Source organism: Hyperolius riggenbachi, chromosome 1 (genome assembly GCF_040937935.1).
Source record: "Hyperolius riggenbachi isolate aHypRig1 chromosome 1, aHypRig1.pri, whole genome shotgun sequence".
Classification (NCBI taxonomy): domain Eukaryota; kingdom Metazoa; phylum Chordata; class Amphibia; order Anura; family Hyperoliidae; genus Hyperolius; species Hyperolius riggenbachi.
In genome coordinates this window covers 237,940,377-237,995,120 of record NC_090646.1, presented here as the reverse complement: position 1 = coordinate 237,995,120, position 54,744 = coordinate 237,940,377, and the positions used below count along the sequence as shown (strand labels likewise).

General features: G+C 44.6%; 3 protein-coding genes across 3 annotated transcripts; 1 reads left to right on the top strand and 2 right to left on the bottom strand.

Moving 5' to 3' along the window:
* Positions 1–428: 428 nt before the first annotated feature.
* LOC137570317 (histone H2A.Z-like) lies at positions 429–34,571 on the bottom strand. Its single transcript, XM_068278989.1, has 7 exons — positions 34,494–34,571; positions 32,602–32,679; positions 29,811–29,888; positions 21,506–21,601; positions 13,646–13,759; positions 12,388–12,517; positions 429–700 (listed from the first exon to the last, which is right to left on the bottom strand). The coding sequence occupies exons 1-7, from the start codon at positions 34,569–34,571 to the stop codon at positions 639–641; spliced, it is 636 nt and encodes a 211-aa protein (XP_068135090.1). The 3' UTR covers positions 429–638.
* A 10,672-nt stretch (positions 34,572–45,243) lies between these two features.
* LOC137503942 (uncharacterized) lies at positions 45,244–48,707 on the bottom strand. Its single transcript, XM_068231698.1, has 3 exons — positions 48,503–48,707; positions 47,098–47,260; positions 45,244–46,590 (listed from the first exon to the last, which is right to left on the bottom strand). Exons 1-3 carry the CDS (start codon positions 48,687–48,689, stop codon positions 45,771–45,773), a joined length of 1,170 nt encoding a protein of 389 aa, XP_068087799.1. The 5' UTR covers positions 48,690–48,707; the 3' UTR covers positions 45,244–45,770.
* Positions 45,285–48,247, top strand: LOC137503947 (uncharacterized). The gene is made up of 2 exons (XM_068231712.1): positions 45,285–45,705; positions 47,306–48,247. The coding sequence occupies exons 1-2, from the start codon at positions 45,548–45,550 to the stop codon at positions 48,159–48,161; spliced, it is 1,014 nt and encodes a 337-aa protein (XP_068087813.1). The 5' UTR covers positions 45,285–45,547; the 3' UTR covers positions 48,162–48,247.
* Positions 48,708–54,744: the final 6,037 nt, after the last annotated feature.

Here is a 54,744-nt window from a genome sequence, read left to right as displayed (position 1 = left end):
CCAATGCCCCAGGCAGCAATTGGCCTGGTGGATCGCTTCAACCAAAAACACTGCCACAAAGCTTGTTTCTACAACCCCCCCCCCCTCCCATATCTGTGCAGTGGGGAACTAAGGGTGTGGCAGCAGGAGTGAGCAGCTCCAGGTGTCACTGGATTCCTCCTGTGTCACATACACATACACTCGGCCCCCTTGAAGTTTTCCACATTGATTCAAATTGATTCAGGTTTGTGGCAGTAATATGACAAAATGTGGAAAACTTCAAGGGGGCCAAATACTTTTGCAAACACACACACGGTCTCAGGTACATTTTGTGATTATGTGAATGAGTGCAAAGCAGTATTCCACTAGCAAGTGACCATCATTTTAAAAAGTTTAATCATGTTGCATTCACGAAAGTTTATTTAATCAATTTCAAGCAATGTGATCCTTTCCATTATACTTCTACTGGCACAGTAAACATCTTCATATTTTAAAAAAGGTTAAAAGCAGCAATCATTCAAGACTGGCTTTTCTGAAGCCAAAACATAAGCATGGTTTACAATTCAATTTAGTAGTCCTGGCTGCTGTAAGAAGAACAAAATGTCAGGGGGAAAAAAAAAAAAAAAAAAGTAAAAGTGATTATCCAGTTTGGACGAAGACTATATACTGTTCTGTTGTCCTTTCTTTCCAATTAGCGACTTGTGAATGTGAGGAATGACACCTGGAAATAAATGAAAAACTGTAAGACTATAACAAAAAGGTTATAAATCTTCTATATCAAGGCTGCACAGAGACATTCAGAAATCTGGTGTGATCAGGGATTTTTTTTTTTTATACCAGGTTAAGGGGATTCAAAGGATTACTCCACTTTAGTACAAAACTATTATACAAGTCGTTCTGTAACGGAATGCCTTCCAACTTACAGTGCGCTTGTGGTCACTCTGTGGCTCCCTCTGTCCCTTTCGCAACCCCAAAGACAAGACAAACAACATTTATATCGCGCTTCTCTCCTGGCGGACTCAAAGCGCCAGAGCTGCAGCCACTAGGGGGTGCTCTATAGGCAGCAGCAGTGTTAGGGAGACTTGCCTAAGGCCTCCTACTGAATAGGTGCTGGCTTATTGAATAGACAGAGCTGAGATTTGAACCCTGGTCTCCTGTGTCAGAGGCAGAGCCCTTAACCATTACACCATCCAGCCTTGGGCAGTAGGTATATGTGATGTCACATGCAGCATGTAAGGAAACAGCCATTCCATTGAAGGACTCAAGTCCCATGCCCTCTGCATCAGTGGTAGGGCAGGGGGCAGGAGAGTATGTTGCATCAGACATGTAGATGGGCCCAAATGTGAAAGAGTAGGAGAGGTAAAGGGAGCAAGGTTCCTGGATGCACAGCCACTTCCATGGCTGCATCAGCAAAATGGCTCCCACCCCCAATTTCTCTTGACTGCACCGTATACACTTTCTACCAAAGCTACTGACCAAACAACCCCCCCCCCCTCCAAATAAAGTCATCAACAGGATATGGAAAAATATAAATGAATACTTTCAGCTGCACGGAATAAAAGTGCAATGAGAAATGTTACATAGTTATTTTGGTTTAAAAAAAAAAGACATACGTCCATCGAGTTCAACCAGTATAAAGTACAACACCAGCCTGCTCCCTGAAATATCCCTGTTGATCCAGAGGAAGGCGAAAAAAAAACACTTACAAGGCATGGTCCAATTAGCTCCAAAAGGGAAAAAAAATTCCTTCCAGACTCCAGATGGCAATTAGATAAAATCCCTGGATCATCATCATTAGGCATTACCTAGTAATTGTAGCCATGGATGCCTTTCAACGCAAGGAAAGCATCTAAGCCCCCTTTAAATGCAGGTAAAGAGTTTGCCATAACGACTTCCTGAGGCAATGCATTCCACATTTTAATCACTCTTACTGTAAAGAACCCTTTCCTAAATAAATGGCTAAAACGGTTTTCCTCCATGCACAGATCATGTCCTCTAGTCCTTTGAGAAGGCCTAGGGACAAAAAGCTCATCCGCCAAGCTATTATATTGCCCTCTGATGTATTTATACATGTTAATTAGATCCCCTCTAAGACGTCTTTTCTCTAGACTAAATAAACCCAGTTTATCTAACCTTTCTTGGTAAGCGAGACCTTCCATCCCACGTATCAATTTTGTTGCTCGTCTCTGCACCTGCTCTAAAACTGCAATATCTTTTTTGTAATTTGGTGCTTATAACTGAATTCCATATTCCAGATGTGGCCTTACTAAAGAGTTAACCAGGGGCAATATTATGCTAGCATCTCAAGTTTTTATTTCCCTTTTAGTGCATCCCAAAATGTTGTTAGCTTTAGCTGCGGCTTGGCATTGAGTACGATTATTTAACTTGTTGTCGATGAGTACTCCTAAGGCCTTCTCCAAGTTTGATGTCCCCAACTGTATCCCATTTATTTTGTATGGTGCTAGACCATTGGTACGACCAAAATGCATGACTTTACATTTTTTTCTACATTGAATTTCATCTGCCATGTATGTGCCCATATAGCCATCCTATCCAGATCCTGTTGCAATATGACACTATCTTCCTGAGAGTTGATGATTCTGCACAATTTTGTATCATCTGCAAAAATAGCAACATTGCTCACTACTGCATCTACTAGGTCATTAATAAATTGAAGAGCACTGGACCCAGAACAGACCCCTGTGGTACCCCACTGCTAACAGTCTCCCATTTTGAGTACGATCCATTGACCTCAACTCTTTGTTTTCTGTCCATTAGCCAGTTCCCTATCCATGCACACAGACTCTTTCCCAGTCCTTGCACCCTCAACTCTTGCACCAGACTTTTGTGGGGAACAGTGTCGAAGGCCTTTGCAAAGTCCAAGTATATCACATCTACAGCATTCCCAATATCCATATTAGCATTCACTACCTCATAAAAGCTGAGCAGGTTAGTCAAATAGGACCTGTCTTTAGTAAATCATGTTGATGCTGAGAAATAAGATTTTCTACTATGAAGTCATGTAAGGCCCCGTTCACACTTGCGGTTGTCTCCCAAACGGACCGGATGACCTGACCGGATCCGGACCGGAACCGTACGGTTCTGATCCGGATCCGATCCGTATCCGGCCAGGTTGCATCAGGTGTTCATCAGGATGCGATCCGGATCCGTTTGGCAAAAGTTACGTAAAAAACAAAAAAAAATGTTGGGGTCTGGGAGGTCAGCAGAAGGGGGACCTGTGGAATCAGGCCCTCCGCTGTTTAGCACTCACCTCCACCTCCAACATGCTGCCAACATCTCCAGCTCGTGCTGCTCCACTCCAAAATGCTTGCCCATGTGTCCCCGATCCAATATCGCCGCAACAATCCTCATAGGAAGTGGGGTAGAACATCCGGATTTTTAGCCAGTGTGTTGTGCGCTATCCGGTTCTCATTGATTTGTATTGGCCGGATGGTGCAGTCCGGCTCCGCCCCGGATACGGCTGCCGGAGGAGCCGGACCAAAAAAATAGCGCATGTTGGAACGGACGCCGGAGTCCGGATCCGGTCCGGACGAAACGGACGCATGTGAACGGTGGCATAGACTTAAATTGCTATGCCGTGCGTCCGTTTCGTCCGTTCCGCATGCGGTGCGGCTCCGGCACGGCGATTCCGGATAGCCACCGCTAATGTGAACCGGGCCTAATAGTATCTCTTAGTAACCCCTCAAATAGTTTGCATACAACTAATGTTAAGCTTACAGGTCTATAATTTCCTGGATCTGATTTTTTGCCCTTCTTAAATAATGGGAAAAACGTGGGCTGTACGCCAATCCACTGGGACTCTGCCAGTTGCAAGAGAGTCACAAAAGATAAACCCCTTTATCTTATCTATAACTGAACTTAAATCCCTTAGACCCAAGGATGCATGCTATCCGGGCCAGGTGCCTTGTCTATTTTTTAATTTATTTAGTCTTGCCTTCACTTCTTCCTGCGTTAAGTATTTAATATTACAGTTAGAAGATTGAGACTCTTCTGCCTCTGTAATTTGTAACAGTGCTGTTTGATTTGTGAAGACAGAAGCAAAGAAAGCATTTAATAACTCTGCCTTACCTTGGTCATCCACCATTGGGTTCCCACCCTCATCCTTTAGGAGTTCTATACAGTCAACTTTTTTTTTTTTTTTTTTTTTAAAGAGTTGATATACTTGTAAAAATGTTTTGGGTTAGATTTGATATCCCTAGCGATTTGATTTTCAGCTTCGATCTTTGCCAGCCTAATTTTTTTTTTTACAATTTTTATTGCACTCCTTATAATTGCTTAGTGCAGCCTCGGTCCCCTCCTGTTTTAGGACCTTATAGGCATTCTTTTTCCTCTTCATTTTATCTTTAACCTTTCTATTCATCCATAGAGGCCTTTTTTTTATTCCTCGATATTTTGTTTCCATATGGGATATACATACTACAATATTGATTGAGTATAAGTTTTAAGCCGCATCTACACGCGTAGATGCGGCCGCGATGCTCCTTATCAATCGAACCGACAGGACGGATCTTGCTTCTGCCGATTCCCTGCTCGCTCCCCGCGAGGGGACAATGGCAGGGAATCGAGCGGAAGATAAGCGGCGCCGGCGGGGAATCGAATGCGGGGGACGCAGCGGGCGCGCGGGGACGCGGAAAAGGCAATCCGGCGGCTAATAGAGCCGCCGGATCGCCTCAACATCTCCCCGTGTAGACGGGGCTTAAAACCTTGCCATTTCCCTTCCGTGTCCTCCCCTTGTATTAACATTATCCCAGTTCACCAAACTTAGTGCCTGCCTAATTTGATTTAACTTTGCTTTTCTAAAATTCATAGTTTTAGTGGTCCCGCTGCCCCGTGGCCTATCAGTCACCAGATCAAACGTTATGTTGTGATCACTATTTCCCAAATGTTCTTGAACCTGCACATTTGACACATTATCTGGTCTATTAGAAATTATCAGATCCAGTAACGCATTCCCCCTAGTTGGTTCAGTTACCATTTGAGTCAAGTAATTGTCCTGTAGTGCTGCCAGAAATCTGCTGCTTTTATCAGAATGGGTAGCCTCAATACTCTACATAGTGCGGGGCGATTAGAGGTACACATGGCTTTTATAAATCACAGGCAAACGCAGGGCCGGTGCAGGGTCTGGGGACAGGCTCAAGTTAAGACACCAAAAGAGTTTAGTTAGGCTCTTATAGGCTTGTTCCTAGCTAATTGTTATTACTTAACTCCCCCTCCTCCCGGAGGGTCTCATCTTCCAGGGAATTGTAGGCTTTTAAGAGCCAGCTTACATACCTTGGCCGGGAGTTGAACCCAGGTCTTGGCCAGGAATTGAACCCAGGTCTGAGTGCTTGGTAGTCAGCTCTCTTAACCGCTGGTCCACCACCAGCACTACATGCTGAAGCCAGCCTAGCATGTACCATTGTGATATACCCAAGAGAAAAATGAGCTCTCCCTCTCGAGACCTGGGTTCAATTCCTGGCCAAGGTATGTAAGCTGGCTTTTAAAGAGACACTGAAGCGAGAAGAAATCTCACTTCAGTGCTTATATTCAGCAGGGGCATGTGTGCTCCTGCTAAAACGCAGCTATCCCGCGGCTAAATGGGGGTCCCTTACCCCCCAACCCCCCCCCCCCCCCCCGCAAAATCTACGGCTGCAGCCCTGCCTCTCAGCGCCGACTATCAGCGGCGCATCGCCGCCTCTCCCCACCCCTCTCAGCGAAGGAAGGCTGAGAGGGCGGGGGAGAGAGGTGGAGATACGCGCTGACAGACGCGCGTGAGGCAGGGCTGCGGCCATTAGCCATGCCTCAATGCGGAAGTGATCCCCCGCTGCACGGAGGTTAAGGTAGTGAGCGACAGTCTGCACCCCCCCAGGTTAGGGTAGTGAGCGACAGGCGGCACCCGGCCAGGTTAGTGAGCGACAGGCGGCACCCGGCCAGGTTAGTGAGCGACAGGCGGCACCCCCCCAGGTTAGTGAGCGACAGGCGGCACCCCCCCAGGTTAGTGAGCGACAGGCGGCACCCCCCCAGGTTAGTGAGCGACAGGCGGCACCCCCCCAGGTTAGTGAGCGACAGGCGGCACCTCCCCAGGTTAAGGGTAGTGAGTGACAGGCGGCACCCCCCAGGTTAAGGTAGTGAGCGACAGGCGGCACCCCCCAGGTTAAGGTAGTGAGCGACAGGCGGCACCCCCCAGGTTAAGGTAGTTAACGACAGGCGGCACCCCCCAGGTTAAGGTAGTGAGCGACAGGCGGCACCCCCCAGGTTAAGGTAGTGAGCGACAGGCGGCACCCCCCAGGTTAAAGGTAGTGAGCGACAGGCGGCACCCCCCCAGGTTAAGGGGGTGAGCGACAGGCGGCACCCCCCAGGTTAAGGTAGTGAGCGACAGGCGGCACCCCCCAGGTTAAGGTAGTGAGCGACAGGCGGCACCCCCCAGGTTAAGGTAGTGAGCGACAGGCGGCACCCCCCAGGTTAAGGTAGTGAGCGACAGGCGGCACCCCCCAGGTTAGGCTGCCCCTCCCCCCGGGCCCGCTCAGGGCTGTTTTTGGGGGCTGGAGGGGGTCGCAGCATGAGGGGAGAGCTTGGTGGCACATTGGTCAGGAGGGGTGACAGGCCCTCCCTCCCTCACCTCGGGCTCTCCCCTCCAGCATTAAATAGTGTGGTTATGCAGGCGGCGGCAGATACATACCTTCCGTGCGCTCCACGGATGCTCCTCTCGCTTCTGATGCAACTTCCTGTATAAACAGGAAGTAGCATCAGACACTAGAGGGAGAAACGTGAAGCGCACAGAAAGTATGCATAACCACACTAATGCTGGAGGGGAGCGCAGAGGGGAGAGCCCAAGGTGCTACCAAGCTCTCCCCTCATGCTGCAACCCCTCCAGGTCCTAGCGGGGCATCCTGCTGCGGGCCCAGTGACATAGGGCTCTAGCCCCATAGCAACCGCTATGGTTGCTATGGCGATTGCTATGCCCCTGGTCCTACCATATTATACTGTATTGTGTGTGGCGGAGGGAGACCTTTCAGGAATCCTAGGTTTGCCCCTGATAACCCTAATGCATACGGGAGATGGAAACTATAGCTGCAGGGCTGGGCACAAATGAACCATTTTTCAGCAGAAGTCAGAGGTGGGTGAAGCAAGGTAATCTGCTCTAGGCTGGAGAACGAACAGGAGCAAACCACCATGTACTTTACACATTAGGGTTTTCACAAAGTGCAGACAAAAGGAAATGCCTGGGAAGAGCTATGCAAAGACAATGGAAGCACCGAAGAGCATCACGGGTGTCAGCGGGCGGAGGGGGGGGGGGGGTTGGCGATGTTTGATCTCCTTCCCAAGTTTTCAACCACACTGCGCGTCTGGCCGAATTAATAAGTGCCGTAGTCCGCGCCAAAACCAGAATATGTTATAACTTATGTAACAGCATCAGCCAAAAAGGCAACTGCTTTAACCAGTTCGGCCTATCTGGACGAGCTTCCTCGTCCAGATAGGCACTGCTGCTGCCGCCGGCTGGTGCGCGCTCCCACCGCTAGCCCCCCGATCAGTGAATGGGAATAGAATTCCCATTCACCGATCTAACTTCCCCGCAGAAATACCGACGCTTTCTCTCCAGAGAGTGCGGTATTTCTGCCCCCAGGAAACTTCTCCCCAGCATTTTAGTTCCTGAATGTGAGATAGTTCGCATCCAGGACTTTCACTGTGGCCAAATAGTAAACTGCACCCACATAATTTTTTTTTTATTTTTTTTTTAATTAAAAATGTATTATTTTACATTTAAAATTAGCAGTTTCCCTCCCACACCAAAAAAATATCCACATACATTTTTTTTTTAAATTAAAAAAAAAAAGTTACCCAAGGGTCTGAACTTTTTAAATATGCATGTCAAGAGAATAGGTTATTATTTAAAATTATAAGCTTATAAATAGTGATGGACGCAAATTAAAAAAAAAATGCACCTTTATTTCTAAATAAAATATCGGCACCATAAATTGTGATAGGGACATCGTTTAAACGGTGTAATAACCGGGATAGATGGGCAAATAAAATACATAAGTTTTAATTACGGTGGCTTATATTAATTTCAAACTATAATGGCCAAAAACTGAGAAATAATGATTTTTTTCTCCTTTATCTTCCTGTTAAAATTTATTTATAAAAAAATAATTCTTCTTAGCAAAATGTAGCACCCAAAGAAAGCCTAATTAGTGGCGGAAAAAACGATATAGATCAATTCATTGTGATAAGTAGCAATAAAGTTATAGGCGAATGAATGGGAGGTGAACGTTGCTCAGATGCATGAGATTTTCGACGCTGAACCGGTTAAGAGCCACCGGAAGGGAGGCTGCATAATCCTTGAGCGGAACTCCCTTAGAAATTTGGTCAACAAGGTTGTCCATCCATATTTTAAGGTTATGAGAAATGCAGTTGGCTGAAATAGCTGGGATAAAATCAAAAGCAGCTGATTCCCATGCCTTTTTAAGGAGGGAATCAACTTTATCCATCACATCCTTGAGGACACCAGCATCCTCAAAGGATAAGTCAAGAGTCTTTAGAATACTTAGACAAGGATGCATCAAGTTTTGGACATTTAGTAGATTTATCAATTTCTGTTTGAGCAAAAGGATACTTTCTTTTTGCCAATTTAGGTATAAATAAGGGTCTTTCATGATTTTGCCATTGGGAGGTAATTTCCTGTAGGGTTTTATGAATGGGAAACACCTGATCCTGAGGGGTAATCTCTGTAACAGCCTCTTTAATTTGTTCCGTAGAATATACTGCTTTAAGTAACTCAGAAGATTCATCAGGAGTAAATAAGAATCTGGTAGCCTTTAGAGGGAAGGTTCAGGGAGGTGTAAAAAAACAAACAAACAAACAAACACCACTAATCCACTTACCTGGGGCCTTCTTCCAGCCCATGGGAGGCAGGATGTGCCCTCGACGCCGCTCGAGGCTCCCGGTCTTCTCCGGTGGCTCGCCAGGCCGGCTTCCAGGTCGGGCTCTTGTGTGCTCCAACATGCGTCTCACTGACATCAGCGGACGTCCTCCAGGCTCTACTGCGCCTGCGCAGTACAGTCCATTGGACGTCCGATGACGTCAGCACGGCCGCGTGAGATGCACGTTGAAGCGCAAGGAAAAGCCCGACCAGGAAGCCGGCCTGGCCAGGTGAGCCACCGGAGAAGACCGGGAGCCTCCGGAGCGGCGTCGAGGGCACGTCCTGCCTGCCACGGGCTGGAGGAAGCCCCAGGTAAGTGGATTGTTTTTTTTTTTTTTTAGCTTCAGGATTGCTTAAAAAAAAAAAAAAAAAAAAAAAAAAAAAAAAAAAAAAAAAAAAAACTTATATAGAGCTCAAAATGGTTGCCATACACTGATCAATTATCTGGCTAAATTATAAAAAAAAAAAAAAAATCTGGGGAATATCAGTAGCGTAACCAAGTCTCCTTTGCTTGGAATTTGGAGGGAATATGGGTTGAACGCCTCCACCACTAGAGATGTCGCGAACGGTTCACCTGTGAACAGTTCCAGGCGAACTTTGGTGGTTCGCGTTCGCCTGCACCAGGCGAACTTTTGCGGAAGTTCGATTCGCCCCATAAAGCTCTATTGAGCAAAACTTTGACCCTCTACATCACAGTCAGCGGGCACATTATTGCCAAACACACTGCTCTCACTGCTGGAGGCCCGCCCCCCCCCTCCCTCCTCCAAGCAAGGTCCTTATACCATTTGACTCACTTGTCTGCCTACACTAATTAGTTAAGGGACAGCTGCTACCCACCTCCCTCCTACCCTTCTACCTATTCCCTCCTACCGGAGAGAGGAGGGTCTCATCTGCCAGGGAATTCCAGTATTTCAAATACCAGCTTATATACCGTGGCTGGGGATTGAACCCAGGTATCAGTGTATGGTAGGTAACTAACATATCCATTATACCACCAACACTTCTAGCTAAAGCTAGCTGAAGCTAGCCTAGCATGTACAATTTATGCTCAGCCCAAAAGAACAACAACATTTATATCACACTTTTCTCCTGGCGGACTCAAAGCACCAGAGCTGCAGCCACTAGGGCACGCTCTATAGGCAGTAGCAGTGTTAGGAAGACTTGCCTAAGGTCTCCTACTGAATAGGTGCTGGCTTACTGAGCAGACAGAGCTGCGATTCGAACCCTGGTCTCCTGTGTCAGAGGCAGAGCCCTTAACCGTTATACCCAGCCACTGCTTAAGGATATGTAGCACCATCCAGCCACTGCTTAAGGATATGTAGCATGACCTTGCCTTTCGTGTTCAACAGTTGTCCAAAGAGAACCCCAGGTAGATTCATCTCTCTCTTTCTCTAGTAGGGATGGTCACCGCTTTCCGCGGAATTGTATTTTTGCACATAAATGGATTGAGCATAAATGGTACATGCTAGGCTGGCTTCAGCATGTAGTGTTGGCAAGGCCATGCCTGGCTACATATCTTTAAGCAGTAGCTGGATGGTGTAATGGTTAAGGGCTCTGCCTCGACCAGGGTTCAAATCTTGGCTCTGTCTGTTGAGTAAGCCAGCACCTATTCAGTAGGAGAACTTAGGCAAGTCTTCCTAACACTGCTACTACCTATAGAGCGTGCCCTAGTGGCTGCAGCTCTGGCGCTTTGAGTCCGCCAGGAGAAAAGTGTGATATAAATGGTATTTTTCTTTTGAACTGAGCATAAAAATTGTACATGCTAGGCTAGCTTCAGCTAGAAGTGTTGGTGGTATAATGGATATGTTAGTTACCTACCATACACTGATACCTGGGGTTCAATCCCCAGCCACGGTATATAAGCTGGCTTTTGAAATACTGGAATTCCCTGGCAGATGAGACCCTCCTCCCTCCGGTAGGAGGGAATAGGTAGAAGGGTGGAGGGAGGAGGGAGGTATTAGAACCCTGGAAACATGTATTCTAACATTATTCCAGCCAGTAGAAATTTTTGAAAATTTTGAAGTTCGCATCCCCATTGAAGTCTATTGCGGTTCGCGAACCGAACTTTTCGCGGAGGTTCGCGAACCGAAAATCGGAGGTTCGCGACATCTCTATCCACCACTAGCTTAGTGCAGTTCATTACAGCACACAGCTACTGTATGTGGACAACTACTGCATGTCACTTACACATCAGGCAATGCAGCTTACTTAGAACAGAGAGGAACACAGAGTGAATACAGGAAATCACAATACCACAGAGATCATTGCATCATTTTAAACCCCTGTGAAAAAAAAAAAATATATATTTTTTTGTCGTGACCTTTATATTAACCACTTCACCACTGAGGGGTTTTACCCCCTGAGCACCAGAGCAATTTTCACCTTTCAGCGCTCCTTCCATTCATTCGTCTATAACTTTATTATTACTTATCGCAATGAAATGAACTATATCTTGTTTTTTTCGCCACCAATTAGGCTTTCTTTAGGTGGGACATTATGCCAAGAATTATTTTTTGCTAAATGTGTTTTAATGGGAAAATAGGAAAAATGTGGGGAAAAAAATATTTTTCAGTTTTCGGCCATTATAGTTTTTAAATAATGCATGCTACTGTAATTAAAACCCATGAAACGTATTTGCCCTTTTGTCCCGGTTATAAAACCATTTAAATTATGTCCCTATCACAATGTTTGGCGCCAATATTTTATTTGGAAATAAAGGTGCATTTTTTTCAGTTTTGCGTCCATCCCTAATTACAAGCCCATACTTTATAAAGTAACAGTGTTATACCCTCTTGACATAAATATTTAAAAAGTTCAGTCCCTAAGGTAACTATTTATGTATTTTTTTTAATTGTAAATTTTTTAATTTTTTTTTAATTACAAAAAAAAAAAAAAAATGGGGAGTGTGGGAGGTAATGAGTTAATTTTATGTGTAAAAGTCATTTATTTGTATGTTAAAAATGTGTAGGGTGTAGTTTACTATTTGGCCACAAGATGGCCACAGTAACTTTTTGTTTTAATGCGACCTCCAAGCTTCCTTCCGGAAGCTTGGAGGAAGAATAAGGAGGCTGGACACGTGAGTTTTTTCTCACAATGATCGAGCTGCCCATAGGAGAGCAGCTGATCATTGCGGGGCTTAGATCAACGAACGGGAATGGATTTTCCCGTTCATTGATCTCTGGGCGAGCGGGCGGCGGCGTGTTTACTAGCGGCGGGCGGCGTGTTTACGAGCGGGAGCGCGGGCAGCGTCGGGAACGCGGAAAGTACGTGTTTCTCCGTCCCTGGTTTTTAAAGGATGGAAAAAGGGGCGGAGAAATATGTACGCGCGGGGGTAAAGTGGTTAAGGGTCCGAGCCACTGCCACAATATCAACATTAAGTATTGCGTGTATCACTATGTTGATTTTAGCAACAAATCTGTGTCAAATGTGCAAATGTACTTAGCCGTTACTAGACATTTTAAATTCTGATTGGAGGCCATTATACTCACCACCACCAGCAATTGTAGCTTTAATAAGGGCATCCAGTTCCTCATCACCCCTGATGGCAAGCTGCAAATGGCGTGGACTAATACGCTTGACCTTCAGATCTTTAGAAGCATTGCCCGCCAACTCCAGTACCTTGGGGAAAAAAAAAAAAAAAAAAAAAAAAACTAAATACAGTTTAAGCACAGAAGCTCTAAAGGACCTGAATACAGTTGCTCTCATTGCCTGAAGATAGATAGACACATAAATACATATACCTATATCTATCCATCTATCTTCAGGCAATGAGAGCAGCTGTATTTAGGTCTTTTAGAGCTTCTGTGCTTAAACTGTTTTTATTTTATAATATATTTCCAATATTTCCAGCTACTACAGAGAGCAACTTCTTAAAGGGACCCTGAGCTGTGAATAAAAATGAAATTTGGACTTACCTGGAGCTTCCTTCAGCCCCTCTGTAGCCTGCGAGGTCCCCCAGTGTGCTCTTGGTCCCTTCCCAACTAATCCCGCCACGCGTCACCCCACTGGCCAGCCTAACAGTCTTGCACATGCGTGGTTTTCTAAGACTGAACCGCACATGCGCAGGGCTTGCACTAGCTACTGTGATGATGCACGGGGGCGTGCACGGGAGACTCCAGCCAAAGCCGCAGGATTACTGGAGCTAGGACCACGACAGGGACCAGGAGGACCTTACAGGCTACGAGGAAGCCCCAGGCAAGTCCAAATTTAATTTTTATTCACAGCTCAGGGTTCCTTTAACCCAAGTGGGGGTCGGGTTTGTGCTCCCCACCTGCCTATACATTGGTTGCCTTTGTGGTAACCCAGACTTGTGAGTATTCTTTTGCTTAACCCATCTTCATAACTTACTATAGGCTTCATAACTATAGGCTCTTGAGGTCACATGACATGCGTTGGGAGCCTATAGAGGAATACTTCTGTCTGGAATTAGGCTTCAGTGACAAAAGAGGAGATGACCCGATGCTAGACTACATAATTGTGCTCTGCTACAGCAGCTCTGCCATTGGCACTTTTGGGAGGGCAGTTATACAGAACAGACTTTGGTTGTCCTTCTTACCTTACCTGGCAGGTGGCCTTTCTCTGCAAGCCGATACATGGCTCTGTTTAATCTTACTAGTGGACTATGTGCCACGGCTTTATACCTTTTCAGCAGTGGTATATCTGACATTATGTACACCAGAGGTGTGCTCCAAGTCCAAAAAGTAGCATCCAGAATTATCACCCGTTTATGTTAAATTGAAACTGTACCTCAGCAGTAAGATACTCCAGAATGGCAGCTGTGTACACTGCAGCAGTTCCACCAACTCGCCCGTGATTAATTGTTCGATTTTTCAATAGTCTATGGACACGACCAACTGGAAACTGCATAGAAAACAAGGGGAAAAAAAAAATATTATAATAGATTTGCACATCTCTATTAAAAGCACAATCGAGGTGACATGTGACAAAAGACGTGTATGTATCGTGCCAAGCACACAAATAACTAGGCTGTGTTACTTTTTTCCTTTATATGCCTGAAAGAGTTAATCAGGTGAGTGACAGTTTCGGTCCGGGTCGGGACTGGGTCAGACTATAGCATTACCCCCACTGATAATTACAGCCATACAAACACTTTCCTGTCAGTAAATGGCTTCAGAGAGCAGGAAAGAGATAAAGGGTCAATAGATCATAGATTTGAGCTCTGGCATAGTTCAAGGAAGGGGTCATTGAGCAGAGACAATGAAAAACAGGAGGAAAAAAAAAACAAAAACCAACACACACAGCCCTTAAAAACAGATTTAAATATAAAAAAAAAAAAAAAAAAAAAAAAAAAAAAAAAAAAAAAGTGGGATATCTAAAAGTCATTTTTAGGCGAAGGAGGACAAATAATTTTTCTCATCAGTTTATTTTCACCTCGGATGTTCTTTAAAGAACAAGCGACACCCATGCTAAAGCTAGAAATAAAAAAAAACAAAAACAAAAAAACAAAAAAAAAAAACATATATAAGTAGACTAGCTGATTGCCCGGCGTTGCTCGGGTATGTATTTGGCTGGTGTTGGCTCCAAACACAATTACTCAATGACCAAGTTTGTGAGCTTTGCGGTCTTTGGTATCAATTTGCATTGAAATGAGAAAATCTGATTGGCTGTTTGTAGCTCCACACCCTTTTCTGAATTTGAACCCCAGTCACCCAATAACCAACTGTACCAGGTTTGAGGCCTGTGCCATTAACAGTGCAAGAATGGTAGCAATATTCCCCTTGAAAAGCAATAGGTGAAGTTTGATTCACTTTTGTAGGCTCCACCCACTTTTCTGATTAATCCCAGTCACCAATTGTGCAACGTTTAAAATCCCTGCCATTAACAGTGTAAGAATGGCTGCAGTTTACATTTTCCCAGTGAAATTTGTATTTGTCTCCACCCACTGATGACCCGGCGTTGCCCGTGTATGTATTTGACTGGTGTTGGCTCCGCTCACTTTTTCTAACCCTAAACGCACAAACACTCACTGACCAAGTTTGTAAGCTTTGGGGGTCCTTGGCATCAATCATTTGTATATTCCCATAGAAATTAAACAAACAGATTGGCTATTTGTGGCTTCACCCCCTCTCCAGCATTTGAACCCCAGTCACCCAATGACCAAGTGTAGCAGGTTTGAGGCATCTGCTATTAACAGTGTAAAAAAGGCAGCAATTGATATATTACACTTGAAAATCAACAGGTGAATTTTGATTGGCTATTATAGGCCCCACCCACTTCCCTGAATATTAATCTCAGTCACCCAGTGACCATCTGGGCAAAGTTTGGGAACCCTGCCATAAACCGTGTAAGAAGGGCTGCAGTTTACATTTTCCCAGTGAAATTTACTTTTTGTAACCTTGAGGGCTGGAACCCACAAGAGCGTTTTTTTTTAGCATTTTGGTAGCGCTGCGATACGCTAGCGTTTTGCCAAAACGCTCAGCTGATGTTCAAGGATGGGGCAACTTCCACAGGAGCGTTTGCCAGAAACGCAAACGCAGGACCTGCAGCATTTTGGGAGCGTTAGCGCTTCAATGTAAAGTATTGAAACGCTAGCAGAAACGCTCAGCAAAACCTAAACTGAGCGGTTTTGCTAGAGTTTTGCGGTTCAGCACACTAACAAAATTAAAATTCACAGGACCAATCAGGATAAAAACGCAAAACGCTACACAACCGCTGAGGAAAAAAATACACTGTTGCAAAACGCGACCGAAAACTCGCATGAATCCGCTTGCAAACCGCTCAGGCAAAACGCTAGCGGTTGCGTTTTGCGTTTGCGGATTTCAGTGGGTTCCAGGCCTGACACACAGTCACTCAATGACCAAGTTTGTGAGCTTTTGGGTTCCTGGCATCAAAATTTGTGCTAATAGAAGCAGTTTATCCAGCAAAGAAATCTGGCTGTTTTTGGCTCCGCCCCTTTACTGAATTTGAACCCCAGACACTTAACGACCGACTGTAGCAGGTTTGAGGCCTCTGCCATTAACAGTGTAAGAATGGCTGTAGTTTCAATACTCCCCGTGAAAATCAACAGGTGAATTTTGATTGGCTCTTGTAGGCTCCATCTACTTTTCCAAATATTAATCCTAGTCGTCACCCAGTGCCCACCTGTGTGAAGTTTGAGAACCCTGCCATTTACAGTGTAAGAAAAGCTGCAGTTTACATTTTCCCATGTAAAAAGTTTTTGGCTCCACCCACTATTTAGAATCTTGACATGGTCACTTAATGACCAAGTTTATGAGCTTTGGGGTCCTTGGCATCAGTAAGTTGCATTTTACCATTGAAATTAAACAAATCTGATCGGCTGTTTTTGGCCCACTCCCTTCAGAATTTAAACCCCAGTCTCCAAGTGACTGACTGTAGCAGATTTTAGGCCTCTGCCATTAAGAGTGTAAGAATGGAAGCAATGTAAATATTCCCCTTGAAAATCAAAAGGTACATTTTGATTGGCTGCTGTAGGCTCAACCCACTTTCCTGATTAGTCCCAGTCACCCAGTGGCCAACTGTGTCACGTTTGAGAACCCTGCCAATAACAGAATGGCTGAAATCAATCTAACAAATCTGATTGGCTGTTTGTGGCTCCACCCCTTTAGTGAATTTGGACCCCAGTCACCTAAATGGCTGATTGCTACAATTCTTACACTGTTAATGGCAGAGGCCTCAAACATGATACAATGTAAATATTCCCCTTGATAATCAATAGGTACATTTTGATTGGCTGTTTTAGGCTCCACCCACATTTCTGAATATTCATCCCAGTCACCCAGTGGCCAATTGTGTAAAGTTTGGGAACCCTGGCATAAAAAAAAAAAAAAAAAAATTGGCACCGCCCACTTTTTCTAACCTCGACAGTCACTCAATTATCAAGTTTATCAGCTTTGGGGCCCTTGGTATCAATACTTTGTATATTCCCATTGAAAAATAAACAAATCTGGCTGTTTGTGGCTCCGCCCCCTTTCTGAATTTGAACTCGTGTCACCCAGTGACCAACTGTACCAGGTTTGAGGCATCTGCTATTAACAGTATAAGAGAATGGTAGCAGCCTAAATATTCCCTTTGAAAAATCAAAAGGTGAATTTTTATTGGCTGTTGTAGGCTCCACACACCTTCCAAAATCTTAATCTCATTCACCCAGTGACCAACTGTGCAAAGTTTGAGAACCCTGCCATTAACTGTGTAAGAATGGCTGCAGTTTATATTTTCCCAGTAAAAGGTTTTGGCTCCGCCCACTTTTTGTAACCTGGACACACAGTCACTCAATGACCAAGTTTGTGAGCTTTCAGGTTCCTGGCATCAAAAATGTGTTAATAGAAGCAGTTTATCCACCAAGGTAATCTTATTGGCTGTATGTGGCCCTGCCCCTTTAGTGAACCCCAGTCACCCAATGACCAACTGTAGCAAGTTTGAAGCCTCTGCCATTAACAGTAAAAATAGCAGCAGTTTAAATATTCCCCTTGAAAATCAATAGGTGAATTTTGATTGGCTGTTGTAGGCTCCACCCACTTTCTTGAATCTTCATCACATTCACCTAGTGACCAGCTGTGTCAAGTTTGAGACCCCTGCGATTAACAGTCTAAGAATGGCTGCAGTTTACATTTTCCCATTTAAAAATGAATGGCTGAAATTTGATTGGCTGTTTTATGCTCCGCCCACTTTTCCTGGATTTGTAGCCTCAGTCACCAACTGTGCCATGTGTGGGGACTCTGGCTTGATTACGGTGATAATGGCAGCCTTTGACATTTTTTCTATTGACTTGAATGGGTGAAATCGGATTTGCTGTTTGTAGCTCCGCCCGCGTGGGCAGGGGGGGGGGAAACAGAGACCCCCAGAACACATCATCCCAGGTAGTAAGGGATCTGTATACCAAGTTTTGTTCAAATCGGTCAAGCAGTTTGACACACACACAAACACACACACCTACTTGCATAACAGATGTATTGTGCTATCCACGTAAGGATCCCTGTGAATTTTATAAAGGAAAAGCAGAAAATCATATTCTAGGCAGTGGCCATTTTGCCAAGCTAATGCTGACATCATATCCTCCCTGACTTGTTTTTCCCCCCTCCCTTCTCTTGCTCATTGTGTATTCATTAGCTGCCCTCCTCCCAGAGTCTTCAGACGCTCCCACTGATGTATACTAGCAACTTCACTGTCTTTTTGTTTACACATCCAATCACTGAGTCACCTCAGCCTTGCTTGTAAACACAAGTAATCAGAGGATGCAGGGGCGTAGCAATAGGGGTTGCAGAGGTAGCGACCGCATCAGGGCCCTTGGGCCAGAGGGGCTCCTGAGGGGCCCTCCCTCAACTGCAGTATTAGCTCTCTATTGGTCCTGTGCTCATAATAATCACTTCTATAGATACTTTGAATAGTGGTAATTAACAAACTGCTCCCCATCCTCTTTTTGCACCTCTGACACTGGGGTTGTCCTTGGCAGGTTTTGGTGTGCCGTATCAATTGTTATGTATAGAGTGCTTGGGGGCCCCATTGTAAAACTTGCATCGGGGCCCACAGCTCCTTAGCTACGCCACTGAGAGGATGTTTCTGATAAGGAGCTAGGCAGGGAAATAAATGGAAGAGGAGGATTATAGATAAAAAGAACTCCCAGCATTCAACGCTTTGGCACGAGGGCTAGTGCTCCTAAAGTATGTCATAACTCCAAACCATAACAGCAGAAAAAGTTTTGAATGCAGGATTAGCATCTTTATCACTTAATACACGCAGACCAGTTGCTGTTGAAATTTGATTTTTTATGGTGACAATACCGCTTTAAGGAGCAAGGCATGTTTAGAGACGTTTTGTAAACAAGCCTAGCGTTTTTTGGAGTGTTTTTGTGTAGCAAATTTCATATATTGTTACAGTAAAGCTGTTACTGAACTGCTTCTGTAACAAAAATGCTTGGAAAACTGCCCTGATCTACCGTTTTTCCAGATCGGTTTTCCACTTTCCTATACTTTAACATTGAGGCAGAAACGCTAAAGCAATCGCTAGCGTTTTGTATGAGCGGTTTGTAAGCGATTCCATGAGCTTTTTCGGGAGAGATTTTAAAAAAAAGTGTAACCAATTTGCCAGCGGTTGTGTAGCGTTTAGCGTTTTAAATTCTGAATTCTAATCACCGCAAATCGCCCAAAAACGCAAATGCGTCTGCACCATTTTCAGGCGATTTCCCGGCGATCGCCTTTCAGTGCTATAGAAGCGCTAAATGCGATCGCGGCAAAAGCGCCAGTGTTCAGTGATTTTTCCACGTGAAATCGTGGAAAAATCACTTTTGCAAAACGCCGGAAAAAATCTCCCACGTTTTGTGTTTATAAGTGTGAATGGGGCCTTACAGTTTATTCAATTCGCTTTGCTCAGCCGAAGGATTCCCACTCGCCACAAGCCACTGGACCTGCATATCCAAGGACATAGTAAGAGCCCACTGGGCACAGGTGCTGTTATCACGGAGCAATCAAACATATGGCTGCATGAAAATTGTCAATGCTATCTACGCATGAACTTGCACTTTTGCATCCTGCCATGACACGATCTGCATATGCCATGCTACATTGATGCATGATGAACTGCTGCTTTACATGCTTTGCCCTCTGCTTGGCTGACCAATTTGCATCGCTGTGTTTGCTGCTAACCACCATCTGTGGGGCTATCTGTTTGGCTGTGGCGCTGTCAAGCTATGGAGATATGAGGAATCTGGTTCACTCTGCTGAGCTAGCATATGTATACAGTTTGTGCTATGCATGCAAACTTCTGTGATGTGGTGATATCATCCGTTTGTGATCTTTGCTGGTGCTGCAAGTCTGCCTACAGGCATTAAATGTAAGTGGAGAATTCCACTGGAACCTAATAAGACTGACAGCAGATGGCCCTGATTGTTTCTTCTCAGGGTCATTTCAAGATTGATTTATCAATACATCAAATTATTACAGTCCCGTTTGCTCTACAAATAGAGGCTGCGCAGCCAGTAACACTGTTCATGTGCACATGATTGAGGAATATTGGACAATTGTGGAAGGGTAGCCTCAAGATGGGGGGTTCGGGGTGGAGCTGGTTGGGTTCTTGTGGGTGGTGGGCTGTTAGATGGATGTTCTAGGTTTTAATATTTTGGATAGATAATATAAATAATAAAGTTTTTTGTATGCAACTTGAATTAGGTCTATTTTGTACTCAATCAGGTCACACCCCTCCTTTATTTCATCTCAGTTTGTTTATTCAAAGGTGTGTCCAGCAATAAATGTTAACCCTTTACCATGTATAAGTTAACTGGAAGACAAGGAAAGTCTGGCACTATGGTTTAATCGTGCAGCAGGTGACATAAAAGTGATGTAACATACATTCAATTTGCAGCATGTGTGGCTGGATAGGTATCAAAAACCATCACAATGTGTTGCGCTGTACCTGGGTGTGGAGGAGGTAGCAGGTGTGGGCGCCAAGAAGGTGCACGGTCCTTACGACCGTTTCGCTAGGCGGCTGCCAAGCTTCATCTGAGGTGTGCACATTGTGATGTTTTTTGATGCATATCCAGCCACACATGCTGCAAATTGAATGCATGTTACATCACTTTTATGTCACCTGCTGCACGATTAAACCATAGTGCCAGACTTTCCTTGTCTTCCAGTTTGCTTGCATCTACGATGCTATATGTCTTGAGCACATGGTTTACTGGGTGTTTTTTGCCAGTTAATCACAGCTTTTCCCGAGTGCCTGCCAGCTCTCCCACAAGAATTGTACCATGTAAAAGTTAATGGTAAAAAAAAAAAAAATAAAAAAAAAAAAATTACAAATTAAAAATAAACATGAAATGCTTAGTTGGGCAAAGTTCATTCCAGAACAGTAAAAGTAACCCTAAAGTAAATTCAGGCAATACAGACTGCAAGTCTAAACCAGTTTTCAGCAGGCACTGTAGCAGGGTCCATGGAAAACGCCCATGGATTTCCACAGATTCTTTTCTATGCCTTGTTCACATTGCGTTCAGTTTTCGTGTCCGTCCGCGTTTGAGGCGATTTTATTTCTGACTCCCGGCAATTGCGTGCGCTTTTTTGTGAACCACTTTTCTAATCGGTTTTGCCGAGCGATTGCGTTTTTGTACACTTTGTGACATCAGGAAGTGAACTCTTTGATCCAAAAAAAGAATACATGCAGTGGCCTCAATTCTGGTAGGGTTATCAAACAAATTCTCTCATGTGAGGTAATTTACCTCATGAGGTAATGACTTTTCGCAATTCTGGTAGGTTTTAGTCGTGTTTTACCTCATGGAGGTAATTTACCAAAAATAGCTATTCTCATGGAAATTAGGGGGCATGTTAGCACATAATTTACCGATCAGTTTAAGATCTGCGTGTACCTGGAGGTAATGTCAGTTTGTATGCATTTTGCAGTTTTTTTTAGTGGAATCCCTATTGCCGTTTTAGTGTTGTTCTTATTCAGGCTGTGTAATAGAGAAGAATGGAAGAAATAAAAGTCCAAATATTTACTGGATTTTTTTTTATTATTATAAGGGGTGCCTGTCGATATAAATTTCATAGGTTGCTACATAAATTAACCCCTGCATCGTATATTTACGCCCCCCTGCACACTGCTTCAAACCAGGGAGTAAATACACGTACCCCCGTGGTTTACCTCGCTGCTCACAATTGTCACTAAGTTGATCACGGACTGGGAATACAGTAGCTTGTTCCCGTCCACCAGATCGCTGTCCCCACGATGAATGAAAAGCTGGCATCAAGCTGACACCAGCATTTCATTCAGTTTCAGTAAACTGTAAACTAACTACTTCCGAGTACAGTTTACTCTGCAGGCAAGTGCAGTGCCATCTTGTGGCCAAAAAGTAAAATGCACTTATACATACATACATACATATATAGTTATACATACGTTTTAACTCATTACATTCCTACCCTATAGTTACCCAAATAAAAACACTTTTTAAATTGTCTTGTTTTATAAGAAAAAAAATTAACTTATAGACTAATATGTTAATGTCAGGAAGGAAGGAAGGAATGAGAGCGCGAGAGCGCAAGAAGAGGAAAAAAAAAAACCTGCAAATAGCAGCCCGACATATCACTCACTGCCACCAACTGAGAGGAACATGATACCCCCTACGGACTGTATAACCCCATACCCCCCTATCGACTGTATAACCCCATACATACACACCTCATTCCCCCATACCATCCATTACATCCTCCACACTCCTATGGACTGTATACCTATATCCTTCCCTTATTCCCACAATCTCCACCCCCCCCCCCCCCCCCCATGTTAAGGTTTTGCTTTGGCAATGCTAAATGTATTTGGTTCTGCCAATAAAGCTTTTTTGGATTTGAGTGAGAGTGAGATATCACTAAACTGAAAAAAATGCATCTTTATTTCCAGATAAAAAAATATTGGCACCATACATTGACCTGGGGAACTATTTTAAATGTTGCAAAAACCAAATGGGCAAATAAAATGTGTGCATTTTAATTACGGCAGCATGTCTTATTTTAAGATATAATAGCCGAAAAATTATTCCCTTTAAAATATATGTAACAATAATTCTTAGCAAAAAGTACCACCCAAAGAAAGCCTCATTAGCGCCGAAAAAAAATATATAGATCATACCTATATGATTAACAATAATGTTATTAGCGAATTAAAAACCAGAGCAATTTTTATATCACGCTCCTTAACCACTTGAGGACCTAGCCTTTACCCCCCCCTTAAGGATCAGCGCTGTTTTTTCAGATCTGTGCTGGGTGGGCTCTACAGCCCCCAGCACAGATTAAATGACCAGCAGAGCGACCAGATTGCCCCCTTTTTTCCCCCACTAGGGGGATGTGCTGGGGGGGGGTCTGATCGCTCCTGCATGCTGTCGGTGGTGGGGCACCTCAAAGCCCCCTCCACCACAAGATTCCCCCTCTCCCTCTTCTCCCTCCCTGCCCGAGAGATCGGAGGCTGCACAGGAACGGATCTGTCCTGTGCAGCCTCAAACAGGCTCCCCGCTGTCATGTGACAGCGATCCCCGGCCGCTGATTGGCCGGGGATCGCCGATCTACTACAACGCTGCTACTGTAGCAGCGTTGTAAAAATGTAAACAAAGCGGATTATTTCCGCTTGCGTTTACATTTAGCCTGCGAGCGGCAGCCCGCAGGCTATTCACGGAGCCCCCGCCGTGAAATGACAGGAAACAGCCGCTCGCGTGAGCGGCTGTTTCCTGATTAATCAGCCTGCAGGCTATAGCCTGACCCAGTGCAACCCGGACAGAAACGGTAACTTGCAGAACTGCGTCGCTGGTCCTGCAGCTACCACTTTGCTGACGCGCGTTATGAGTGCGCGGTCGGCAAGTGGTTAAGTGAAGGGGAAAAAAACAAACAAACAAATATATACACAAAACTGGTTGGGAAGTGATTAAATACACCTCCCCCCCCCCCCCTTAAAAAAAACAAAAAAAACACACCCTTCCAAAAGACTATCCTAACTTATGGAAGACAGTTAAACAAAAAAAAAAAAAAACACAAAAAATATTTACCTCACATAGCTACCAGAATTGAGGCCAGTGTATTTCACTGCACAAAGCAATTTGGTTAGCGTTTGCATTTTACTAGACCTTCCATTGAGGCAAAAATCGCCTCAAAAATGGCCCATGCATCGCTTTTCTGAGCGTATAGGAAACGAACCACTCAGATGTGAACTGTCTCAGAGCAATTTAGAAAAATAGCCAGTGCATATAATGTGATGTGATTCTGCATGTGGGGGAAAAAAAAATGATGCAATTCACCCAAGTGTGACCACTGCCTAAGTGTAAGGGCTCAAACCCACTATCAGCCTTTTTTAAAGGACAACCAAGGTGACATGATGAGATAGACATGTGTATGCATAGTGCCATGCACACAAATAACTAGGCAATGTTCCTTCTTTCTTTCTCTGCCTGAAAGAGTTAATCAGTTCTGCATGAGACCGTTTCTGTCCGGGTTGCACTGGGTCAGACTATAGCATAACCCTCACTAATAAGTAATTACAGCCATATAATCAGGCATGGGCTGAAATTCAGATGATCCAGATAGTTACTATCCGGATTTCACCCAGTAATGCTGTGCAGGCTGGGCGGGAAGGGGGGGGGGGGGGGGCGTACAAGCTTACCCGCCTGGCGTCTTCTTCGCTCGTCCCTCGGCGACTCCGATGCGTTCCAATGCGCCGTCACGTGATTACAAACACTTCCTCCTTCAACTCGGAAGGAGGAAGGGTTTGTAATCACGTGACGGCGCATTGGAACACATCGTGGGAGGTGCCGAGGGACGACCGAATAAGACGTCAGACGGGTATGCTTGACCCCCCCGCCCAGCATTACTGGGTGATATCTGGATAGTAACTATCCGGATCACCCGAATTTAAGCCCATGCCTGCATATAATACTTTCCTGTCAGTAAATGGCTTCTGAGAGCAGGAAAGGGATAAAAAGAGTCAATTTATAGATTTGAGATCTAGCATACTTCAATGAAGGAGTCATTGAGCAGAGACAATGAAACAGTAAAAACTAGATTTAAATACAAAATAACAGTCTGACTACTAGTGGGTTCCAGGCCCAAACAAACAGACGTGCTTCAGGCTGGTTTCACAGTGGGACGTTACAGGCGCACGTTAGAGCAGCCTGTAACGCAGCCCACCGCACAGCAATGAAAAATCAATGGGGCTGTTCACAGTGCGGACGTTGCGTTACATTGTAACGCTGCGTCACAAGGCAACGTACTGCATGCAGTACTTTGGACGCGGCTGAGCCGCGTTAGACTGCTTGCACATGCTCAGTAATGTTGGGGAGGAGCGGAGAGCGGCCAGGCACATGGCTAATAAATATGCACTGCACGTTATGACGTGCAGTGTTTACTTCCTGGAGCAGCCGCTCTGCGCGGCGATTGGCCGGCGGGACCACGTGATGCCGCATGCGCACAAGAGTGCGCATCACGGCATCACTGACGCCAGAGTGAGCTGCACAACGCGGCTCACTCTGACGTCCAGATCCAGCACCACCAGGCGTTGAGTTAGGGGGACGTTATGCGACCTTAACGCCCCCTCTAACGCAACGTCCTGGTGTGAAATTAGCCTCAATGTATTGGGTGAAGCCACTAAATACATTTAAGGAGTAGTATATATAAATCTATATCTGTCTCTCTATCCATCTATCGCTGTGAAATTATGTCATGCAAATTTCACTGAACGTAATTTGATTACATGATTCAATGATATTGCCCAATTTTACTTATCCGTAAAAACGACTGCAGGTATCGAATTGTATGTATATTATTTTTTCCATCTACCCATTACTTTCAGGTAGCATTATGGTTTGGATTCAGAAAAAAAAAAAAAAAAAAAAAAAAAAACAACACAAATTTGTATTCAGTATCAGTCTTTTTGTTTGCGAAAGTGTGTATTGTGCGAGGGAAAAAAAATTGCCTTGCCAGGTACCAAAATATCCTGGGCTATAGCAGCACCCAATTATAAACTGAGGACAAGCAAAGGACTCTTCAAACCATGTTTGCAAAGGCAAATGTATCAGCTTTTCCCTCCTTCCAACCCACCAGGGAAAAATAAATAAAAGAAATGTAAATATATATCTAAGGACCTAAGGGCCCTTTTCCATGCGCAGTAAAAAAGGGCCCTGAGGCCCCATTCACACTAGAGTGTTTTGCCAGTGATTTCGGCAAAAACACTCACGCGCTAGCGCTTTTTAAAGCGCTAGTGCAATAATACCCTATGGGCCCGCTCTCACTTGGGCGATTTGCGTTAATCGCCATAGTCACCACCCAAGTTTTCCCCCTCACATATCCTAATGTGCCACAAACCGTAAGTTAAATGTCACCCACCATTCCCATTTTTTAAGGTGCATTTATATAAATGTATACAAAAGCGTGTGCTCGCCAACCAGCATCGATCGCTGATACAGTTAAGTAACTACTAAGGTGTGCATGGCTCAGAGTGGTTTGAGTAAGAAAATGGAAAAGAAAATGAAAGCAGATGCCAATCTGCAAAGCACTCAATGAGTGATGTAATGTAAGAATATGCAAAATATTTAAATAATCCATTAAAAAAAAAAATTAAAAAAAAAAACAAAAACAAAAACACTGTATCAAACATTATATAAAATCCCCCTAAAAAAAGGCAGTAGAAAGCACGGTCTAATGATACACCGCACCCAATGTCCAGCTATTGCAACAACGTGGTAGGAAATAAGAGTAACCATCAATCACAGAGGTTAAATGATCCAAGTCCCATCATAGCCAAGATAGAGATGACTCAGAGAAGCAAGAAAAACATTGTCTCCTGGTGGTGGCGTCAGAGCTAGAGGCGTCAGAGCTAGAGCTAGTGATATATGCATGGACAATAGTTTGAGTCCCAGGTATAGAATGACAAAGTTACTGATGGATGCTCATTTGCAGCATCTAAGTCAGGATACAAAGGATCCTAGGCTTATCTCAAACATCCAGTGTAGTCAAAAGGCCAGATGTCCAATTGCAACATCTTCTCACAAAAACAGTGTCCAAGCTGACTATACTCCAAGATAATGGAAAATGATGGGAAAGTAATGGGAAAAAAAAAAAAGGGAAAAAAAAAAAAAACAGAAAAAAAAAAAAAAAAAAAACACGATAGCTACCAAGTCCTCGGTACAGGCCTGTCCTCCAAAAGGTCATCCGGATACAGCCGGATCTGTATGGGTACTCTGGCATCCAATGGAGAAATCGATGTGCTGGAATCAGTGGGGCTGTTAAGATCGATAGGCCGACCGGTTTCGCCGGGTTACCCGGCTCTTCAGAGCACAAGACTGATCTGCCATAAATGGCGTCCACGCGGAAATGCATCAGCCGTGTCCGTCCGGGGTGCGTTCTCTGCGCTCCACGCAGCCTGGACCAATGTGGAAGTGACATGAGCCACGCACGCCCAATGCCAGGCCCAGTTTCCGCATTAGGTAAGCGCCGAACATTGGGGCGGATCCCGGGGCACTTCGTCACCTAACCAGGCCGCCCCCTTCATCGGCGCTCATATGTGGCACCTACACACATACACTGGCTTATCCAACTATTGGTTATCTGTAGATGTTGCAATTGGACATCACTATCTTGGCTATGATGGGACTTTGATTTAAAGCTTTTTGCCTATTTGATTAACACTACCACACAGAGGTCCTGTGATTGATGGCTGCTCCTATTCCCTACCACTTTGTTGCAATAGCTGGACATTGGGTGCGGTGTATCATTGGACCGTGCTTTCTACTGCCTTTAGGGGGATTTTATATAATGTTTGATACAGTTTTTTTAATGGATTAATAAATATTTTGCATATTTTATTTTTTTAAATCAGCCTTTATTAAACATTAGAAATCAAATAACAACTTTGTTCTGAAGCAACATATCAATGAATGCAGCAAGAAGACCCCTTATACATAAGACGTATATTACAGATAAATCATTCTTTAACCACGTGGACAGCCCACCCTCCCCATCCTCATGACCTAGTCCCAATACAATAATACTCATGTGGAGAGTACCTTTGTGTGAGAGATCGCACGACCCCGTAACTGAATATCAGCAATCAAATAAAATAAACTAAACTTGCATTACATAAGACCACCAAATAGCCTATCTAGGATTAGGGAAAAATCTGGTAACCCAGGAGTATCTAGCCAGCCTGACCAAATCTTATCAAATTTATGTGATTTTGCATATTCTTAGATTACATGACTCATTGAGTGCTTTGATTTGCAGATTGGCATCTGCTTTCATTTGCTTTTCCATATCCATATAAATGTCCCACCCTGTAAAGTTGTTAATTCAATGCGGGTTGCAGGCTGTAGCTGCAGGGGCCACCTTGTGTGCTGCTCTGCTCTCCTCATTTGCTCGCCTGTAAGTTATCAGCCACCACTGTAGTAGCAACCACTGATTAGCATTCACCTTTATGCCAGTAGCAGCCACTAATTAGCAGCTGCCACTGTGCTAACTGCACATAGGATATGGGTTATTTCCTGTGGAAAGGTTTTATTTGACAAAATGTCGCAGACATAATGTACCCAACAGCAATCAGCAAAAAAATGGTGGTAAATTAGAACATTTGCCACCTACAGCATTATACATATACAATACAATATTACCTAGCTACTCCACAACTTTTAAAATTCTTTAATACGTGGATTTCTGAATAAAATTATGACTACCACCATCTTTAAAAACGCCACCCCATGTGATTTTTCTGGGAGTCTATGTAATAGTTGTCTCAACATGCAACATGATCCTGCCTTGAGTATATTTCCTGGGGGAGATGTTCTACTTTAGGGCCCTTTCACACTAAGACATTGCGTTTGATGCAACGTTAAGGTCGCACAACGTGCCCCTAACGCAGCGCATGCAGGTTATAAAATTGGATGTTATTTTGCACTGCGTTGTGTCTCTTGGTGCGCCATATTCGTTGCATACTGATGGAACGAAAACGGCGCATGCGTTGCATTAAAAAAAAAAATTACTGAGCATGTGCAACACAATGCAGCAAATGTATTAAATGTACAGCATGCAGCACTTTCTAGATATTGCTACAGGTTACACACAACGCAATGTGTGCACTCTGAATGTCGCACAGACTTTGCATTGCTGTGCGTTAGTCTGCGTTGGAACAATTTCTAATGTGTGACTAACGTTGCACTGTGAAAGGCAATAAAAAAAAAAAAAAAAAAAAAAAAAAAAAAAGATTTCATATTAACCACTTAAATACCCATGATCTCTGCCCGCTTAAAGGATACCCCAACTGAAATGTGACATAATGAGATAGACATGTGTATGTACAATGCCTAGCACACAGATAACTGTGCTGTGTTCTTTTCCTTTCTCTGCCTGAAAGAGTTAAATATCAGGTATGTAAGTGGCTGACTCAGTCCTGACTCAAACAGGAAGTGACTACAGTGTGACCCTCACTGATAAGAAGATCCCCTTTTTCCCTATTTCTTGCTCTCAGAAGCCATTTTCTGCTAGGAAAGTGTTTTATAGTTGGAATTTCTTATCAGTGAGGGTCACACTGTAGTCACTTCCTGTCTGAGTCAGGACTGAGTCAGCCACTTGCATACCTTATATTTAATTCTTTCAGGTAGAAAAAAAAAAAAAAAAAAAAAAAAAAAAAAAAAAAAAAGGAACACAGCATAGGTATCTGTGTGCTAGGCACTGTACATACACATGTCTATCTCATTATGTCACATTTCAGTTGGGGTATCCTTTAAGGACCAGAGACCGCTCGTACCAGAAATGGCGGAACACCGATGGATAACGACGAATCGCCACACGTCGGGAACCTGGGCCACCCACTCTGTCGTCTGACGGCAGAGTTCCTGTGAGCCGGTCAGGAGCCGCTTTCATTGGCTCCTGACCAGGTCTTTCAATGTAAGCCAATGGGAGTGGCTTACATAAAAAAAAAAAAAAAAAAAAAAAAAAAAAAGGGCCAGGAGCCAATGAAAATCGTCTCCTGACCGTCAGAGACAGGCAGAGCAAGTGAGTTACGGCGAGAGACATCGCGATTCAGCGGCGGAAATGGCGGATGCGGCAGCTATTTGAAATCTACACCCTGCCAGCCAGGTAACCACCAAAACAGGGCGCAGATTTCAATTAGCTTGGTCCTGAAGTAGTAAAAAAAAAAAAAAAAAAAAAAAAGTCCTTGCAGGAATAACTAAATTTTTACATTTGTGTTTGCTTTAAAAACAGGTGTCACATCAGTCCCCACCTTCCCCTATTCCGGCCTCCTCCCTAGTGCATGTTGGCAGTATAATGGTTTCCACAATGCCCAAAGTGGGTACAAGCCTATTGCAAAGTTGTTGCGGGTCCACTAACCATGCCAGCATACATGGAAATAGAACAGTTCATTTAGTCAGTACTTACACCAACAAAACAACACCCTTTCTGTGGAGTATTTTCCTTACCTGTAGTCCTGCTCTTGCAGAACGGGTAATAGAAGTGGCCTTGGATTTGCTATTGTCTTTACCAGCTTTACCACCTGTCTGTAGTAGGAGAACAAAGTGTTAAATAACAAAAGCAGTCAGGCCCGGATTTACCTCACAGGAGCCTATAGGCAAATATATCCTGGCACCTTAGATTTCGCCCTCCATGGACCTACAAACCCCCACCAAATTGCACCACAAGTGTGCTGGCTGTCGCAGCTGTCCCTCATCCCTTACTTCCTTTGCCCATCATATATAGCTACAGGTGCTCCTTAGTATTAGGTGACCAGAAGTACCCTCAATATTAAGTAGCTAGAGGTGCCTCCAAGTATTAGGTAGCTAGAAGAACCTCAGTATTAAGAAGCTAGAGGACTGAAGGAAGATATTGTCAGTGGAATGCAGAGAGCTGGGCGAGTAACCTCATTTACACTCTCACCAGGACTCTGCATAGGGTAGGAGGGAGGGAAGGAGGAGCTTGGAGAGGGGAATGAACCACCTTTACATCAGGGACCTGTAGGCACGTGACTACAGTACCTTACGGTAAATCCAGCCCTGCAAGCAATGTAGCTTTGGCCAGTAGCTTGTATTTTGAAATGTATCCATAAAAATCTGAGTTAGTAAAAAAAAATAAAAAAAACACACACTTCTTTTACTGAGCTCTGAGTCCCTTGGAGGAGATGCTATGTGGTCAGTGAGATGTTACATTTACAGTGGTGTGCTGCCAGCGCGGCATAACAGCTGCATTGTAATGTGGCTTTCCACGCAATGTACCACCTATGCAGCATTTACAGAGTGGCAAGTGCAGTGCAATGGTGTGCAGCATCCAATGGACTGCATGCTTTGCATTATAAAATGTGTGTATAGACTGTGAAGCATGCAAAGCACAGAACGTGCTGTGCGACTTTCCTATTCTGTTGCATTCCTGCTTTATAAAGGAACGCAATACCCCGCTGTGAACCTAGCCAAAGAGTTCATACAGGATTACGCAAATGTATGCAGCTTGAAAATGGCTCAAATTCCACCTTTATGGGGATTTAGTTGGTTTGGTTTCAAGCTACATTACTTTGAATAATTCTGTATAAACTCCGAACCATTTGAATCTCAACCATTCCAACCCTAGAGCTCCCCTCTGCCTTTCCTGTACAGACAGACAATAAAACATGGTGAGCTTAACAGAAATGCCCTGATTATTGTAATATCAGATTAGGGCTGGACCCACTAGGTTGATTTTGGCAAAGTTGCCAGCAATTCCCAAAACAAAAAAATGCTTTACCAGTGTATTTAAATGGTGGGGAATGCACTAATGCGATTAGGGTTCATCGCAATTGCAGGACATGCTGCATTTTGGCCAAGCGTTTTAATTCTTAAATAAAAATTTATCATACTTTCTATGTTTCCCAATAACTGTCTTGTGCCCTATAGCCCCGCCCCCTAGCAGAAGGGGGTCACAAGCGCTTCTACAGTTGGTCATAGAGAAGCACCAATGAACTTTTCCAGTAGGGGTGGAAGTCAGACATCCAAACCCCTGGTAAGTATGAGGCCTCGCTCGCGTTAGCCATTGTTTGTTTTTTTCCTGATCACTGTGCGTTGGACATTTTTTGTTAAGCGCTTTTGCAGAGCGATTGCGTTTTTTCACTTCCTGATGTTAGGAAGTGAACTCTGATCCGGAAAAGAATACATACAAATTATTTTTAAAAAAACGTTCACGCAAACGCTGCACAAAGCAACTTTGTGAGCATTTTGCTTTTTCCTATATCTTCCATTGAGGCGAATCGCCTCAAAAGTGGCCCATGCACTGCTTTTCTGAGCGGATCGGAAACGAACCAGCGCTTAAATGTCAAAAAACGCCCCTAGTGTGAACGAAGTTTAACAAAAAACCCCCAAAAAACAGACGCTGTAAGTAGCGCTGCACCGTGCCCCAAATCGGAGGGAAAAGCAATTGCAATCGACCTAGGAATTGCTGAACACAGCAATTGTGCAATTTAAAAGCGTTGCAGGGATTCCTATTGGGTTCCAGCCCTTAGCTTTCTATTAACAGATGGCGGGGCGCTTGAGCGCTCTGCAGGTCCCTTGACAACGCCCTCGCGTGCCGGCCACTAGCCTTTGGCTTACATTATCCCACCACTCCTTACTCAATTATGCATTATCATATTTCATTATGGGATCCTCATTCGGCGCATTAATTGGTTATGCCAGCTCAGTGGCAGATACTTTCTTGATGTCCAAAGATACGGCATTTTCAAGGACCCGCCTTCAGCTGTGACGAAGTCTGTAGGGATACAACAAGTTTGCATTGTTATGGGGTGTTCCCAACACCCATCCTGCCACTTGCTACCGACGAGCAAGCGGCAACAGGAGGGTGAGTGGGAGAAGTTTGCTGTATCCACACGATCCAAAAAGGAAGGCTGCCTGGCCAGCCCCCTGGTCTTATAGTGTCCTGGCGACCCTATTGTTCTTGAACAGTCCAGCTCAGAGCCCACCCGGTCACGCCCCTTCTCGCCCTAGCTTCACCCAGCTCTCAGGTTACTTTAGCTTTCTTTGATCCCTGGGAACCCTGAAATAAATTTGGTAACAGGCACCCCACAGCTACACTAATGCTAGCCAGCACCTATTAGGGAAGTATAAAAACTCTCCCAGTAAGGTAACACTATTTTCAGTGGTGTTACAACAGAATTTATTCACACATGCAGTGTATAATACCAGTTTGTAAGTTTCTTGCACTTCCAGCACCAATAATGTGATTTAAACAGCTATCCAGGAAACTACTTGTTACCTTTTTGTGTGTGAACTGATGCAAGGACCAGTCACGGGCTGGATCTTTGGAGACTGGTAAGGAGTCTGCAAGATTGGCCTGAAATTAAAAAGGAAAATGGGTTGTTGCTGTGCATGCATACAGGAAACTAATTACACAACCATGGATTCCATAATTCTCACTATGTACTAAAATAAAACAGGCAAGGCTTATGGATCCAGGTTGGTTTTACACACATATACAGCTTCTAGCCCTGAAATGACATACATATACATTCCTGTGTCCTCGATTTTGAGGTACCGCACATGCGCAACACACAGGCGACCGTTGCCACAGGACGGGGCCAGGTGGGAATGGGCATGTGCGCACGCAAGCATGCACACTAACATGCGGTGGCAGCGGAGACAGTGGCTGGAGGCCTAAAGCCCATTATTGTAACGAGCTTAGGTCTACTAGTAGTAGTAGTATAATTAGGAACGGTAAGGCCTGGAACCCACTGAAATCCGCAAACGCAACCGCTAGCGTTTTGTCTGAGCGGTTTGCAAGTGGATTCATGCGCGTTTTCGGTCGCGTTTTGCAGCAGTGTATTTTTTTGCTCAGCGGTTGTGTAGCGTTTTGCATTTCGCGTTTTTATCCTGATTGGTCCTGTGAATTATTTTTAATTTTGTTACAGTGTGCTGAACCGCAAAACACCAGCAAAACCGCTCAGTTTAGGTTTTGCTGAGCATTTCTGCTAGCGTTTCAATACATTACATTGAAGCGCTAACGCTCCCAAAATGCTGCAGGTCCTGCGTTTGCGTTTCTGGAAAACGCAAACGCTCCTGTGGAAGTTGCCCCATCCATTTAACATCAGCTGAGCGTTTTGGCAAAGTGCTAGCGTATCGCAGCGCTGCCAAAATGCTCAAAAAAAACGCTCTTGTGGGTTCCAGCCCTAAGACTTCCTGTCAGCTGCTCTCCTGCACCGGGAGTGCAGTCCTGCTACTGGGGGTCAATAGATAGTATGGGGGCCTATTTTTTTCTTTACCAAACAAAAATAATGTTTATTAAACTCAACTTAAAAAGTAATAGTAGTTGTAATGAAATAAAAGTAGGAGGAAAAAAAAAAAAAAAAATTTTGAAACCGATTCAACACAAAAAATGGCAACTTACATCATTTCTCAAAAACAAAAGTTTCCTAAGGTCATATACCATACCATAATAAAGTAGTGATGTCATCTTAGTACCATAGTCACATCTAACCGCAATCACCCTCAGATGCAACATGTTGCAATTTTCTGCCATGAACTAACACCACTGCATGCCAAGCACTGCCACCAGTGGTGTTACTACGGCTGCCATTCAGCAGCATTTAAATTGCACTCGAATGGAGCTCGTGAGCAGCAGATGGGACACAGACCTGCTTGACAAGCATGTAAGTACACAGATGGACTAGCTTGATAGAGGCGCTCAATATATATAGCTCCGATAAGTCGCTATGTTGTAGTCTCATCTTGTATAACAAAATGAGCTATTTTAAGATGGCGCAAGTTTTTTTAAATGCTAAAATGCTTGCATCAGTGGCCAGGGCCAGTCTGCCCATAAGGCGGGGTGCTGTGGTTTCCTCAGGTGGCAAATTGAGCAGGGTGGTGGCAGGAAGGGGGCATTGGGCACAGTGGCAGGGAGGGGGGGTCCCTCACCTGGGTCCTCCGATCTGCACTCCCCCCTTCAGCTATGAAGTGCAGCAGGTATATTGTCAGGCAGCGGGCGGGGAGGACTTGCCTCGCATTCCACTCGTCACTTCCTGCAATGACGCCCACTGTACAAGGACGGCATTGCAACATTTTTTTTTTTTTTCACAAATTTGCCTCAGACAACAAAACGTCTAGAACCAGCTCTGAGTGGTGCTGACTGACAGAACCAGGCACATGTATTACTGTGAAGGAGTTGTATGCTGGTGCTGACACCACTTCATTGGAAATTACTTGAGTGACCAGCACAAGTAGACTTGACATGGTGCTAAATCATGCAACCTGCTGTGATGCAATTGCTTATGTTCACATTTTCTGATGAAGAGTTGTCTAGAATCACTGCCTCAGTCAGGGGCGTTTCTAGGTTCCAGGGAGATCCGGGGCACCCCGAGGGAAGAGAATGGGCACGGCCATGCCGTGTAAAGTGGGCGTGGTCATAGGTGGGGCCAAATTTACTTAGCAGTGGCGTAACTTAAATATATTCAATAGGCAGTATTTCACATATATAAGCCCCTCACCTAGCTTCTGTCTTGTCTTCGGCTGGCTGGCCTGGCTGGTGGTGATGCTGTGCCGGCCTAGCTGGTGGTGATGTTGAGCCGGCCTGGCTTTGCTAGCTGTATGCTTTGCTAGGACCAGGAGGAGTTTGCTTTGCTGAGGGCTCAGCTTTGCTGGGCTGGGGTCCTGGGGCTTCCCCCCCAGTACAGATCGTGTAGGCGGCTTCCCCCCAGTACAGATCGTGTAGGCGGCTTCCCCCCAGTACAGATCGTGTAGGCATTAACACACTGTGTAACATATGCAGTGTGTTACCATGCCACATACAGCTGTACTGCAATACACCCATCATACTGGAAGGACTCTTTTCCATGGACTGTTTATAGGCAGTGAAATGCCTCTCAAAGGGCCAGTGCACACCAAAAACCTCTAGCAGATCCACAAAACACTAGAGGTTTTTGAAGCAGATTTTCAGAGCGATTCTAGGCATGTTTAGAGAGAATGGTACTTATCCGTTAACCGGGCGCATCCGGCAGGTGGCGACAAAACTCCACCAGAGTTACATCTTTCCCTACTATCCATGTCGGCCTGGAGGGGGAATAGTAATTAGCGCCACCTGCCGGATGCGCCCGGCAAACGGATAAGTACCGAGAGGTTTTCTAAACAAGCCTAGCGTTTGAGTTGCAGATTTCATATATTGTTAAAGTAAAGTTGTTACTTAACAGCTTCTGTAACAAAAACGAAAATCTCAGTGTGTACCCAGCATTAGGCCTCTTTTCCACAGACTGTTGATAGGCAATGAAATGCCTCTCAAACTCTCACAACTGCTTGTGAAAGAGAGGCCTAAGGCCTCTTTTCCATGGACTGTTGATAGGCAGTGAAATGCCTCTCAAAGAGTACATTGAAATCGGCGCCGGTAGACTTGGGCGCAGGATACAGCTGTTATACGGCTGATCCTGCTTCTGCACAAGTCCGGGCCGTTTTAATTACTATTTCCCCTCCAGGCCGCCATGGATAGTGGGGGAATGAAATAATTCGGCTTCCAGCAACCTCGGTTCCGTCCTTCCGTTTTTAAGCAACCTCGGTTCAGTCTTCTGATGGAGCCGACGTTACTCACTGAGCACTGCAATAGGACTGCGCCCAAATCTAGCAGCGCTCTCAAACTCTCACAACTGCTCACTGCTGCTTGGTAACTGCTCACTACTGCCTGGTTACAGCTCACTGCTGCCTGTTAACTGCTTGCTGAGCACACAGCTCATCAACTCATGGAAAAGAGGCCCAGCTGGGGATACACGGTACGTTTCTGTACCGTGTATCGACCAGCTGATAATATTTAGCTGGCCCGATCAAGCCGCTCAACCCCCGCCGGCGGACAATGGCAGGGAATCGAGCGCAGATAAGGAAGCGCTGGCAGGGACACGCAGTAATCAATCCGCGCGGACGAGCAGGAACACGGCTGTGGTCGATCCAGCGGCTAATCGGCCGCCGGATCGACCCGTGTATTTCCAGCATTAGATTGGTCAGGTAATGAAAGGTTAGTGTCAGCATCTGATTAGCCCTAGGCATAGATCCACTTCTGCTCACACTCATTCAAGTTCATGTGCAGGGCAAAAATAAAGTCAACCATAATCACTCACCTCCTGCAACAACTCTGTTATTTAATTTAAGTCTGCATAAACCTAAAAGCACAAGCAGAAATAACCATGAAAGAGTGCATTTTCCTTGGAAGATTTCTGCTGGCATTCAAATTCAGCCATAGCCCCAAAAAATAACAACTGTTTTTACCATGAAAAACAATTATAACAAGCATGCATTATTTACTAGGCTTGTTCTCTCCTACTCACCATTATGTTTCAGTTTTACAGCACAAAGCAGAAGCCCATCAAAACCAATCTCAAGTCCAACCCCAAATCAGTTTACTACCTATGTGTTTTATAGGTAGATGCCAAATCTCAGAGTGCAAGGCGATGATGTCATGATCATGTGACACCAGCAGGAAAAATTAAAGGCAACCTGAATTGAAAAGAACATGGAAACAATCTTCACCATTTCCTTCCAAAAGTAGCAATTGCTTCGCAATTCTCATTCACTGGAATGAGAATCTAGAAACACAATTGCCAAAAAATGGAATACTATACCGCAATGCAAAATCAGGAACACAACAATTGTGCTCTCGTTTTGCGTTCCTGAGTGTGAACAGGGCCTAAAGTATTAGGGCTAGTATTGACAAGTGGTACAAATGAGTACATTTGAAATCGGCGCCGGTAGACTTGGGCGCAGGATACAGCTGTTATACGGCTGATCCTGCTCCTGGACAAGTCCGGGCCGTTTTAATTACTATTCCCCCTCCAGGCCACCATGGATAGTAGGGGAATGAAATAATTCGGCTTCCAGCGATTGCTGGAAGCCGAATTAGTGTGTTTTTTAAGCAACCTCGGCTCCGTCTTCTGACGGCGCCGACTTTACTCACTGAGCGCTGCAATAGGAATGATTCCTATTGTAGTCTATGGAGGCGCCGGCTGCGCCCAAATCTAGCAGCGCTGAACAGCACTGCTCCGGGTACAAATACACCATACTAGGTTGATACGTTTTTTCTGTAGTTGTGCTGCATTTGACCCATAAGGTAGATAAGATGAATACAAAATAGACAAACCTAATCCCACCTAAGTGGAAATTGATTACTTAATTTTCAATTGCATACATTTGCATACACAATTTACATAATCCTGCATCAACTTGGCATCATTTGCATCTTACTGACCATTTCTAGTAGAGAGGAGATGTAAAATTTGACTAGGTATCTTCTTTTGCTCTGCTTAGAGCATCAGCTGTCCTTAACAGAAACTTGACACAGGATTAATTAGATTTGGAAGGCTTATGCTTCATACACACTTGAGATAACAGTCTTTGGAAAAGGCAAGGTCACAGACCAATCTTACCACCCTTCATGTAGTATGAGAGCCATACCTACACAGTCTATTCTATGGAGCTGAACTCCACATCAGAAAAAAATCTTTGCAAGATGCGGCACTCAAACATGCTGCACACACTCAAAAGATCTGTAGCTGCAAAATATCTGTTCCTGCCAAAAATTCATTCCTGCAAATTGCAATGATAGTCTATGAGATCTGCAGATCATCATACACACATGATTTAACTGACATTCATCTGCAGATCAAGCAATCATCTGCAGATCTGAAAATCCATCCTGGTGGATCTGATCTGCAGATGAATGTCAGTTAAATCATGTGTGTATGATTATCTGCAGATCTCATAGACTATCATTGCAGTTTGCAGGAATGAATTTTTGGCAGGAACAGATCTTTTGTGTCTGTACAGCATCTGTGTGTGCAGCATCTTGCAAAGATTTTTTTCTGATGTGGAGTTCAGCTCCATAGAAAAGACTGTGTAGAGTATGGCTCTCATACTACATGAAGGGTGGTAAGATTGGTCTGTGATCTTTCATTTTCCAAAGACTATAGTCTGATGTATATATGAGCCTTGAGGGCTCGTTTCCACTATTGCGGTGCAGAATCGCCTGGATTCCACCGCTGTTGAAATTGCATGAAATAGCATGCGGATGCGAATTTTTTCGCGTTTTTTGCCGCGAATTCGCATGCGAATTCGCATAGGTGAGGGTATATGCGAATTTAACCATGTCACTGCCTGTTTGAAGTTACATTGATACCTATGCCAATTCCCTTGCGAATTCGCATGAAAATTCGCATACCATAGCCGCATGCGAATTTCCTATTAAATACATTAGCGGCGATTCGCATGCATTCCACTCGCAGGCGAATTCGTTGGCTCTTTTGTGCGTTTTTTTTACCGCTGAAAAAAACGCACCTCAACAACGCTACAGTGGAAACAGGCCCATCCACTTGCATTACATGTGCGAATCTGCATGCGTTGGACGCATGCGGATTCGCGATAGTGGAAACGAGCTCTTAAGCCTAGTACACACATCCAATTTGGTTGGTCATTGACTGGTAATTGTTCCACCTCCATGAGGGCCAACAGATTTTGAAAACTTTGTACAGATTGGCCTCAATGCACAAAGTGCTGGGCGGTAATGACATTTTGGCCAGTGGAATACCGCATGCAGTATTTTACATTTTTTTATTAAATCCACAATTTTTGGGGAGTCTGGCAGTCTGGCACTAAATTACCCACTTGCCGACCAGGGCTTTCTGCACTGATCGGTGCTGCGTGGGCTCTCCAGTCCGCAGCACCGATCAGGAGTGAGCCAGGGCGATCAGACTACCCCCCTTTTTTCCCCACTAGGGGGATGTCCTGCTGGGGGGGTCTGATCGCCGCCGGCTCTGTTCGTTCGGCGGGGGGGCCTCCTCAAAGCCGCGCAGCAGCGCCGTATGATGTAAACAGCGGGGATTTCTTCCCCGCCTGTTTACATTTTGCCGGCGAGCCGCGATCGGCGGCTCTCCGGCTGTTCACGGAGACACCCTCCGTGAACTGACATGGAAAGGCCGCTCCATGGTAACGCCAATCGGCGTTAGCTGGTCGTCAAGAGGTTACCAAACTTTTTGTCCAGTAACAGCGCATTGGATTTTCAGAGAGCAGGTTAGTAAAATAGAGTGAGGCCTGGAACCCACTACGAAACGCTATCGCTAATTGCAATCGCTTGCGTTTTGTATTAGCGGTTTGTAAGCGATTTCATGAGCGTTTTTAGGAGCGATTTTAAAAAGTGTAATTAATTTGCCATCGGTTGTGTAGCGATTTGCGTTTTTTAATTCTGATTGGTCCTTTCAATTAATTTCCATTTTGTTAAAGAGACACTGAAGCGAAAAAAATGTATGATATTATGATTTGTATGTGTAGTACAGCTAAGAAATAAAACCGTAAGATCAGATACATCAGTCTAATTGTTTCCGGTACAGGAAGAGTTAAGAAACTCCAGTTGTTATCTCTATGCAAAAAAGCCATTAAGGTCTACGACTTTCAAAGTAATGGAGAGGGCTGTTTTCTGACTTTTAGGGCCCGTTTCCACTCTCGCGGAAACGGCCGCGAATCCGCAGAGTTTCCCCGCAGGCAAATCGCGCGGGGAAACTCTGCCATAGGGGACAACGGCGCCGCCGGCCGAATCGCTTGCAGTAGCGATTCGGCCGGAAACCCCCACAGAATTCGCGGCGGAGGCTGCGATTCCCATAGCCGTGCATGGCACGGCTGATGGGAATCGCCTGCGATCCCGCCCACCCGCTCAGTGCCGGCGTGCGTCTACGAGACGCACGCCGCACTAGTGGAAACGAGCCCTTATTATTTCAACTGTAAGTAAACAAATGTCTTTTTATCTGCCAGAGGAGAGGTCATTAGTTCACAGACTGCTCTGAAAGAATCATTTTGAATGCTGAGTGTTGTGTAATCTGCACATATTAGAGAATGATGCAATGTTAGAAAAACACTATATACCTGAAAATAAAAATATGAGAATATTTTCTTTGCAGCTAATCTTCTAGTAATTATTCATAGTACACAACCAATTCATTATATCATATATTTTTTTTCGCTTCAGTGTCTCTTTAAAGTGTGCAGTAATGTAAAAATGCTTGCAAAATCACTCTGTGTAGGTTTTGAAGAGTGATTATGCCAGCGTTTATATACTTTACATTGCAGAAACGCTAACACTATTCGCTAACGCTAAAAAATGCTGCATGTCCTGAGTTTTGCGATTTGGTAATCGCAATCGCTCCAGTGGAATTTGGCCCATCCATTAACATTAGCTGAGCGTTTAGGGAAATCGCTAGCGGTTTAAATCGCTCCCTAAACGCTCATAAAATCGCTCTAGTGGGTTCCAGCCCTTAGAAGCAGGGAGCACACATGTGGAGGGGGCAGAAAACTCAAGTGAGCTGGGGGTGAGAGAGAGAAACAACCGGCATGGCAGTATATCGAATCCAATAGAGTGAGGAGTAGGGCAGTGTGGTTCTTCCTATTGGCTGTCTCCAGTGTCTGGTAATACTACCACGTCTATTAGGCCTGGAACCCACTACAAAACGCTATCGCTAATCGCTAGCGTTTTTAATGATCGGTTTGTAAGCGATTTCATGAGCGATTGCTGGTGATTTTGGTGGCGTTTTTAAAGTGTCAGCTTTTTGCCAGCGTTTGTGTAGCGATTAGCTTTTTTAATTCTGATTGGTCCTTTCAATTAATTTACATTTTTTTACAGTGTGCAGTAATGTAGAAACGCTAGCAAAATCACTCTCTGTAGGTTTTGATGAGCGATTACACCAGCGTTTATATACTTTACATTGCAGAAAAGTTAACGCTAATAGCCAAACGCTAAAAATGCTGCATGTCCTGCATTTGCGATTTTGGTAATCGCAATCGCTTCAGTGGAATTTGGCCCATCCATTAACATTAGCTGAGCGTTTAGGGAAATAGCTAGCATTTTGAATTGCTCCCTAAATGCTCACAAAATTGCTCTAGTTGGTTTGGGCCTTTTTCCACTAGCAATCGCAATCACAAACGCCAGCGATTGCGATTTTTCATTTGTATTGCATTATCGCTCTTAAAATCGCTCCAGACAGTGATTGCGATTTACAAATCGAATCACTATAGTGGAAAATATTTCTCATGATGTCTATGATAAAGTAGTAACCCTAGCGATTTAAAAATCACTAGCGATTTGTGATTCAGCCGTGTAGTGTAGTTTTTTATGAAAATCTCGGAAAAAACGACACGATTTTTGCATACGCGTTCGCAAAATCACAGTGATATTTCCACAATTTTTACAGCGATTTTATTGAAAGTGAATGGGAGCAATTTTAAAAAATGCTAATCAATCGCAAAACGCTCAGAAAAGCGCTTCTAGTGTGATTGGGCCCTTAGGCTGTTATCATCAGGTCAGAGTAGAGGTGCGTACACACATGCGACTATAGTCGTTTGAAACGATCGTTCCCTGATCATTTCAAAGGACGATCGTTTCAAAAAAAGGAGCCAACGACCATTAAGGGCTCGTTTCCACTATTGCGTTGCGAAATCGCTGCGGCAAAATTCACATGCGGATGCGAATTTCGCACGTGTGCGTGTGAATTTTCGTGCGAATTCGCATGAAAATTCGCATGGATGACGATGTATGCGAATTTAACCATGGCAATGCCGGTGTGCTTTTCCATTGATTTCATGCGAATTCGCATGAAAATTCGCATACCAAAACAGCATGCGAATTTCCTATTAAATACATTAGCGGCGATTCGCATGCATTCCACTCGCAGGCGAATTCTGCTGCTCTTTTGTGCGTTTTTTCACCGCTGAAAAAAACGCACCTCAACAACGCTACAGTGGAAACAGGCCCATCCACTTGCATTACATGTGCGAATCCGCATGCATTGGACTCATGCGGATTCGCGATAGTGGAAACGAGCCCTTAGTCTAACGACGGAGGAGCTAGATCGTTAAAAACAAACAATCTATCTTGGCGGATTTTTTCCAACGACTATCGTTTGCAAAAGTAGTACATCGTTGGAAACGATCGTTCGTACTAAGCTTGACATGCGCATTTCACTATTTCTCCATGGAACTTTTCATTTTTATGCGCAGGACCAATAGTTGCTTTACGTGATGTAACGTTCGTTCTAACGATCACATCGTTACACACCTTTGAAAACTAACTTTACTTAGGTCGTTCTTCCGTCAATTAAAAGTTCATTCGTCGTTCACAACGAACGATCGTTGTCGCATGTGTGTACGTAGCTTAGGTCCTACGTACCAGACTTTTTTTTTCTGTTACCGAATGCGGAAAACGTTGTGAATGGGCAAAAATTAACCTATATACCGCAAAAATTGGTGATTTAACTTTTCAATGCGGTAACCTCCCTGGTGAATTTGCACATTGCTAACTCGCCAGAAAAATCTGTTGTTTTTTTTTGCATTACCAAATGCATTGGGAATGGAGGCTATTGTGTAGATATGCTCTTCTACTACATGGAAGTGGTAAAATCATTGGCCAATCAAAACTGAACTGAATGTGTGTGCCACGATTAAAGGCCTTGCATGTGATCCAGGACTAGTTAATTCATATAACCTACAGTTTCTCATAGGAAATGCATAAAGCAATGCTTGCGGATTCACAGACGTACAGCATGCTACATTTTTGCTGGCTCTGTGTTTCTGCCCTGATCACTGCTGTACAATCAGATCAAGTGCAGTGAAAATTCCATTGCAGGTACACAGAAATTGGAATGGTGAATGAGACGCAAATAACTCCAAGATGATACAGGATTATGCAACGTATATATGCAAATGTATGCAGCTTGAAAATGGCCAATGGAATCCCACAGAGGTTGGAGCTGCATAACAGCTGCATATATTTGCATAATCCTGCATCAACTTGACATTATTTGCATCTCATTTACCATCCCTAATTGCAATACCATTTGCATCCACAAGTGCGGGTTGTATGCAGTTTTTATATGTGTTTTATGAAAATCACTTGGTAGTCAAAAGGAAGCAGAAATACGTCATCCAACTTGTTTAAAAAAAACAAAAACGCGTACAAAACGCAATAAATCGCTATACCTCTGTCACCATTGACATACATTAGGATGAATTTTGGAAAAAGGTACTTATCCGTTAGCCGGGCGCATCCGGCAGGTGGCGCTAATTACTATTCCCCCTCCAGGCCGACATGGATAGTAGGGAAAGATGTAACTCTGGTGGAGTTTTGTCGCCACCTAGAGGATGCGCCCGGCTAACGGATAAGTACCTGGAAAAATATGCAGCAGGTTCAGCGGTTTTAACAACGCACATTGCAGAACGCGAACATATGCATTTTTCATGTGACCCCTTGACTTGCATTATGTGCATCAACGGTAGCGTTTTATGCAACGCTAGCGTTTCTGTCTAGTGTGTTCCTACCCTAAGCCTGGTATACACTTTCAATTATGACTGGCCAGTCAGTGACCAATTTTACCCGCTCCATGTAGTATGAGGGTTTGCCTACACAATCTGCTCATAGTATTTAAAGGATAACTGTAGTGAGAGGTATATGGAGGCTGCCATATTTATTTCCTTTTTAAGCAATACCAGTTGCCTGGCAGCCCTGCTGATCCTCTGCATCTAATACTTTTTAGCTATAGGCCCTGAACAAGCATGCAGCAGATCAGGTGTTCCTGACATTATTGTCAGATCTGAGAAGATTAGCTGCACGCTTGTTTCTGGTGTTATTCAGACACTACTGCAGCCAAATAGACTAGCAGGACTGCCAGGCAACTGGTATCACTGAGGCCCCATTCACACCTGAGCGGTTGGCCGGCGATTTAGGAAAAACGGTCAAGCACTAGCGCTTTTGAAAGCGCTAGTGCAATAGAAACCTATGGGCCCGTTCTCACTTGGGCGATTTGCGTTAATCGCCTGAGATTAACGCATATCACTCAAAAAAAAAATTGTGAGAGAGGGTAGCTGATGACAAACACGCCCATGATCTAAAACCTACTACTAAGCTACTACTACTACTACTAAGCTCAACAGTAATGGCTGCCACCAGTATAACCCTAGTTATGAAAAGAGAAGGGTAAAAAGCATATACTGAAATGCTCATAGGCTTGAAGGAGTGTTTATTTATTTTTGTATGTGTCAGAGTGGTGCAAATAAATATTTTGAATTAAAAAAAAAATGTTTGTTTTGGGTCCGCTTTAAGGAAATAAATATGACAGCCTTCATTTTCTTCTCACTACAGTTGTCTTGTAATAATTGACTCTCATATGTGCATCAGACCAGAACTAAGGGCTGGTGCACACCAAAAACCGCAAGCAGATCCGCAAAACGCTAGCGTTTTTTGAACCGCTTATTGTCATTTTGATAGCGCGGTTTTGGGGCGTTTTGGGGGCGTTTTGCGTTTTTTGCGTGCGTTTTTGCAAGCGTTTTTGGAAGCGTTTTGCGTTTTGCGTTTTTCTGGAAAAGAGGTAGAAAGACCTTAAACAAAGGGTTAAAGTGCGATATATTGATGACACATGTGAAGCACATTGAGCAATTGAAGTAAAAAACCCAATATAAAAAGGGTGGGGTCCTTAACAACATTGTGGGTTAGTTCAGGAGAGGTGACACTGTGGTTTGGAGAGAAGAGTGACTTGTTTTTGAAAATGTTTCCTGATGTGCTGTTATTGCTCTGTGTAGCAGCATATATGAGACGTAGGCCAAGGACAAGGAGATACTGGGTGCATCCCATGCTACAAGAGCGGCGCCGGAAGGGTCAATTTAGGACCCTATATAGAGATTTGAGGCACCATCCAGAAAAGTTTTTGGGCTACACCCGCATGTCTGTGTCCAGGTAAGAATACTTGTCACTTATTTTTATAATGGGGCTAAGTATTTTGGGGAGGAATGAAATTGAAAGCACTTTTTGGCCCTTAGTTAACTGTGTTTGACTGTAAACAGAAAAACAACACAATAATCAATCCGGTGTATACATAAGCTAACCAAATAACTGTGATACTTGATCCTGGTGTGTTATGTATTCAATGCCTAAGGCCTCCATCTAATTTTTCTATAGGAGTAACTACTATATTATATATCCATAGTTTACCCAAAACATTTGGAGTATATTATGACCTTACATACTCCTGGTGCATACTTCATTAAGTATATGGCAACAATCAGCATATGGGACACAGTAATGAAGCAATGTTTGAACAAAATCTTTCGTTTTAATGTTTTGTTCTTCTGTGCAAAGAATATTTTGGACATGTGTTGTCCATACTTTGCTTTCAGCAGCAAAAGTAATATGTCACAAATGAAAAATGTTTCTGCAACAAACAACAGTAGATCTAAAGATAAGCATGCTCTTTTTTCCTAGTTTTGATGGCCTTTTAGCCAAACTGAAGGATGCCCTTCGCCGACAAGACACTAACTTTCGCCTAGCAATCACACCAACTGAGCGACTCCTCATAACATTGAGGTAATGTAAACTAAGATCCAAATCTGAGCATTGAACAATAAAATAAAATGTAAAACTACAAAAAACTAGTCATGTTGTGATAGCAAATCACACATACTACCAGGGCCCTGATTGTAAGCATGTGTACCTGATTCAGCATTTGTATGAGGCTGGCTGTGCGATGTTAAATCAGTGTACACTGTAGAGTCACTGTGCATAGATGATGTTTGAAATCGCATACCTTGATCAGGGCGCTGAGGTGGAGGCATAGAGTAATGAGGCTGTTGACCATATGGCATGTTATGCATATGCATTGGTGGGTAGTGGGGTGGGTCATAAATGCGTTGCATATGGTAAGAGAGTTGTGGGTGTGCATTATATTGTTGGCTGGAAGCAGGCAGGTGTGGTTGCTGCAAGTAGTTGTGCACATTGTCATCTGCACGGCTCTCAGGTAGTAAGAATCTCCCCAGGGTCTCAGAGATGGCATGTCTGGCTGCCCATTGCTTATCAGGAGGCACTTTTTGTAATAGTGGCACCAAACTTAAAAGATACTGTGTGCATGGCTCTTTAAGTTGTTTCATTTCATCCTCTCGCTTCTCCATATGATCAACAGCCTTTTCTATTGAACTAATCAGCTTCTGGTCGTATTCAGCCCTGCTCATACCTCTTCCTATTCTCCTGCCTTGTGTAGCTACCCTCACACCTCTACTAGACCTGACAGTTGTGCGTGTCCGACTACTCGCTGGGCTGTGTGGTGTGTGATCTGGGGTAGTAGAGTCACTGTCTTCCACTGTAGCAGTGTCAACATCCTGTGTAGTGTCTTCTTCAACTTCCACATCACTGGTGGTGGTAGGTGGCACCTCTACATCGTCCTCCTCAGGATCTGGTGGTAGGCTATCTTCAGTCCTTTGGAAAGGGGAAAGCACAACTTTAGTTCATGGAATAGTGTCCATGGATGTCACAGCAAATATATGGGCACAATGCGATGCATCTTTCATTGCAAAACAATAGCAGTAGCCTGTCTATTTTTCCCATTATTTGTGTACATAGCTTTTAGGCACAGCCCCTGAGCAAGCATAGAGCAAAACTGGCCTGAGTAAACTAGCACTGATTTTGGTATATGTGTGTTACAGATGTGTGATGCAGACACTACTGCAGCCAAACATATAACCAGCACTGTCAGGCAACTGTTATGTTGGGTAACGAACAGTCCACATTCCTGTCATGTAATCATTTTAAACTGGACCTATGCCATCCTTACATTAAGCTACGTCCCCCAATATATTTGGTAGAGTGATGGCAGATTATTCGTTCCACACTACTGAATTGCATTGTGGGCCTACTCCTTCCTTCACTGTTCTATTGGCGAAGTTGACAAACATTGCAATAGGTTAACATTTACGCCATACTTACTCAGCCGGTTCATGATGTTTTCTTAGAAATTCTAATATGCCACAATATTTATATTTTGTTCGCTGCGAACTTCCAGACCCACTTTTGGATTCATGGTATTGCTTTTCAATCTCCTTTTTGTAACTGTCTCTGACCGACTTCCATCTTGTCCGCAGGAGGGCAACTAGGAATAAAAATAAACATACATGTTATTTCTTTTCTTTTGCAGATTTCTGGCAACAGGGCATTCATATGCAGCACTTCACTACCAATTCCTCATGGGAAGAAGTACAATCCGATACTTAGTTTTGGACACCTGCAAATTGATCTGGAAAGTACTTCAACCGGAATTTATGCCAACTCCTGACGTACCTATGTGGGAGGCTAACATGCAGCTTTTTTGGGAGAAACATGATTTCCCTAACTGCCTTGGAGCAGTGGATGGGAAACATGTCAGACTGGTTATGCCTGCATTCACTGGCAGTCTCTATTACAATTATAAAAAATTCTTTTCACTAGTGCTCATGGCTGTTGTGGATCCTAATTTGAAATTTATCTATGTGGATGTTGGGGCTTACGGAAGTTCCCATGATTCCTCAGTCTTCCAGCACAGTCGATTTGGCGTGAAGCTTCGCACAGGCCAGATGACTTTACCACCACCACGCCCCTGGCCTGACACTGTAGAACCACCTTACCCCTGTGTGTTTGTGGCTGATGAGGCCTTTGCACTGTCTGAGCATGTTATGAGACCGTATGCAAAGAGAGATATGACTCATAAGAAAGTAGTCTTTAATAACCGCCTGACCAAAGCCAGACAAGTAGTAGAATGTGCATTTGGAATTCTGGCAAACAAATGGCGCATTTATCACACTGCTATAAAAATGCAACCAAAGTATGCTATAATAGTGGTGAAGGCAACATGTATTTTGCATAATTATGTGAGAACACTAGATAGCATGACCATAGAGGAGGAAGAGGGGGATCTTTCAAACAGTGCTCTTGTCACTTTACCACCAGCTACTTTACGTGGTCCCATTTCTGCCATTCACAACAGAGACAAATTAGCTGATTATTTTGTGCCATAACTGTAAGAACTAAAAAACCTGCAGGCTGCTATTTACTTACATGACGAGATCAGTATTATTGTGCAAATAAACATTCTTGAAACCGTGTTGTATGTCTATATCATTCATGACACTCTAAAGTGGCAAATAGCGCCCTAATAATACATGTGAGTACATACACACACATGTACCTGCTGTTTATAAGGAGAGATGGCTATAGAGAGAACAGCTTTGCCAGAGACCTGTGATAATGAAATTTCTAATTGTTTAATTACTCATTTAGTGGAGGGGTGATGATATATTGTCTGCAAAGTTCTGCATGAAATCAATAAAATACAACAATTCTGTACACATATACTTACTCTTAGAATCCTTGCCCTTTTGGCTCAAAGTATTCCATTTTTCTCCAAGAAAATCTTTTGCAATGTTGCTCCAGATTTCATGAGCCCTTTGGTGATCTTTATATCCAGGCAAAGACTTGTCATAAAGTTCTGGGCTGTTTTCAATCTTAATTATCAGGTTTTCTGTGGTAAACCACTTTGCTGCCATCTTCCTCCTGCGCAGTCTAAAATCCCTCATGCAAATCTGCCACACAGGAAGCACACTTTGACCTGGAAGTGCGCATTCTTGGAAAAAACGCATCCGCATCCGCATCAAAATCCGCTTGATCAAGCGGTTTTACAGGCGTTTTGCGTTTTTCCTATACTTAACATTGGAGGCAGAAACGCATCCGAAATCCAAAAAATGCCTCACCCAGGCATTTTTCGTTTCTGCAAAACGCCTGCCGCTCTGGTGTGCACCACCCCATTGAGATACATTGACAAAGCAGATCCGCAGCCGCAAGCGGATCTGAAAACGCCCAAAAAGCCGCTCGGTGTGCACCAGCCCTTAATGTGCAACAGCTCAGAACTATCAACATTATCATTGCTCATCCCTAGTGCTGTGTAAAGTGGCAGGTAAGCCCTCAGGCAAAGTAGTCAGATTTATGATCACATCTCAGAGATAAAAGGTAGGGCTGGACAAATCCAAGGAGCCCGGTAGCCGCACTGTCACTCACCTGGCATCGCTTCTGGGGGATGCAATTCCTGAGAACACAAACATTCCAGCTCCTATTTCCCCCAAGCTATTGGTAAATAACTAATGCTAGGTACACAATTTCCCATCAAATAGGCAGGTCGAAAGAAGAATTTCTGACATGTCCAATCTGTTCGCAATCGATAATGGGATTGATTTTACGCAGTACTGAACTGAAAATCAATCCTGTTATCGAACAGGAGCATATCGGACATGTCAGAAATTATCGATTCTATACTTCGATCTGATGGGAAATTGCATTATGTGTACCTAGCAGAAGTCCTGTTTTCCACTAGCAGCTGAAAGTGGTGAATTCACTGCCTGCTAGCTGCTACTGTTCACCAGCCACGTGCTTGCTAGCGTTTGGTTGCTGTGCTCAAGCATGACATAAGACAGGTTTTTTCTGATGTGACACGTGTTACAGAACGCTGTCATTCAGCTGCATGTCATTTCATCCGAACAGCACTTGTGGCCAGCAGTCGTGCGGCTGAACTGTGTGACAAACGAGCAGTTCAGCCATCTGTGGAAAAGCATGCAACGTTTTTATGCGTTCAAATATTTGCAGCGATCGTGATTTCTCAAAAAAAAAAAGTGCAGGGGAGCTGCACTGTGTGCAGGCTTGTGGTAATTGAGGTCAGAACCATACTGTACCAATAGCTGTATTAGTACAATATCGTTCTGACCTCACTTACCACAAGACCACACAGCGCAGCTCACCTGCACGCTGTACACTGTGACATCAGAGAGGAGGAAGAACTGACACTTCCTCCCTGCCCATCAGACGTTCTGTTCAGTGGAATATTACGGCTGAACAGAGCAGGGGGCACTTGAGGGAAAGGAAGGTGCTGTGACGTGTCTCGGCACCACAAATTAAGCAGCATTTAGGCTGCTTTCACAGTGGGACGTTATAGGTGCACGTTAGTGCAGCCTGTAACGCTCCCCCAACGCACAGCAATGTAACACAATAGGGCTGTTCACACTGCTAACGTTGCGTTACATGTAACGCTGCACATTGTAGTGAAAGTGCAGCATGCTGTGCGTTCTACGCGGCTTAGCCGCGTTAGACTGTTTGCACATACTCAGTGGGGGGCGGAGAGGAGGCGGGGAGATGCCGCTACAGTAGCCGCGCACATGGCTACTTAATATGCACTGCACTGGCGGCCGCTAATTGGCCGGCGGGACCACGTGATGCGGAGTGTCTCGCTCCGCATCACATGGTCCCACCGGCCAATCAGCTCCACTCTGGGAGACCTTATGCGGATAGAGCCGCCTAACGCGGCTCACTCTAACGTCCTCTCCCGCACCACCATGCGTTGCATTAGGGGCACATTATGCGACCATAACGTCCCCTAAAACGCAACGTCTTAGTGTGTAAGTAGCCTAAAAGTATGCAATTTAAAAAACCAGTTCAGGGGTACTTTAAACTGGGATGAAATTCAGTATATAAAACTGACGATTGTTATGTATACACGTTTGCAATTACCTAGTCGATCCTCCAGACTTGCACCTGCGCAGTAAAGCAGACCCAACTGGGATCAGCTAATTTCGCTAGGAGCCAGGGAAGGTAAATATTTATCTACGTTCAGAGCGGCCTAGAAAGACCACCATGGGACGGATGGAAGCCTCAATCGGATCCAGAGGCTTCCCCCTCCCTTTTTCTCATTACAGGTTCTCTTTAAGTCCTTTAATGTGCAAGGTGGGGCCACCATAAATCAACTTGCTTTTCATTTACATCCGAAAGAAACTTGGTTGAATTAATATCAGGGAAATTTAGACAGATCAAGTCATTGGGGCAAGGGGATCAGCAAGCATCTAATAGACAGCAATACAAATTATTCATAATAGGGTGCCCAGGCAGTGAGTTGCATGCCCAATAAGGATAGTAGCCGATCGACTACCACATAGGGTAGCAGCCACCGTAATCATTAGTGTTGGGCGAACATCTGGATGTTCGGGTTCGGTATGGTTCGGCCGAACATGCCCCTGATGTTCGGCATGTTCGAGCCGAACCCCAAACCCAACCCGAACATGTCCCTTTGGGGCCCCTATAGGATCCCAGCATAACGGAAGAGCATGCCCCGAGCGGGGGGGGGGGGGGTCGGAAATGCCCCCCACCCCTCCCCACTAAGCTCTCCCTTCTGCCGGTACCCTATAATTAAATTTAAGTGCCCAAAAGTACCTGAGGAGGAGGGGAGCAGGAAGAGGGAAGCCGGAGTTCTTGGGCGCTAGTACCATCTGGTACTTCCGCCCTCTCTTGACGCACTTCCTGTTTACATTTGAAGTCGCGTCAAGAGGGCGCAGAAGTACCGCGATGACACGAACGAGGGTACGCGTCATCTACATGATGACACGTACCCTCGTACGCGTCATTGCGGTACTTCTGCGCACTCTTGACGCGACTTCAAATGTAAACATGAAGTGCGTCAAGAGAGGGAGGAAGTACCAGATGGTACTAGCGCCCAAGAACTCCGGCTTCCCTCTTCCTGCCCTCCTCCTCCTCAGGTACTTTTGGGCACTTAAATTTAATTATAGGGTACCGGCAGAAGGGAGAGCTTAGCGGGGAGGGGTGGGGGGCATTTCCGCCCCCCCCCCCCCCCCCCCGCGCGCGCTCGGGGCATGCTCTCCCTTTATGCTGGGACCCTATAGGGGGCTATGTTCGGCCGGACACGGCTGTGTTCGGCCAAACAAAGAAGGCCTGTTCGGGTTCGGGCAGCGTGCCCGAGCACCCTCCCGAACACCATGAGGTATTCATGGGGTGCCGAACCAAACCCGAACAGGCCAAAATCCGGGCGAACCCGAACAGTGGCGAACACTGTTCGCCCATCACTAATAATCATGTGTACACAATTGCTACAAATAGTGGTTGTTTGGATGCTTTAATTAGGGTTCATGTTAGAATGGGGGTCAGTTTCGTCTGTAGTAAAATATTGGTAATGTAAATCAACAATATTTTTACTACCAGTGACAGCTGGCACCCAACTCAAATGGTGTTGGCGCTACATTCTTAAATTAGGAGGCCAGAGACTCGCTACTGACCAGGTTACATTTATCTGTTGCATCATAATCCAGTTCTGAGACTCACATGCCCTCTATATAGGTTTTTAGCTGTGGACAAGGTTCAGCATGGGCTCTGTGATAGTGTGGTCATTAGAAATGTAGCGAACGGTTCGCCGGCGAACGGTTCCAGGTGAACATTGGTGGTTCGCGTTCGCCTGGACCAAGCAAACTTTTGCGGAAGTTCGATTCGCCCCATAATGCACTATGAGGGTCAACTTTGACCCTCTGCATCACAGTCAGCAGGCACATTGGGCTCTATTCTCAAAGACTTCCCGCATGCGGTAAAGCACATGCGGGAAGTTTGCGACCAAAATACCGTCAAGTAGAAATTCTCAAAATGTTCCGCATGTTTTTTCCGCATGCGGAAAAAGTGCGGTAAAAGTGCGGGATTCATGCGGAAAAATTTCCGCAAAAGTCGGTATTTTCCGCAATAAAAAATCAATTCTCAAAAATGTTCAAGCGCATCATTTCGTCGTTATTTACAGATTTTTTTATCACCTACATATAGTATGGGATATATTCCGCATCCCATTGACTTTAATGAAGTGTGGAGGATTAAGGGCTGTGCTTGGTGGACTTCAAGGTTTTTTTTTTTAAACACTTTTTCATGCGACCTTTTTACCGCATGATTCCCGCATAAATAATGGCTGTTTCCGCATCTTTTTTCCCGCATGCGGAAAACATGCGGAAAATATTAGTGAATGTGGAAAAAATGCGGAGTTTACCGCTGGCGGAAATATAGCGGTAAAATTTTGCGGTGTTTTTGCCTCTTAGTGAATAGAGCCCATTGTAGCCATTCAGGCTACACTAAGCCCGGGAGCCCCCCCCCCCCCCCTTATATAAGGCAGGCTCTGGCAGCCATTAGCCTCACTCATGTGCCTGCTAGAGACAGACTAGGGACAGCTGCTGAAGACTTGTGCTTCTAGGAACAGATTAGTTAGGTTCTTGGCTGCTTAGCTTGCTCCTGGCTGATTATTATTGCTTTTATAGCACCCCTCAACAGCTCTTTTCAGAGCTCATCCTGTACTTTTTTTTTATTTTGCTGTGTGTCAAACTGACACTTTTGTTGCATGCACAGCCTTACTAATTCATAGTGTGTGTGCCACTGCCAGCACATTCAGTGACTACCTGCGTGTGTGACAGGGAGCTGCACATTGTACTACCCAGTACTGCATATACCCAGTACCTGTTGTTTACTTAACCCACCTCATCACTGCATATACCCAGCTTCGTGTTGAGTGAACCCACCTCACTGCATCTAACTACCTGTTGTGTTCAGTGAACCCACCTCACTGCATATAACTACCTGTTGTGTTGAGTGAACCCACCTCACTGCATCTAAGTACCTTTACTGTTCAGTGAACCCACCTCACTGCATCTCACTACCTGTTGTGTTCAGTGAACCCACCTCACTGCATATAACTACCTGTTGTGTTGAGTGAACCCACCTCACTGCATCTAAGTACCTTTACTGTTCAGTGAACCCACCTCACTGCATCTCACTACCTGCTGTGTTGAGTAAACCCACCTCACTGCATCTAAGTACCTTTACTGTTCAGTGAACCCACCTCACTGCATCTCACTACCTGTTGTGTTGAGTGAACCCACCTCACTGCATCTAAGTACCTTTACTGTTCAGTGAACCCACCTCACTGCATCTTACTACCTGTTGTGTTGAGTGAACCCACCTCACTGCATCTAAGTACCTTTACTGTTCAGTGAACCCACCTCACTGCATCTAACTACCTGTTGTGTTGAGTGAACCCACCTCACTGCATCTAAGTACCTTTACTGTTCAGTGAACCCACCTCACTGCATCTCACTACCTGTTGCGTTGAGTGAACCCACCTCACTGCATCTAAGTACCTTTACTGTTCAGTGAACCCAGCTCACTGCATCCTACTACCTGTTGTGTTGAGTGAACCCAGCTCACTGCATCTAAGTACCTTTACTGTTCATTGAACCCAGCTCACTGCATCTTACTACCTGTTGTGTTGAGTGAACCCACCTCACTGCATCTAAGTACCTTTACTGTTCAGTGAACCCAGCTCACTGCATCCTACTACTTGTTGTGTTGAGTGAACCCACCTCACTGCATATACCTAGCATCCACCCGAGGTGGACAAAATGGACAAACCAGGTAGAGGAAGAGGTAGAGGCAGACCCAGAGGAAGGCCACCAGGCGCCGGCAGGTCTGTGCGAGGTGGTGTTGCTGTGATTTCATGCGGACCTGTCCCAAAATACAGTGCTCAGAAGAAGGCACGTGCCATCACTTCCCAAAATTGTGAGGACGTGGCTGAGTATTTAACACAGAAGACCTCATCTCCCGCAGCCAGTGCCACCAGCGCTAGTACAAGCACCACATCCGCTGCATTTGACACTTCGCAGGAGTTATTTGGTGGTGGTGAAATCACTGATTCACAGCCGCTACTGCAACAAGAAGAAGGCGCAGGTAGGCGCATAGTATGAACGT

Coding starts and splice junctions, on each gene's coding strand:
- LOC137570317 (XM_068278989.1), bottom strand. CDS start 34,571: ATGTCAAGTCTACTTGTGCTGGTCACTCAAGTAATTTCCAATGAAGTG. Junction 29,889..32,601: donor ATCAGTTCACACACAAAAAG/GTAACAAGTAGT, acceptor CTCCTACTACAG/ACAGGTGGTAAAGCTGGTAA. Junction 701..12,387: donor AGCTACAATTGCTGGTGGTG/GTGAGTATAATG, acceptor ATTTATTTCCAG/GTGTCATTCCTCACATTCAC.
- LOC137503947 (XM_068231712.1), top strand. CDS start 45,548: ATGTTTCTGCAACAAACAACAGTAGATCTAAAGATAAGCATGCTCTTT. Junction 45,706..47,305: donor CGACTCCTCATAACATTGAG/GTAATGTAAACT, acceptor TTTCTTTTGCAG/ATTTCTGGCAACAGGGCATT.
- LOC137503942 (XM_068231698.1), bottom strand. CDS start 48,689: ATGGCAGCAAAGTGGTTTACCACAGAAAACCTGATAATTAAGATTGAA. Junction 47,261..48,502: donor AAAGGGCAAGGATTCTAAGA/GTAAGTATATGT, acceptor TTTTATTCCTAG/TTGCCCTCCTGCGGACAAGA. Junction 46,591..47,097: donor AAACATCATGAACCGGCTGA/GTAAGTATGGCG, acceptor CCCTTTCCAAAG/GACTGAAGATAGCCTACCAC.